Source organism: Caloenas nicobarica, chromosome 2 (assembly GCF_036013445.1).
Source record: "Caloenas nicobarica isolate bCalNic1 chromosome 2, bCalNic1.hap1, whole genome shotgun sequence".
Classification (NCBI taxonomy): domain Eukaryota; kingdom Metazoa; phylum Chordata; class Aves; order Columbiformes; family Columbidae; genus Caloenas; species Caloenas nicobarica.
In genome coordinates this window covers 90,283,100-90,344,047 of record NC_088246.1, presented here as the reverse complement: position 1 = coordinate 90,344,047, position 60,948 = coordinate 90,283,100, and the positions used below count along the sequence as shown (strand labels likewise).

The window sequence follows — 60,948 nt, the reverse complement described above, 5'->3', positions numbered from 1 at the left end:
ACACTTTTCCTAATGCACCCCAGGCTACCGCAGGCCTTCTTGGCCACAAGGGCACACCGTGTGCTCTATCGGGCTGCCTCAGACTCCGGGTCGCGCCCGGGAGGGGCTTGGCCCAGTGCTCCCCGCCTCTGCAGCCTGTTTCGCGGCGCTACAGGCCCTTGCCCGCCCCGGCCCCGCCGCCCGGGCCCTCCCTTCGCGTTGCCGGGTGACGGCGGCCGCTGGGCAGCATGGCCTCTCCCGCCCCGCCGGAGCCGCCGGGCGCAGGAGGGTCGGAAGGGGCAGAGGAGGCACTCGGTGTCGCGGCGGCAAAGGGTCGGCAGCCTCCCGTCTCCGCCCTCTCCGCCTTCAGCTACATCCCGGCCAGACGGGAAGGGCCTCCGGAGCTCAGCTATTTCCACCGGGTGGGCAAGGTGAGGGAGGGAGGCGAGCGGAGCGGCGGGGAGCCGGGGCAGGGCCGGGCCGGACCGGGCAGCCTCGCAAGGGCCGGCGGAGCCGCAGGGCCTAGCCTTTTCCGTGGGTTTCCATGCAACGTGAGGTCATGAGAACGATATTGAGGTGCTGGAGAGAGTGCAGAGGCAAAGAAGCTGGTGAGGGGCCTGGAGCACAAGTCTGATGAGGAGCGGCTGAGGGAACTGGGGCTGTTTAGCCTGGAGAAAAGGAGGCTGAGGGGAGACCTGATCGCAGTCTACAACTACCTGAAAGGAGGTTGTAGCATGGAGGGTGTTGGTCTCTTCTCCCAAGTAGCAAGTGATTGGACAAGAGGAAACAGCCTCAAGTTGCACCGGGGAGGTTTAGATTGGATATTAGGAAAAAATTCTTCACGGAAAGGGTTGTCAGACATTGGAACAGGCTGTCCAGGGAAGTGGTGGAGTCACCATCCCTGGAGGTGTTTAAAAGGCGTTTAGACGCGGTTCTTAGGGATGTCGTTTAGTGCTAGAGTTGGGTTATGGTTGGACTCGATGGTCCTGAGGGTCTCTTCCAAATGAAATGATTCTACGATTCTGTGATTCTATGACATTGTGCTCGGTCCCTGTGCAAGGGCTCAGCCCTCATCATGTTCCAGTGTATAAAGGGTAGCTACAAAGAGGATATAGACTCCTTTTGTACAAGGAGTCACATGGAAAAGACGAGGGTTAATGGTTAATGGTACAAGTTACTCCTTGGGGGGATTCCGACTGGAGACAAGAGGCAAATTTTTCACACTGAGAACAATCAACCATTGGAATAACCTCCCCAGGAAAGCAATGGATTCCCCAACATTGGACACTTTTAAGATTCAGCTGAATGGGGTGCTGGGCCACCTTGTCTAGGCTGTGCTTTTGCCCAGAAAGGCTGGACCAGATGATCCTTGTGTGAACGGCAACCTGTGAGACTTCGCAGGTCATGTGGCACTGGGCAGGGTGCAGACCCCAGCACAGCGCCGGGCGTTAAAGGAACAGCAAATCCCCTGCGTTGACTCGGTGGCCCTGCTAAAAGCCAGGTGGACTTGTAGTTTCAGACTCTTTGCATGTTTATTTCATTGTTAGCTCGAGAAGGTGCTCTGACCCAAAGGTGAACGGGCACAGTTGGTTCCACGGTTCACAAAACAGTGGGGAGAGCCCAAGAAGAGCCAGGGTAGGGCAGGTCAGGGGCCTGGCCTGGTGCACGTGGAGCCAGCGGAGCTCACGGTCTATCCAACATGCATGGAATTAGCAACCATATGGTAGAGCTTTTGCTTACGTTATAAAGCCTGCTTTCACACTTCAGATGACCTGGTTTGTGGAAAGTGCTGCTCCAGTGGCATGGAAACAAAAAGTGATAACAGCCACGTAATGGGTTTCTTCACCGAACAAGCCTCGGCCACAGGGGAGGAAGCAGAGTCTACCCGGTCTTCTGCACAATTACGGAATTAAACTGTTTGAAATGTTTTATTTATCCAGGAAAGGGAAATTCATTCATTTTTGCAGCTAAAATACCTAAAATCAACTGTGTGTCAGAGTCTGAAGCAGAGAGAAATACAGGAAGACGTGCTCAGCACATGGCCAGAAGCCAGAATTCCTGCCTTTTAATCTCTTGGCTGACAGTTGCTCTCCCGATTGCTTTACATAAGTTACTGTAGCCAATTTGCATTGTGTTTCCTCTTCTGTGCCATGGAGAAAGCTATTACCTATTTTATGTGTGTCTGGAATATTAATGAATGTTTGCAAAGTGCTTAGTGTTAGTATCAGCACACAGAGGGTGCCCACTCTTAGTGCAAATTTATTGTCTGCTCTCTGTGAATCACTTGCTCTGACGCTTTAAGAAACAGCTCCCTACCACCACCAGCTAAGCCAACTAAGTCAGCATTTAACAACAAAGAGAAACAGCAGCAAAGAGTTATGAGTATATTGAGCACAAAAGTGTTGCCTCTGCACATTTGGGACAGGGCTAGCTTTTAACATAACAGGCTGGCTACCTGTCTGCGAGTTCCAGAAAGAATGAGTTATCTGCTCTGATACAGGTAATAAATAATGGACAAATAATGCTACGTGAATAAAAACAAAGAAGCAAATAACATTCCCAGTGGTGAGCACAAATTAGATGCCCACTAAAATTCTGAATGATACTGGTAGCGTTGGGAAGAAAGGACAAGCAATGTAGCACAGAAATAATAATGGAGGTGGCAAATCAGATGTAGGATGATCTTGAACATGCCTGAAATTCCATGAGGCTTGGTGGTTTCTGAGAAATGAAGGGATGAGAAGGTTAAATATCAAACCGCTTCTCCTCTTCGCAGAACCAAGTAATGGAGATACCCTTGCAAATGAAGCCTGTGATTACAGCAACACCTCAGTAGTGTTCTTAACTACAGTTTCCTTTTGATGGAACCTGTATAGCCTCCTTGACCTGCCCTGACTTGTCTAGTTTTGGAGGATAGCATTATAAATTGTAAGAGTCAAAATATAAGAGTTTTACAAGGCTAAATTGGGCACAAGGTAAAATGAGGTAAAAAAAGAAAGCCCAACAAAATGCACAATTTTTCACATTTATAGTCAGCCATGCACAAAATCAGTGATTGATTGACATGTTTACCAGAATATGGACCTTTTAATGATGTTCATTAACAACTGACAGCATCTTTCAACAGTGGATTTTGCTTTTCTTTCCTTGAAAACTTTTTTGTTTTGATATCCCTTTGATTCCATTGATGAAAGAACTTGGTTGGATTTCACAAATGCATTTGTTAGCAGATCAGATCTTTAATGTTGCGTATTTAGATGCAACTATGTCAACCATAAATACAGTAATGCTGTGGCTTGGGGTGTGCTGTATTTTCATAAGTGACAGATACCTGCGTATTACTGGGTCACAGGATTACCATTGTGGCACGTTTCTAAACTCTTCTTAATTCTACTTTAATCTGAAATTAAATGGTGATTCCACTGCAGGGCACCTTTGTCTTTTTCATTCCAAATAAATTCTGAATCTCTCCGCTTTCCTTTTACATTACAGTGCCAGATCATTCGACAAATTCATGAACTTAAGAAGGAGAATATAAAGTTCAAAAAATTAAAACAAATAGAGCAGTTAATTTCCAAAAGTAACAACAGATCACAGGGGAAAAAAATAGGTAAATTGCCACAAGCTGAACAGACTTAAGAGAAACATATCATGTGTCATTAGGTATTTTTATTGTGGACTATTCCGAAGGGCTGACCCAAACTTGCTGATGGCGTCCCAGTAATATTACAGTTGTCATCATCTAATGCTGTATGTGCACTGTTTAAGTATTGAATTGACTACATATATTCTGTAACCTGTGAAGTTAAGCAATACTGTGAATTATCCTTTTTTTCTCCTTTTCTCAAGACAGGAGATGTTTCCACTTATGATGCCATTTTTAATAGATCGGAGGGTTACAACGAAAAACTTCACCGATGTGACAGAGGACATGCAAGCAGTCGTGGTCTTAACATTAACGAGGAGGTAGCCCTTTGATTAATTAATAATTATCTTTGTTAAAGTTGTTTTGTACTTCTTGATGTAGCTGGAGACTATAGGCGTTGTTTTACCCTTTATAACGCAGCCTATATGGTAGCAAAGGCATCAGAAGGAGGACATCATTGTCCTCGGCCTGGAGGTTTGGGAGAAAGCATTAGGCAGTGAAGACCAGAGTTAGCTCCTGCTCTGTGGCATCCTGTAGATTTTCAGGTGACAAGCTGTATTTAAGCTAAAGCGAGGAGAGAGGGGGACACACAGAGAGGCAAACTCTCTATTTCAAAACTTCAGGGTCACTGAGAGTGGCTTCTGAACCATCTGTGCCCCTCGAGTATGGAAACGTAGAACGTCCTGAGTTGGAAGGGACCCACAAGGATCATCAAGTCCAACTCCTGTCCCTGCACAGGACAACCCCACAGTTCACACCATGTGTCTGAGGGCCTTGTCCAGTCTCTTCTTGAACACTGTCAGGCTTGGGGCCGGGACACCTCCCTGGGGAGCCTGTTCCAGTGCTCGACCACCCTCTGGGGGAAAAACCTTTTCCTCATGTCCAACCTAAACCTCCCCTGGCACATATTCCTGACATTCCCTCGGGTTCTGTCATTGGTCACCATTGGTCACACTTGCAGTTCAGGTGGTCCTGCAGCTATTAATATTTCTGTGATGCTAATGAAAACTCTTCCCTGAGAGGACTGGATTTGGGGGCCCTGATTCAGCTGCTGCCCTGTGACATCCACCTCCCTACACCAGCATTTGCTGAGAGAGCTGAAGTCTCTGAAGCTGCTGAGTTTGTTACACAACCTTAGACCAGATTGCTCTGCAGGAAGGAAATTCATAGGGAGCTGGTGCAAAGGAGAGGTCAATCAGAAGACCATGGCCATACCTGGAAAAGGTTGGCCAAAGCAGTGAAAGCCAACAGGTTTGGTGTGCTGCCTGATAGCTAAGGAAGTCTGCAGCCATGTTTTTGAACAGCTGCCTTGAAAACAGGAATAATATATATAAATATGTATTTTCCATGCAGCATCTGAAAAATGCACATACATACATAATTGTGCCTATATATACATTTATATTTATACACACACATACACACAGAGGCAGAGGCTGTCAAAAAACAAATGATGTGCAACCTCTGTGTCTTAATGGCCTCAAAATCCTGATGGGTTCATGGGATGTAAAGAGTTGGCTAGGCTAAGAATAGCTGCCTGTGTTGATGATTATGTATGATAGACATGGAAGAAGGAAGAGAGAGACAAAAGTTAAAATTACTGTAATTGCTGTGTAATAAAACTAGTGAGATTTCCAGACAAAGGCCACTCTTCTCAAAGCAGCTATATATTCCAGACATTTCAGTGCCGCACCATAGTGCCCTTCAGCTCTACCAGACAGTGCAGGGAGTATTAGTTGCTCCCAAAGGAATCCTGAGAGTGCCCATTACCATCATCTGCTCATGCCTTGTAACTCAACTGTAAATCTGTGAGAGGCCAAAAGCCATGTAAATGACTGCTCCAACTAAAATGTGCGTTTTTATTTAAACAAAACAAAGCCACCCTCCTCCCCCAATACCAAGGCAAACTTCCAGCTGGGAAATTTGTGTACAAACAGTTTATCAATGCAGAGTTAAGGTTTCTTACTGAGTTCTTGTGTCTTTTGAGCGTCAGCAAAAATCACTTTCCTACCAGTTTGCTTCTTAAAACAAACACGTATTTGCAGAATTCATACCAGCTCTGCTGGCCCGTGCATGCAAGGGACTCTGCCTGAGCAGGTGTCCCTTAATCCAGCCCTTTAATTAGCATGGAGGCACATCAAACCCACAGCTGCTAAATGTTACATGATCCTCCCGCACGTGATGACACCCAACACTGGATTTACCCATAACTAAGTGCAGGTCACATACTCAACTCCCACTCTTTAATTACCCCAGTGGCCCTCACAGACTTTATATAATAATAGCAACTATATTATAAAACATAATAAATAAAAAGGCCATGATTGACATATTTGTAGTGTAACACTGAAGGGAGATGGGCTGAATCCACCACAGGTCATTTCATTTCCTTGAAGCGGAAAAAAAAACAACCACTGCAAGTGTGTCCTTGATTTACTGCAGAGAGCCTGTGTGCACCCAGGGAATCCGAGAGTACAGCTACAGATACTTGGTTTAACTACACGTAGCAGGGTGACTGCAGTGGAGTGTTTGCACAAGGCTGCCATGGGTGATTCGAGGTGTTAACAGTGCTGGAATTACATGCTGCGGAGGCGTGCAGCGGGACGCTTCCCAGCCAACTGTTGGAAAATCTGAAATCTGCTGAATGCCGAACCCACAAAGATGAAATGCCACTGCGTGCTGTCAGCGCTGTGCTACCAAGGATGCTGGAAACCAAATCTTACTTACTGAAAGGGAACACAGACTATCAAAATTACATACTGGTGCCCGTTGTTAGCACTGTAAACCATGTATTGCTAGCAAAGTCTTTTTTCATGGTACAAAGATTCTGTCATTTCTCCTTTTTCAACATTTTTTCCCAACTGGGTGTGGGGAGGAAATGGTCTTATTTGTGCCTGCCACACTTCTTGACTTGATTTTTGTTCTGGTGGGGTTATAAGTTGATGTGGTGAATAGCTTTTAATGGGGTGGAGCAAGGTAGGCAAGAAGGGTTAAGGGAGAGTTGGGAGATGAATGGTTGTTATGGAATAGGCTTTTCTGGGTTTGTTTTGTTTTGGTTTGGTTTCTTGTTTGTTTTTGTTTGTTTGTTGTTTGTTTGTTTTGAAAAAAAGGATTTGTAGCATCTTCCCAAGAATCTCCGGTCTACTTTTGCTCGTGAGTCTGGAAATATCTCACATCTGACTGCCCTGCTATAAGACCCCTTGGATCTGTACTCCCACCTGTGTCCCCACTGGAAATGCAGGGGCTCGTGTGCTTCATGGGTTCTCTAATAAGTGCTGATGTGGCTCATACTCATGTTTGTTGTAGCAAAGAATTCGTTTGCACCTGAACTGTGTTGTGGTGCCTGCATTTTGATTCTACTTGTAGATATTATTAAATCATAAAGACTAGGTAAACACATTGGGGACCGAGGTTTACTGTGTTAGCCAGTGAGCAAGTGCATAAGCAGCCTGATAAATCTGAGACCTTTGGCCAGGGAAAGTACAACAAACAAATCCTGTCTTTCCCTTCTGACTCCAGAGCTCCCCATTGCTGTAGCACAGGAAGGAACTGCAGATTGCACATACCGATTGCACGGTCACTTAAAGTGCAGTTTACTAAGAACAAGCTTAAAATGATCTTTTCTTGCTCAGGTTATTTTTTACGAAGTCCACTTCCCATCATTGCAGAGTGGTTATTTCTGTAATCTTACAGCTACAAGCATTTTTAGTAAAAACTTTCATTGTACAAAAATACAGTAGTATATATTTTATGTCCTTCAGGGAAAGCTTGCATGGACTAGTCCTTCCTCATAGTTTTTCTTTAGGCTTTGATTTTTTTAATGCAGTGGTTTCACTGAATTGTGCAAGCAGGGGAGGTGTTCCTGTAACAGGAGGCACAAATTAAATCCTGTTTTTTAAATGAATCATGTAAGTCAGTGCACAAGAAAAATAAGAATTAAAAGAAAATCTGTGCCACTTTCCAGTAACATAGCATTTAGCTTGCCAGTAATCACATGGTAATCGCCTGTGTGTGTGTGTCTAAGTAAAAAATTATCAGTCCACAGTAACTCATGGCAGAGGTCCATCTCTTATCATCTTGTCATCTAGTGATACATTCATGGTTTATTGATATACATTAAAAACTAGCTCAGGGATGGAACAGTAAGAGTGCAGATCACTGCTAAATAAATACACATCCGTATAGCATCCGTATAGTTGCTGTACAGTTCTGTCTGTTATTTTGCCCCTGGCCACAGCACATTTAGCAGTAGATAACTGCCAAGCGTTCATTCTGTGACTTTCTTGTAAGGAGAATTTTATATTTTCACAGGAAATGGCAAGACCCGTCGCTGTTCTGTCATCTTCAGAATATGGGAGACGCGTACATAAGCCCTTAGAGCAGCCGATAAGAGAACATGTAAAGATTGATCACTTGCAAGCAGAACTCTACAGGACAAATGGCGTCACCTGCTTAATGGAAAAGCCTCCCTCAAGCCTGGATCCATTCTAAACGTCTCGTACCTGTCATTACCAGCAACATTTCTGTGGAAAAAAACCCACCTCACATCAAAAAGCAAAACAGTGCTTTTGCCTTTTCCTCTGCATTTTAGTTAATGGGAATGGTTTGGATTAAAAATAGGATGAAATAACAGCTCTACTTTTCTTCAGGCTACTTCAAGTGCATATCTTCTCCTTACAGTCTCATAAAAGTCTCATGAAGAAGAGCATCAGCAAGACCTGAACATTTTAGGTAGCAAGACTGGAAGTGAGACCTGTTGGGTCAACAGTGCTTCTACATAACTATTCACAGACTTTAACATTTAAGCGAGCTTGTTCAAGGCATCAGTGGTCACCAAGTTCTTAATCTTTACAGTGTTGCTACAAAATTGGTAGTTGTTATCTGCACAACAGCTGAAATGGGGATTCAACCCAGATTTTCCAAAGTGGGCAAGTAAAGAAATGATCTTACTTAGACAAGCACTTAGCAGTTTCAGTTGACTTCAAGTGGAAGTCAGGTTAAAAGGGAGCTTCTGAGTACTTAGCATTTAAACAGAGAAAATCTGGGCTTAGCTGGTTTCAGATATCTATTTGGTGACTTTCACTACACAAATGCTGTCTGATTTGTTTGTCAAGAGTTTCACAATAAAAATAATATTTGTTTCTGTATCTAATGCTGAAAAAAATAATACTAGGAGAACAAGCACTAAATAGTTTGGTAGAAAGGATGGAAAAAACACAAGGATTTGAGCTGTAGTCATTTAAAAACCATGTTTAGAGTAAATGTCTAAACCTGCTTAAATATTTAGTGCCTTATATTCTCACTGAACACTAAAGTTATAAGGCAATTTCAGGAGAAGGAATATCTCCTGCAGGGTTTGCATCGGTTTGGTTCTCTAGAGCCATTGATCCTGCTGTTGTTTAAGCTGAGGCACTATTGTTCAGAATGGAACAACAGCTCGACTGATGATACCAGAACAAGGACTGGAAGTCCACAGCTTTGACTGATGCTGGAGTTCTGTCAGGTACTTACACATTGGAAACCTGTATCATTTGTGAACACAGTGAGTCTCCTAGTGAAAAGTAGTAAAACCAAAGAACTGCTTTATTTGGGGCCTGGTTAAGTAGTAAATTAAGCAATCAATGGCAGTTGTTTGGCATGATGTGAGGAGCAGAGCACACAGAGCAGCCCATTCCATGAGGTGTTTATTTCATTATTCATGACCTGCAAGTTCCTTTATATTCAATGAGCTAGGGGCAAGAGGGCAGTAACTCCTACATTCAACAATAAATGCCTCATTAAACAAATCCAGCAGCATTAAATGAAAGGAATCACAATATGAACAAAGTGAGAAGGAAATGTTTTCTAACAATACCAGAATGCATTTTCAAAAATCAATACCAAATGTCTACCAGTGAAGAATGAGATGGAACGTGGCCATATTCTAGACAGGTTATTTTTAGTTTGGGACAGTCAGTACAAGTTACTTTTAAGCAGTCTAACTATATTTACAAACCATCTGTGTTGGCAAAACTATGAGAAATCAGATCTGTTTGAGAACACCACCACCTTCTGGCTTGTGTGAGAAATAAGCATCACCAGCTCACTTCCACTGTGGATGAAGTTGTCAGCACCACTGTCAGTTCTCCCCTCATTTCTTTGCTTGTGTTACCCCCTTCTCTTTCAGTCCCTTCTCATCCCTCCTCACTTTTGAAGGTTTTTCACAGGTTGTTCCTCCTCCTACTTGTTTCTTATTCGGTTCTGAGAGGTTGACTTCTCCAGTGCTCAGTGTCAAAAGAACAGTGACAATTTCTTCTGTATTAGGGAGAAGTTCCTTAGAAATGTCTGTAAATACATTGCAGTCATTCTCCTTCAATTTTTCTTTTGCTATGATGACAATTGTTAGGTTACTGATGTGCTGTAAGCTTCCTATTACGCTGTTGGAAAGTATCTCATTACCTCTTGGTGCTCCCTCACCTGTCACTGCTGACATACTACTGAAAGGTTTTATACATGCAACAAATGAACAGAACGCACAGGTTGACACAATGTCAAACATATTTTGGATCTGGATTTTGCATCCAAAAGTCGCCAGGGAGTGTTGGGATAATTGACACTCACAAATTATTAACTGTAGCCTTAGAAAGAAAAAATGGCCACTTTCTGTATCCACTGGTGAAATATATAGAACTTAAAAAGACGTGAAAGCTTCACCTCTTTTGTATCAAATCTTAACAGTTTCATCAAACCAGGGAATTCTGCTCTGCTACGCATAATAATTCCTCACAGGACAGGATGCACAAGCTATCCTGAAAATGTGTTTTAGATGGCAGTTCATCAAGTCTATGTTATGTGATCAGTTCTCTTCCCTTCATCCATCTGTAAAGCAGTATGTTGACTCAAGTTAGGGCACACTTGTTTCAGCTGAAGTGGTTCTGGTTCTGAATTCCACCCTTCTGCCAGAATGTATACTCACACACAGCAAAGGACTGCACAGGACATAGGCATTCTGGGCTTCAGAGCGTGAGGAGTTTCAGTTTAGGCTTGAATGGCAGGCTGTAAACTGAAGGAACTCTGGAGCACATGTATGACTCCCTTTAGCCAGCTTAGCTACAATTGCCACCAAGGACAATACTACAAATACTACACACCCAGAACCTAGGGTGCCGCCCGAGACAGCTCTGTAAATCCACTACCCTGTGGCAGCTGTTCTTTTACAAAGTAAACTGAATCTTTTTAATAAGAACTCATTTTCTGTTTGCCATTCAGTGAACAGCACTCTACACCTCTTAAGTATGAGCAATAAGCCAATACGGCATGTGCAACTACTGCAAATTTTAGTTTTATGAAACACTTGGGAAATCACATGAACAGCTATGAGTAAAGTGCACAATTTGTTTTTATACTGTCAAGAAAATCCCTGATTGGTAGGTAGCATGGCACATTCTGTACATTCAGCACCAGCTAGTATCCTTGAATAGTCACATCTGCCCATTTGTAGTTGCGAGGTAGAACCAGAGAAAATACAAATGAAACATAGCACTGACTGTCTGGCACATCTGTTAATGTATAATAAATGTTCACACAAAACTTAAGAAAATATATTGCTCTTTATTGTTCTTTACAGGTCAATTTTCCAAATATTGGAAGGTCTCATATTCAGAACCTGAAATCAGCTTAGGTGGAGATATTTAGAAAACAGAACTGTTCTTCATGCACAATATTTACAATTTATAGTACAGGAGGTCAACCTGTGATTTACTATTGTTCTCCAGTGTCAGCAGCTGAGTCCATATGTATGAGGAAAGATTTTTTTGTGTAGATATTCTGCCATTTTTCTGCAATTTTGTAGATTCTCTATCTCAAAAAATGGAATCTGGAAATGAAACAGAAATGACTGCTAGAAATACTTTTTAATAAACAACTGGGTAAGACTAACGTTCGTTAGGTAGATGTAAAATTACACATAAAAGATTTTTCTGTTTCAAACCTAAACAGTTAATCCTAAACACATTATTAATCTGTAAATTGCCTGCATAGAGATTATTGTAAAACAAAGAGTGATGTTCATTACAGTTTAAACTAACTTTAATATAATGGAGTTAGTCTTATGTGATAATTGATTATAAATGGAAAAGGAAATCGCAAAAATCTAAAAGTAACTGTTTTGGTCCAAAGTATGTTTAAAGATAAAAATACCCTATTAATTCAACAGGCAAAATAACAGATATACTGTTGTGAAAATTTTATTTACAATATAAAGGAGTTCCTTGTTTGTTTGTTTGTTTTTAACCATCTCTTTTTAAACTCCAAATTCAGATCTTTTGAAAAAAAGTATTTAATTAAAAAATTCCCAACTCTACTGAAGTCTTAGACAATATTTTCATTTGAACCTTAATCACGGCAGAGTACTCTTTCAAGCAGCCACTATTTGGCAGAAAACACTAACAGATCCAAGAAATAAAAAGGAATTTCTGGAACACCCTCAAAAATGCAAAAGCTAGGCAGAGAGAAATAATGTAGAAATAATGTTGAAAGGACAAGGCTGCATCTGCCTTGGGAAGTAATTGCAACTACAGTTTTAAGCATTATAAAACATAATTTTTCACTTGTTTTGTTAGCCAGAGCAAAAGCAAACCACTGTCTTTCGACTTTACCTGCACAACTTCATAACCGAGTAACTGAAGATGTCTCTGTTTAATAGCTTCTTCTCCCAACAGATTGTGGCTATTAATGCAAAATCTATTTTGACCATCGACACAGAGGGCAATTCTAGAATCAAGCACAAGTGTAGTATCAAAAAACCCCCAATCAGTTACTTTAGCTACCACAACTACTGCAGTTCCTAAGAAGCATGAGACAATAACTCCCCTTTTGCTCCCTAGTACCTCCTAGAATTAGGTGTTGTAGGATGGGAGTTAACCTAGTTCAGGACAATTTAAATCACTCAGCTTAAGGGCGGGAGGGGGAAAGGCTGAAGCTTAGTGAAACTGATCTGAAAAAATTACTTATATGCTCTGAACAAAAGTTACCATACAAGTTAATAAGAGTCTGATATTTTTAATGCTACTACTGGTAAGCTGTTTTGAATTCTTCTAGGAGTAAAAACATACAAAATACTTGTCTCAGCTTGAAAACACTCCAGCAGCTAAATTTATTCAATGTATTAGTACCTGTTAAAACTAACTGAGTTTAAGTTAAAGTTTAAGCTAAATCTGTTTAAGTTAAACCTGTACATATGGTTGGCAGCATTATGGATTATAACTGTGTATTTTCTACTTGGTGATAAAAATCACATGAACTTAAACCAAAATTAATATCCACTTGAAAAAAGTTACTTACATTTTCAATATGTTAAGTATATTGTGACCTTATTTACACATGAAAGCTGTAATTTAAAAAAATCAAAGCCGATTCTTAAATATTTAAGGATGGGATTTTTGAAAGCACCTATATTGGTCTGTGAGTCTTGTGAAGGTTAAGCTGGAGAAAAAATAACCTTTTCAAAGACTTTTGCTTTACCCACAGAAGTGCAGTTGCAAATACCACACAAGCAGGTTGCTTAACTTTATATCCAGGGTTTCTCAAAATAATCCTTGTCTAACATATTTTTAAACACCTATGAATTTTTCAATTAAACATCTGTAGCAAATATCCTTCTTACACAGGACTCCTTACATAAAGTAAATTTATGAAATCAAACTGTCTTAAACTGTGTTAAATCAATGCAGACACACTCAATTAGAATTAATTTGGTTTAAATTTGAAAATGAATTACAGAAGATCAAAATACACTGCTATAAGTCAAACCAGGATCACTGATCCTGACCGTCACTGGGTACAGAGACTAATTGTCTGACACTGTATAGTCAGGAGGCAAAACAATAAGGAAAAAGTACAGATCGTTCATTTTGCCAACTTTATCCTTTTGCCAGTGGTTTCAACGTGAAACCTGAACTTTGTTGAGGTCAATGGCAAAACTCCAATGAGCTTAAATTTTGCCAGGGTTTCAGCCTGGATGCTCTTTGTCAATATTAACCAATATTTTACCAGTGGTTTATTTTATTCCCTTACCGTCTGTGTACCTCTTCACGTTGGGCAGCAGGCAATACAAAACCTTCTTCGTCTAATTTAATCTCAATATCTAGTATAAATGAAAAGAGAAGTGACATTAAAACTCATTTCATATAACAAACTGTTTGCTGTAATTCTCATCCTCTTACAGTTCCTTGTTTTATAAAATAACAAAAATACTATCGCAATACTTTTTTCTGAATCACAGAGGCTTGCAAAACACATGTATAGAGTATTTAACACAAATGAGTGATAATTAGTAACATTTTAGCCTTTCATAATGCTAACACCAAAGTAGTATTCCAAGTCAACCAAAAAACAATGTAGTTAAATGGCACCTTGCTGGGCTGGCTGGGACCTCTGGAATTTTGAGAGCTTTGGGGAGAGACATTCTTTCTCTCTCTGCTCCTTCATCTTTTTTCACTAATTCTCTAATTTTATAGATGTCAATTTGCAAACAGAGCTTTGGACCTAAACCCTGCCAACTTCAAGCCCATGTGGAAGCTGAAATGCAGAATAATTCTGGAATCATCTGCTTCTCTTGATATTTTTTTTATCCCTCCAATGTCACAGAATCATAGAATCGTTTTGGTTGGAAAATACCTTAAAGATCATGTCCATGGGGTCCAAGAGACCCTTCCCTCAACACCTTATTTATCATCCACCCTCCTGGGCACACATCTTTCCTCATCATTACATTGTCTCAGTTTTCTTTCCTGGCACATGGAACAGTGTTTTGCTCACTCCTTTCTTTCAGTCCACAGACCCCCACTGACTATATGTAGCCAGTAGTTCTTGCTAAGGGGAGAGCAGCTGAGCTGAGCAGGACAGAGGGCAAACCACCTCCCAGCTCTTTCTTTCTCTACTCACCACCAAAGCAGAAAGAACAGGCATATGGCATTGCCTCATTTTGCTTTATGTTCTATAAATTGTTTCCTGTATAAGTAAAAGAGGAGCTGATAGTAAAAATACAGAATACAAGAGTTAGCAGCTATTTTCAGTGCAGACTGACTGTGTAAATTCCAGGTAACGGTGCAGTTCTTTTTCCACCCTGTTCTTCTTTCTGACTTCGAAAATGACGTTTCCTCATTTCAGACCTTCTACAAGAGTTTTGTATTCCAGTTTCCTTTTTCTGTATTTGTACAATTTAGAATGCCCACAAAGGGAATAAAATAAATAGTTTTTATTTCTGGAAAATAATGGAGCCTGAAGTTTTGACAGCATAAGCACACATTTTAGTATTAATTTAAAGAAATGTTACTTACCAACTGTATAGAAATATGGTGTTGATACCTCTGATGAAAAATATATTCTTTTTTTCAGTAAATAAAGTAATCCGGCCTTCACCCTTTTCATGAGGTGAACATCCAGAGAACTGCAAGGTGTGAAAAAGGCCTTTGCTTGATACTTTGGAAGGAGTTTGGGACCCTACGTAATGACAGAAAACCAAATTAAACAAAAGAAAAACGAGGTAACATTTTTGTAATTACCTCATGTTAATGTAGCAAAACATTCTGTGCATTTCAAAGCCATGTCTATTGAGAGACTTACAGTCTGAGGTATGATCTGCTGGAAACTTAAAAGAAAACAACAAAAACAAACAAAACAAAACCCAAGACAACCACCAGAATATCCTCAGAGAGCTTCCATGCTGTCATGCTGAACATATTGCTCATGAGAAATGCACAACTGTTTCCATTCCTCTGCAGTCAGGCCAACATCAAAGTGCCTGATCTCTTTTGTGCTCCAAGACTTCACAAGCCAAACATAAAAAAAGAGCAGTTGCTGGAAAGCACTCGGAAATACACAAGAAGCACTTTAACTTAGAGCTAGTTAGTTCCATCAAACATACAAATAGATCAAGTCAAACAGGCAGAAATGCTTCGAATTTTCATCAAGGAAAAGAAAAAAGCTATTTTGTCAAATTCCAATGTTTTTATGGGGAAGACAGTCTTCAACTAATTATCAACAGGACCCTAATGACCTTACCATCTGTTGTTAAAATCAGTTCTAGTTTCATATTTGCCATACCTCATAAAACGGGCACTCCAGGGTAACAGTCAGAAAAAGCCGGGTTAGCTGGGAGGTAACAATTCTGTCCAAACCAGGTGGCTGAGCTGAAACAACAACATTCAGGCTTTCAGGTGTACCTTCAACAAAGTATCTTTACCATCATGCAGAAATTAGGAAAAGCTATTCAGTTTATCATGCAGAGCAGCTACTTGATCATTATCATTCTTGATCATTGTTTTAATGAACAGAAAGATCAGTTGTGAAATTATGTGGTTGGTAAAATGAGGAAATGGTTTACAGAAATATCAACATAAAAAAATATAGAACTAGCAAGATCTTAGCTAAGACTGTCATAGTCTTTCAAAAAAAAATGAGGATCTGAGTGATGCAGGATGTTCTAGAGGGAGGAATAAGTTTGAGTTGAGGTCTTGAAGAAATATCCCATTCTCTTCGCCCCAAGTTATAATCTCAGGATCTCATTGTTTCACTTAGGGGGTTTTTTTCATCTGAAAGTAGCGGATAATACTGAGTAATTTCTAGAAATTTGTCTACAAGTGTATACTTAAAGCATCTTTCATGTTATGTGCAAAGTATTATTAGAGAACAGTAAAAACCTGACATAGTCTATGATGCTAATCAGGCAGGTCATCCTCTGAAGTTCCTGTTGTGAACTTTGACTACTCTAGTGGAATAGCTGACTGGAAAAGGGGAAACATAACCTCAATTTTTAAAAAGGGAAGAAAGGAAGACTTGGGGAACTACAGGCCAGTCAGTCTTGCCCCTGTGCCCAGCAATATCACAGAGCAGATCCTCCTGGAAGCTATGCTAAGGCACATGGAAAATGAGGAGGTGGCTGGTGACAGCCAACATGGGCAAATGTGCCTGACAAATCTGGTGGCCTTCTACGGTGGGGTTACAGCATTGGTAGATAAGGGAAGAGCAACTGACATCCTCTACCTGTACTTATGCAAAGCATTTGACGCTGTCCCACATGAGAGCCTTGTCTCCAAATTGAAGAGACATGGATTTGATGGATGGACCACTTGGTGGATAAGGAATTGGCTGGATGGTCACACTCAAATTATTGCAGTCAATGGCTTGATGTCCAAGCGGAGAACAGTGATGAGTGGCATTCCTTGGGGGTGAGTATTGGGACCAGCACTGTTTAACATCTCTGTTGGTGACATGGACAATGGGACTGAGTGCACCCTCAGCAAGTTTGCTGATGACACCAAGCTGTGTGGTACAGTCAGCACACTGGATAGAAGGGATGCCATCCAGAGGGACCTTGACAGGCTTGAGAGGTGGGCCCGTGTGAACCTTATAAAGTTCAACAAGGCCAAGCGCAACATCCTGCACATGGGTCAGGGCAATCCCAGGCACAAATACAGGCTGGGCAGAGAACAGATTGACAGCAGCTCTGAGGAGGTGTTGGTTGATGAGAAGCTAAATGTGAGCAGGCAATGTGCGCTTGCAGCCCAGAAAGCCAACCGTATCCTGAGCTGCATCAAAACAAGCATGACCAGCAGGTCAAGGGAGGCAATTCTCTGCTCTGGTGAGACCCCACCTGGAATACTCCATTCAGTTCTGGGGCCCCCAACATAAGAGGGACATGGACCTGCTGGAGTGAGTCCAGAGGAGGACCATAAAGATGATCAGAGGGCTGGAGCACCTCTCCTGTGAAGACAGGCTGAGACACTGGGGATTTTTCAGCCTAGAGAAGGCTCCGAGGAGACCTTAGAGCAGCCTGCCAGTACCTAAATGGGATTTACAAGAAAGCTGGAGAGGGACTTTTTACAGGGAGCACATAGGACATGGGGTAATGGCTTTAAACTGAAAGAGGGTAGATTTATCTTAGATATAAGGAAGACATTCTTCACCATGAGGGTGGTGAGGCACTGGAACAAGTTGCCCAGAGAAGCTGTGGATGGCCCATCCCTGGCAGTGTTCAAGGCGGAGGTGTCCCTGCCCATGGCAGGGGGTTGGAACTAGATGATCTCTAAGGTCCTTTCCAACACAAATCATTCTATGATTCTATCCTTAACTGCTCACATTTATGATGCTGTTATGTTTTACTGGTTCAGATCTCACTTCTATTTTAATTAAGCCAACAATTTGGCACTGCAAACTAATTTTTCAAGCTTGATCCGTTTACCTTTTTCAGTTACCAGTCTCATTGTTACATAGTCTCACTTCAGTGTGAACATTCACATTAGTCACTGCATAGGCAAAGAAGTTTAAACAGACACAACTAAATGTAACGCATTTCCTTCACAGAAGAACTTAGCATCTAAAACATGTATGAGACAAAGGACAAACATGGGAAAAAACAGAGGGTCAGTATTTTTTAGAAAAGCAGAAGGATTAACCGAAATAAAATTTTGAAGGGATTTCAAATCTATGTTTAAGATCATGCAGTGCAATTTTCAAACTCCTGTAAATGACATAAACTGAAAGACAACTGCAACTGTGACAAGTAAGCAACAGTCTTTGGCCTCCTGATGACTATTCTCCAGTCACCTTCATAGGATTATTGTTGATTTGACAGATGTAATTGATAACAAATGGGTTCTCCTTACCTTGAAGCTTTTGCAGAAAATAGGGACTAAATATTTTTGGCAGAAAATTTACTGGATAACGTTGAATAAGGACAAATGAGTGCAGCAGGTTCAACAAGGTGTGAGGCTGAAAGTGAGTAAAGTGAATATGCAGTACGGTTTCAAGCTTCCTAAACAAGGAAGAAGCAGTTGGAGGGAGATAGTTAAGAGTCCCAAATGGTACAATACACTCGGCAATCTGGTCAGTGGTAAATCTGTCCGCATCGGAAATGAAACCTTCTGCCACTGCATCAAAGAGGGGCTTAGAAAGGATCATCTTTCGGCAGCAATACTGCATGACTTTGCTGACTGTTCGAGGATGCATGGTAAAGATGGACTTGGGAACATGTGTTTCCAGTGCCTCTGTTAAAGTTTTTTCACGATGTCCAAAGTATAGGAAGGCTTCCAGTACATTTATCAGTTCATCACCTGTGAAATATGGAATAAGCTTCACAGAATGTTTGCACAGTGCTGTGACTAAGGGAACTGCCTGAGTCTGATGAAGAACAACCAGTGAATTCAGTATTATGCTTGTGAACTTTGGGCTTAGCTGGGAAACCATGCTTAAAGTGACACTGTTGAGTCTGTTTAGGAAGTCTTGGTATTGTTCCCTTTCCCTGACAGTCACCTGCAGCATCTTATAAACCATCACCATTTCCCTAGGACTCCACTTCCCAATGTCTTTATCTTGCATGTGGCTCACAATTTGTTCCAGCATCGCACAACTCGGGCCTTCCAACTCAATCAAACTCTCCCCAAGAGCACACAGATTTTTAACAGTCAACTGTCCTTTACCAAGCCGTTCCTCACCCTCTAACAGCAAACTTGCCATCAGTGTACTCTGAGGATCTATACGAAGTTTTATCAAAGCTTGCAATGCATTCAGCAGCCCAGTGTTTGACAGTTTTGAGGATTCGAATTCAAACTGGAAGCATAATGCCCTGAAAACCTCATTCTCTAGCACTCCTTCAGGATTTTTCAGACCATTGTCATCCGCCTCAACTTCAGAAATCCTCTGCAGGGCTCCTGACGCCATAGTATCAGACATGACTTCCAGAGAGCTAAGAAAGTCAAAAATCTCTTTTGATGTAAAGAGGCTGTTCAGCTTCCTGAAAAATGGCTGTTCATCCATCCACCCGTTGTTAGATTCAGGACTGCTCGCAGTATCTCCACAGAGATTCACAGTTTCATTAACAGAAAGGGACTGTATCCGCAGTTGTATGTGGTTTTTTCTACAAAACACATACTGAGAATTATCTTTGAAACACACCATCCTAATGGCTACAGAGCTACAGTTTTGGGGCTTTTGCTGCCCACTGAAAAAGCTCAACCTTTTGCTTAGGGTCATCAAAATGGACCTGCTGGCTGGTGTACTGGATGAATAAAACTGGAAACTTTTTCGGCTAATCAAAGCCATACTGGATCAGGTGGGTTCTCAAAACATACCTAGACCAAGAAAAATACATATAAATAAATAGTTTGGAAAACAGCGCCAATGTCAATGCAGAAAAAAACAAAACAAAACAAACAAAATCTTTCAGTGCCTGGACACAACAGGGATGATCCCTCTCCCACGACCACCAGCACAAGACAATGCAAAGAGAAGAATTATAGAATCATAGAATCATTTTGCTTGGAAGACACCCTCAGGAACATTGAGTCAAACCATAACCCAACTCCAGCACTAGACCATGTCCCTAAGAACCTCGTCTAAACGCCTTTTAAACACCTCCAGGGATGGTGACTCCACCACTTCCCTGAGCGGCCTGTTCCAATGCCTGACAACCCTTTCTGTGAAGAATTTTTTCCTAATATCCCATCTAAACCTCCCCTGGCACAACTTGAGGCCATTTCCTCTTATCCTGTCACTTGCTACTTGGGGGAAGAGACCAACACCCTCCAAGCTACAACCTCCTTTCAGGTAGTTGTAGACAGCGATCAGGTCTCCCCTCAGCCTCCTTTTCTCCAGGCTGAACAGCCCCAGCTCCCTCAGCCGCTCCTCGTCAGACTTGTGCTCCAGGCCCCTCACCAGCTTCACCGCCCTCCTCTGCACTCTCTCTAGTATTTCAATGTTCTTCTTGTGATGAGGGGCCCAAAACTGAACACAGTGTTCAAGGTGGGGCCTCACCAGTGCCAAGTACAGTGGCACAATCACTCCTCTAGTCCTGCTGGCCACACTATTCCTGATACAAGCCAGGCTGCTGTTGGCCTTTTTGGCAAGGCAACGCAAAGAAACTGCCGGGAGCGGCGAGAGCTGCGTGACAGGTCACAACCCACCCCCGCCCCGTGTCTCGCTAAGGACGCTGCGCGGGGGGCACGTTTCCCCAGGCAGGAACTGCACACGGCGAACTTTCCTCCGCTCCCGGTGCTGGGAGCAGAGGGCCGCACCGCCCGCACCCGCGGCTGGAGAGGCCCATGGGGGGCGATGGCTGAGCCTCTCCGCCCCTTCCCCTCACAGGCCCAACGCCTCCCTCCGCCGAGCGCTGCGAGGGACGGGCTGGGCCCGAAGGCGCCGCCGGGGACCTGGGTGCGTCCCTCCGACCCCCGCGCCTACAGCCGCCTGCCACGGGCCGGGGCGTCGCTCGCCCTCCGTCCTCGTCCTCCCGGCGGTGCCGGCGGGCGAGCTGCGGGAGCGCCCGGACACTCACCTCAGCCGCCATGACGGACGGCGCTGGGGCGGCCGGGAACTTCCGTCGCTCCCCGGCCGGGTATCTCCGGGCGCCGGCAGCCGCCGCCTTCCCCCGCGGGTGCCGTCGCTCCGCCCCGCCCCGCCCCGGCCGCCTCCTCCTCGCTGCCGCTGAGCTCCGGCGTGCCACCGCGGCGCCCGAGCGGGCGCGGAGCGCAGGCTGGCGCGGGCGCGTTGCCGCGGGAGCCGGATTTGTCCCCGCGTACGTATCGATCCGACCCGCGTCCGTCAGCGGGAGCGATCGCGTTGGCCGCGGGTGGGCGGCGGGTCCGCGCTGCGAGGGGCAGCGGGAGGCGCGGGGCGGCGCGGCCCGGCCCGGCCCGGTGGCGCCGGCTCCCTGGGAGGCTTTTGTCGCTGCAGCGGAGCCCGAGCCTCCGATGTGGACCTGGCTTTAGCTCCCTGAAATCCCCGTCCTTCCTCAGGGGCAGCTCTCCGCCTTCCCAGCGGGCTGCCGGCTGGTCCAACCAAATTCTTCTGGGCGGAAGGTCAAACCCTGGGCCGTGAAAGGTTTCACATGCCGGCGTCGCGCTGCTTTCATTCAAGTTTTTATGGTTTTTATCTTTACCTTGGTCGTAGAGTGAAAGTGATTCTAAGCAAGCCAGTAACCGCTGGAAAAAAATGACATGGGAATGGCCTAATGGCTCAGAAGGTGCAGTTCCAGAGCCCGGTTTAAAGCCACACAGGAGCGTGTACAGCTACCACAGAGGTTCCTTGCGTCTTTATGCTGTTCGTGGCCACACAGGTTGACATTTTTGACAGACCAGGTACATGAAGTAGGAAGTCTAGCTCTACAGTGCAGCTACATCGGAGTAGATACATTTATGGAGTAGATACATTTATACAGTAGATACATTTATACAGTAAATACATTTATACAGTGGATACATTTATTTACTCCTATATTTATACAGTCCTAAAACTACATTCGGCGCTTTGAAAGCAACCGCAAGGCTGATGCGGCCCCTGGTGAAAACGAGTTGGGCACCCCTGAGCTCCATAATTGCCAGGACCAGCACAGCCGGTTCAGTGAAGCTGTGCCAGGCATTCATAGGTGGCTTGTTTGCTCCTACAGCGCGTTGACGTCTGGAGCCAATGGGCTCCCTGTTAGTCTTTTGTGGACTGTTAGTTTTCTGACTTTTCTGAGTATTTGATCAGATGAGCTATAAATTGGAATTTCATCCTTAGTTTCATGTTAAACCCTGGTTTGAGCCAGGATATCCTGGGTTGTTTTTCCAGCTTGTGTTCCTTTTTGGCATGTGGCTGCCAACACATCAACATGTTAAAGGCTGCTGGTGTAATACTGTTAAAGTTTGAGGGATCCTTTCAAAAGCTTAATAGTCAAGAATTATCATTTTTTCGCCTCTTTGTTTCAGTTGAAAGCATATCACAAAAGTGGAAGCAGCATATTGTCTTTGAAGAGTGTATAGTGCAGCAAAGCAAGAGCAGTGTGGGCAGTATGTTCATCTGAGTGCAGGTGTGTTCCTGGTTTATTATTGTATTCATCTGCAGGTAGGCATGGCTAATCTTCCTTTCTTAAAAGCTAAATCAGGCATCCATTGATCAGTTTGTGCATGAACCTCTTCTGGTTGATGACAGAGAGAAGATCCTGTCATAGGGAGAAACTTCTCAACTTGTGCAGTTTAGATCAAATCAGGATCAAAGGAATTTTTGTTTGAAGTATGTTGGTAATTCCCTGGTTATGATGTTGTCAGCTTACCCCTCAGCTTTGTGTGTACAGAAGGCTTCTGTGCTATGGTGTGGTCCAGTGGAAAACTGATTACTTTTCTTCCTTTCTGAGGTATGAGAAAGGATGTAGTGATGATGCGACACTTCATCTTTATTTTTTTTCTCCATTTATAGTCAGACATTGCCATCTGCTGACAGAGAACAATTAGGGTGAAAACAAAGCACATGACTAGGATGAATCTGTATTACTACAGGGATCTGAGGGTATTTGAACTGTATTTAAACTGTATTTCATACGAATTGTCATAATTTGTGTGTCATCAAATGTCTTTGTATTTTTTTTGCGAAAGGAGAGTGAAAAATCATTTTGTGGTTTGTTTTGGTATGTGCGTTTTCTTCTGTGCACATCCATATGAAGCCGGTTATTGAAATGAATTTATTTAAAATAACTGTTAAGGTAATTATTAATATTTTTAGGTAATATGATAAATTTAAAGTGAAAACTCTAATGGAAATGTAGTAGAACAAAATAAATCAAAGCCTTAAAATTTTTTAGTAATTACATTTTTCATGGAATTCATGTGTGGTACAGGCACTGGACTCTTAAGAAGCTATCACTTACTTTTACCCCTTTTGATTTACAAGTATACTTTTAAAAGAATTGTAATAGGAGAAACCTTCCATGATACTATGGAGAAAAATATCATGCCCTATCAATAGAGTGCAGTATTCATCTTCTGTGTTTGAATTATGTTTGTTTTCCCTTGAAGGGAACAGGAAAAACAAATGCCTCAAATTAGTTAGCCACAGGTTTCCGTAAATCAGTGTGTGTGGGTAGTACACTGAATGCTTTCTGTAGTTGAATCTGTGTGGGAGCAAAAGGTGAAGTACAGCAAACTGGGCATGTGAAAAACATCTCAAATTTGGAACTGAAATCTATTCAATTGTAGTTCTAGGTATTTGACTTCTACTGCAGCTCCCTAACAGTGACAGAATATTAACAGAAGATTCATTTGTAATCTACGTGCAAGAGACATTCTGCTTGTCTCTCTTATTCAATGCTTCTTGAAGTTGTCCTTATATCTGTTGTGTTCTGTCTGTGTCAAAGTCATGAATGAAAACTTCTCACATTCAAACATTCATGGGACAGGTGAATGAATAGGGATACTGCTTGCAAGACTTTGTGAGGGAGTGGCATTTCACACTACAGACGATTTCTCTAATATGGTTTCTTATTTTTAGGAGAAAGGAAGCCAAACAGTCAGTTCTGTAGTTGCACTTGTGTAGGCAGCTCCTTTTTGAAATATGAAATGAAAAACAATGTTTGCGTTCTAAAGTAGAGACATGGTGGACAGTAAAGCATAAAGGCATTCAGGCAAAAACCACTGATTTCAGAAAAGAAGAAACAGATTTTTTTTTGTCAGTCATAGTTTCACTTCGCCAGGTCTGTGTTTTGTTTTGTTTTCAAATACATCTCAGAAAAGTGAACAAAGCAGTCACTGACTTAAAGTGGAAAATATAATTTATGTAATAAAAGTAGTATTTGTTTTCATGAAGCTAGTTTCTCTATTCTGTTGTTTACGAACTAGATTCTTGATATTGGGCATGTTGCAATATTACTGCAGTATCAAGGCTGTACAGCACACATGATCAATACCATGAGTCCTTCGCAACCTGGCCTGCAAAGCTTGGTTGTGAGAAATGGCTTCTCTTCAGAGTAGATGCCTCATTTCCAAGTTAAACACTAATACTACTATCCTTTAAAGTATCTCTTTTTAATCTAATAAGCAAAGCACCGTTCTGCATGCAATAAATTCACTTTTTTCCTTTTTTTTTTTCCTCTGCAGTGTCTTTATTAAAAAACAAACAAACAAACAAAAAGTGCTCTGTTTTGGGAAATGTGCTGTGATTTAAAAAGGAGGTTTTTGCTCCTCTATGCAACACAAAAGGGGCAGGCAAAAGCCATAGCTGAGGAAATATGGCAGCAAGCAGGCTCCCATGGATTTGAAGCTGAGATGCACTGTATAAGTGAAATGGACAAGGTGAGACACTCCATGCTGCTTTGGAAAACAGGTATTTAAGAGCTGCGTTTTAATTCATGTGCTTGAGTGGTGACTGTTAATAATCATGAAGGCTAAACACATGCACTCACCTAAAATATACTGTCTAGTTTTAAATTTTTGTTTCTAATGAATCAGTAATTTGGACCAATACTCAAGAGACACTTAATAGCCTTCTGCCAAAGGTACATCTGTCTTGTAATTTTTCTTATTAGAACAGTACATTAATGTTATCTTTGATCCCTTCTGACAACAGTGCAGTGACTTCTTGAAAACTATGCATGCATGCAGTAGTGAGAGAATTCTGTACTTACTGGTCAGCTCTCCTGTTGCTAGAAATGGCACCTTTTTTTTCTGTTGTTTTTGTGTTGCGCTGGAGTCCTGTGTTCTGTTAAATGTGGGCTTCAGCATGACCCTGAGCTTTTGTGGGATCTTCCTGAGTTGCTTAGCATATGCACTCACTCCAGTTCACACTGGATAGGCTCAGGATTTATTCTAGGAATAGATGGAGCAAAGAAGTGGCTCTTTATTATTTGCCTTTATCCAAGGGTAAGGATCTGAAAGCTGTTTAGTGTCTGTAACTAAAAGCAATACAGACTGTAATTTCCTTCAGGAAGTACTTTCAGCTGTATGTCCTCAAGCAAAAACATTTAAAAAAACAAATAAACAAAATTTGATAGCCTGGTATTTCGTATGAAATAAGCAGAAAATAACACCTAAAAGATTTTTTTTCCATGCACTTAAAAATGTGAGAAGTTTATAAAAATGATTTAGTTCCATTTCAGCAAGTTGCTTTCTTGGGGATGCACTACATGTTGGGTAGCTGGACATCTCCTTTTGAATGCATGTTCACGGAGTATGTAGCCCTAGCAAAATGTAACAAAGATACTTTTATGCAGCCAGCAGGGAACCTGAAGATTCTCCTTATATTCTTCCGTTTCATTTCTTCGGCATTTGACATGTTTGGAGATTAGTTTCAGGAAGGCGATAGGCAGGCTATTTCTAGCCCTGATGTTTGTCTGCCACTTAAATAAATCTATTTTGTCAAATTTGGCAAGACAGCTGAGCCGCAAGTTATTGATGAGGCAAGAAGATGCGTTGAATTGAGAATCTGAGAATTGGTCATGGAGGAAAAAAGTAATTTCTGCAGCTTTGTAGAATTCATCACTTAAGCATTTCCTTACCCTGTAAATAAAGAGAACTTCTAGAAACTTCAGTGTAATTGAGGAGCAGAAGCCAGGGTGGCATAATGTACTGGAGCAAGAGCCTGCCTGAATTTGGTGAGGCCTCTTGTGAAGTCTTTTGGGCATGTTAGATCTGAGAGTTTATTCCACAGTATGCGTAGTTCAGAGAAGTGTGTATATGTCTTAGGCAAGGAAGTAAGAGGTTTCTGTTTTGTCCATGTTTGCTAGTCAGTAGTCCTGTCTTTATGCGGTGGTTGGGTATTTCTCAGACCTTGTCATCACTTAAAGGGATTGCAGTGGAGGTCTGTGGATGGAATAGGTGTCTGCAGAGTCAACAGTCATAATGCGATGCCGTTGCCATGCAAAAATTAATGGTGAAATACTGATCAAGTCTTGGAAACACTGTCTATTTCCAAGTACTGTCTTACACCGACAATCTTGTAGGTGAGGAAAGGTCATAAATATTTGATTGGTTACTGTGATTGCTTTTAATGTTTGATGAAAGACTGAAATGAAGTGGAAGTGAGGTAGGAGAAGTAAAATAGGAGGCTAAATGGAGATCATCTTGTGTAACAGTGCATGTAGTCAGCCTTCGATGAATTATCTGAATAAGCATCTTTGCCACGACATGTATTTTTCTGGGTAAGATGTCATCTGGGCGTCTGATCCCATCCTCTTCCTTCAGCAGTCACAGCTTGAACAGGCTGGTCACTGCTCTTGTGTGCCATTGCTGTCCTCAGCTGAAGAGAAAGAATGGGACAAAGATCTGACACCAAGGGTAGAGGAAGAAGTAGAAGTTAGAGTAAAAAACTATGCAATTGTCTAAGGTCCTTGTTGGTCTAGTGATACATCAGACTTCCTGATAATGAGACACGAGTCAGTACAGGACCTCTGTCCTTGCAGAGGCCAAATGGCCTTGACTTTTCTTCTTAAGGAATCTGTCCACAATTCTTTTGCTTCCACACGGTCTTTAAGTTTGCAGAGAATATGCAGTGGAGGAAGCAAGAATTTAGTGAATTAATCATACCTCTTTTCTAATATACCACCTTTTACTTTCTAAGCTTGTATCTTTTTTTAAAAAAAATTCTTAATGGAACATAGACTAGTGTAACTTTTTATGTGATACTGGTAGAATTTTGCATTTTATACATGAGAATTTGCTTTTGTTTGTAAAAGCAATACTCATATGTGACAGTGCACTGCAGAATCTCTTGTATTCATACTTAAAATCAGCTGTGGAAGCTTTGAAAATCTGGGTTACTGTAACAGTAAGCCTTAAGGCTTTTTATAGTTCAGTTTTGGAAGTCTCAGGAATTTGCGGATACTTGGAGTTCACCTGAACTTGTAAAAGATAAAACCACTGTTTGGAATGTTCCTGGACCAGACTTCACTAAGGTCGGGCAAAGTACAGAGTATCCTTGCATGCTGACCCTCTTCTCTTGTACTTCTCTAGACACCTGCTGTTTGCCCCTGTCAGAGGCAGCACACTGTTCCAGATGGTAATTTAAATTGTTCCATGCAGCTGTTTTTAAATTCTTCAGGAAGGTTTTGGAAAAAATGACAACAGCAAAACCTCTTGATACCCTTTCTTTGTGTTTTTCACCTTTTTGGATTGCAGATGTAAGGGGTTACTATTTGAGTGATTTATTGAGCAAAGTGTTTACAGGATATTAATAACTCCTTAAACTATGACGTTTTGAATTGCCGTCCTGAAACTGCTTGAAGTGAAACACAGTATCTCTTCCCAACTTTATTTGTATTTTCTCATAACCCTACTATTTTGCTAAACTTAGAATGCTGGGAGAGAGTTTAAACTGAAACCTACAGGGAGCAGTAAAAGACACTCGGGTTGCTTACTATGGCAAAGAGGAGACTAAGGAGTGACCTAATAGCCGCCTACTTGAGCCAGACTCTTCTTGGCAGCAGAACACTGTACATCAGGAGGCAAAATCCACTGAGTGCAGCCTGATAAACTCAAATTTTACGCGAATGGAAGAAGTTTTTCCGGATGGAGGAGGCTGTCCTTAGAAGTTCGCAAAATTCAGCTAGAGTCATAGCTGGCCTAATGCACCCTGTGATTCCAAACTCGTAGCCCATCGGGCTGCTGTGAAAGAGCATGTTGTGAGGGGGACCTGACCGACAGCAGGCTGTCACAAGGCTGCTGCTGCTGGGAAGCTGGAATGATCAAAGGACTGAATACTTTTTACTCGAGAAGTACTAAGTGGTTGCCTGACACCCGAATTTATGGCAATGATGCACAATGCCAAATACAGGCAGTTCTTATCAACCTGGTGTAATGGGAGCAGCCCCCATAAAACTGTGGTAAATGTGAAAGATCAGAATTAGCAAAGAGGAGATTAATTGAGGGCAGAGGGAAGGGGCCAAAATGAACCAAACTGTAAAGCATGGTGACTGATTTTCTGGTGACTGATTTTCTGTGTTTAGACATTAGTTCACCCAAAGCACAGGGAGGGTTTTTTGTGGCAAAGACAGATGTAACATGGAAGTTATTAGACAAAACCAAATGAACCTTAATGGATGTAGAAATGATCCCCACAGTTTGTATGACTGCACTGGAGTTATCGGTGTGAAATTATCAGGATTATGGCTGTGTGGTTGTGATGGTATACACAAGTATACTTTTTCTGCTTCACAAAACAAATGCTGGAGGAGTTGTGTATTTAAGCCATGTGAATACAGTTGTGAAATATTCGTCACGTGTGTACTAGCTTGCTCAAAATGCTGCCCTTTGGTGTGTGTGTGTATGGGGTCATAGGGTAATTCAGGTTGAAAGGGCCTTCATGAGGTCATCTCACAGCAGGGCCAGCTGAGGTCAGAGCAGGTTCCTCGGAGCTCTCCCCAGTCTGGTCTTGAAAACTCCAACCAAGATTATGAGTTACATCCCCAAATGACTTGTAATTACTGTAACTACTTGAAACACTTTGGTTTAGTACAGGTAAGATGAGATTAAACGTTTTTTTCTAGGAAACAGAAGAGTGGAAGGTAATATCTAAGGCCACAAATAGTTATCCAATGGCACCTTGTAACTTGCTTGTTCTATTACTTGTAGTACAACCTGGAAACAGAAAAGGATCCTGTAGTTATTGTTATTTCTACTACTGGTACTGGAGACCCACCAGACACTGCCCGCAAGTTTGTAAAGAGAATTCAAGACACGACCTTGCCACCTGATCATTTCGCACATCTCCAGTATGGATTGCTAGGTGATTTAGTATTTCCTATATTATTGCAGCACTTGTCTGTCAGTGAATAATTTTTATGTATTTACTTGTAAGTTGTTTGGGGTTTTTTTTAAGTGCTTATAAAACATTTATTTCTGTAACATGAGCAGCTTTTTTGTGTAATACTCTAAGTAGTAAAGGAAAAGTGGCACAGAAGCGATATGAATGTAAGCTACCAATTTTTTTTTCTAGTTTGATTTTCTTTGCATAAACAGAATATGAAATAAGCCATCTATAATTGTCAAAGTTTTAAATTTGTATCAAGTCTCTATGGACTAGTTGGTTTTTACTTTCCAAGTAAATGGGCATTTTTTTATACAGAGGGCAAAGAAGTATAAAATGTTCTTAAAAAATAAGGTTTTAAGATCATCCCATCCCTTTAAATTTGCAATAACTTTTTAAATTTTTAATGTCATACTTGTCAATAGAAGGAATGTAAGTTCAGGCTACAGTTTGATATGCAAAATACAGATTTGGCAAAAGGCACCTGATATATCTTGAGCTGATGGTAAGGTCAGTTTGTTGACTTTTCAGGTTGTCTATAAATAAACTCCAGAAATATCTATTTGAACTTAGGTTATTTTTACCTGACAAGTCTAAGTTGATAGGTAGGAGTGAGGAAACTTCTAGACTTCCAGTGAGGAAAGTACCCACTAGAAGGAAATTCCTAATGGATATATGATGCGGAAGTCTGAAATATATGAATTGTAATCATCTAATGTTTTGAGATATTATGCTATTGCCTAGTTATACATTACAGTTTGTGAAATGATTGGGTTTTTCATAGCTGACTGGATGCGTATATGAAGATAAGCATTGTATTAATACTGATTTTTGTTGTAACAAATATTGCTATAGTGTCTAACTTATAACATTGTTTGTGATTCTAGTCTAAAAAGTTATCAGTCTTAAAATACATTCGCGGTATACATTTCAGCTTGTCCAATTATGTGTTCACTCTACAGCACTTCAGAGGGAGCAGAAATCTTTAAGAAAAAAAAAGGCAGTTGTAAAGGAGAGGGGAATAGTCCATTGTTAGGTGGGGAAAATAAGGATCTAGTGGTTTGAAATGGTACACAAAATAGGGTCAGGCTGTGAAAATTTGTGATAGTTAGGATAATGAAACAGTAGTGTGGATTACTTACAGAATTTGTGAAGAATACCTAACCAGTGCTCTTTGGGATTGTTAGATAAGAGTCTGTTAAGGATGAGGTTTGTGTGGTTGATCACTTTTAGGGTAGGTCAGTGGTGTAGTTGATCTTTTAAAATCTCAGGTCTCCCATGAACTTACCTCCTGAGTACATTGACTTTTTTAACGGATCACAAAGAGCATCTTCTAACAGAACATCTTCACTACTGTCAAAGGGCAGAAAATCCAGTGCAGTGAAAATGAGATCTACAAAGAAATCTCTGATTCTTGAAGGAGGATGTTTGGACAGATTCCCATATGCATATTTTCCTACATTTCTTACTTCATATTGTTTAAAATCATGCCTGTGTTTGATTTTTTTTACAAGGTTCCAATGTTTTTTAGTTACTTTTAATACTCTCTCTCTCATGTTGTTGATATATATTAACAATTTTAACCCAAAGGTGACATTTATTTTGATAATTCACATACAGTTTATCAGTTTCCCTGTTTTTCTAATTATTTCAGTTCCTTACATTTTTCCTGTAAGAGTGGGTTTGTATTTTTCAAAAGCCTGATACTAAAGCAATATTCTTCTGAAATGTGAAATATTGGAAGCAAAGTGTTTTCAAAAAAGTTCTTTGTCTTATGTTTGCGAAGGAGGAACCACTTTTTCAACTCTACTTTGGAACAAACACAATTTTCTTTAAGGTCATGAAACTGTCGTGGTAATACGTACCTTGCTATATCAGATACTTCTGTTTGCCTGCAAGAAAATCCTGTGTTGTCTTTGCAGATCTTTGTTTAGCCTGGATGGCTGGCTGATTGACATGATTCCTCTCTCCTTGAATTTGCCAGGTCTGGGAGATTCAGAGTACACGTTCTTTTGTAATGGTGGAAAGACAGTGGACCGGAGACTTCAAGAACTTGGTGCCCAGCACTTCTACGACACAGGATTAGCAGATGATTGTGTAGGGTAAGAGCTGAATGAGTGTGGATTTAATTTCTTCAGGGCACAATAATTACATGTGAATTTGGCTAAACATTCTGAACTCTTTGAAATCGGTTGAACCTCAATACTCAACACCTCATAGCAACACAGTGTGCCTTTTCAGTCTCAATTTCCATTAGATAAAACTCCATTTTTAAAGTGTGAGCAAACATCTGCAATGTCTGGAAAAATTGAGGTTATTCAGCAGTTTTTAAATTAAGTAATTCAGAATAAGTGGAGGGTTTTAAAAATGGAGTCCATTTGCTGAAGCAAATAAAAATAAATCCAGTTCCCAGTATGTGTGGTACTGGGTAATGGGATCTCTTTCTACATACACATCAGACTTCTATCGAAGCTCATGTCTTGCAGTACAGCTGCTTTAAGCAAACCCTACAATGTTTTTCATTTTTTTTCTCTGTTCCATAAAACATCCTTTTTTTTTTTTTTAAAATCACTGTAGTGGAATTATGCAAGAAGGTTTTATTTTGTTCCTGTAGAGGCATTATCTAAGAAAACAACTCCATTTCTATTCTGCTGCTCTGTCTGGCCGGTAGGCTGCAGTCTTGTCTTACTTATTTTGGACTGCAGATTATATCGGTTCTGTGCGTGATGATACAAGTCAGTTGAACACAAACATTGCCATAACCATAAAACTTATATCTTATGTTCTAAAATAATAAAAATTGAATGTTAGTGTAAGCTATTGATGTTGTGGTTGCACAATATTTTGCAATATTTGTTGCATATTTCGCTACCATCCCTTCAACTTCCTATCATAAAGTTCAGCGTAAGAAAATAAAAATGACAAACTGGAAGAAGAGCGAGACTGTTACACACTTCAGACTCCATACATTTAGATAGTGGTAATGACTAGTTGAAAATATTATTTTAACAAAAAAGTCGTCTTGGTAACAGCTGCAGATATATATTAAAAATGGAGAATGAATAGTATTTTTAGCTTTCATCGTCTCTTCATTATTTGTAAATTAACAGGCCAATAAGACACAATAATTCATCCCTTTTTTTTCTTCTTTTTTTTACCAGTTTGGAATTAGTGGTTGATCCTTGGATTGATGGACTTTGGCTTGCCCTCAGGGAAGCATTTCTATTGCAGAAGGAAAAAGAAGGCATGAGCAGCAATGCTGACACCATTTCTAGCTCTCTCTCTGCAGCCCCGCATGATATGGATGAACTAAACTTAAGCTCAGAAGTACGGAACTTGAAGCTAGAAGATGAGGGAGTGAGGAGTTCTGATGTTCTGTCACAGAAATCAGTTGACATCCATCTTGCAGCTTCAACTAGAGACACCGAACCCTCACTTGTTCATTCTGTCCCTCCCATCTCCCAATCTGTTCTTAATATTCCTGCCTTGCCTCCAGACTATATAGAGCTGGAGTTCCAGGACACCCATGGTGAGGTAAGGACTTCACTTTGAATGATGAAAACCTCCAGCTCTGTTAGAGCATGACTGGATACGCCTCCATATGGCTCAAAAGAGCAAGTGGCTATTTGTATAATGGAGATAAGTCCCTGAACGCAGGAGGTTTCTGAATTGTAAGTGAAAGGTCCATTTATATTGCGAAAATGTAGTTACCACCGTATGAGTTATGGGCACTTATGTCAAAGTATAATTTAGCGAAATAATAATTTGGATTTGCAGTGCCAGAAGTGGAAGAATTAAAATCCTCAGTGGCTTATGTTAGGATAGTGAAATCATGTTCCTGTAGAAAGGAGTATAGTACAATTTCTGTTCAAATTTTTAGTATAACACTTGCAGGATGCCTTAAGAGGGTGTGAAATTGCTCAAAATCTCGCTGCATTTAATAACAGAGAAACTTTTTGTAAAAACAGGAGCATAATTTTACTATTGGAAATGGAAGATGAACTGTAGATCAAAAGTCAGTGTGCTTTTCCTGTAAAGCCACATTGAACAAAGACCTGCTGTGCAAAGAGAAGGATTAGCATGAGCCGGTGACCAGCTCCAGTTGGCATATTTAGTGTTCAAAACGAACTGGAAAGCGTGACTCAAACTTTTCTGGTTGCCGAAGGGCAGATGTTTTGATTCCCTGTGCGAGGGATCAGCGGGGGCTGGCCGCTTGCTGAGGGACAGGGAGCCAGGAGCTGAGTGTAACACAACCAGCTGCATTCCCCCATATCCCAGCAATGCAAACCAGGAGCTGGCAGATGGGATCAGGCAAGAGTTCAGACCATCAGGCAAGTTGGTGGGAATGAGGCAGGTGTGGGGCCAGGCTGGTAAGTCAGTCTGGAGATCCGGGCCTGGATCAGCAGCATCTGTGGCAAGACGTGGACTTGGTTGTGGCGGAGCTGCCGACGAGTGCTCCTGTGATGTAGTTCGGGCAGGGAGTGAAGTCCCAGGGTTGAGCTGAGATGGGGCTTCTGGGCCCGTGAGCAGACGTGCTGCTGGAGTCCGCTGGTGAGGCTGGTCAGGACCATGAAAGCCCTTTAGTATCTTCAGGGCCTTCACACATTCTCTGTTGAGGGTGTCAATGGTAATGTTGAGAGAATCACTTAGTCTAAATAATACAATTATGTAACAGTGTATTAATTTAAACACTGGATAATTTTGCTTTTCTTTTAAACCTCATGTTGTGGTTGTTTTTGCTGAGGTTGTTAAACAATACAAATTACTGAAACAAAGATTTACGATTTAGAGGTCCTCTTTGATTAAAGACTAATACTCAGGTTGAAAGTGGTGCTACAGTGGTTAAAAGATACCATTTTCCTATTTTAAAGTCATAGTGTATATTCAGGCTGATCTCAGAAATAATTGGTCAGATTCTAATATCGATGCCTTAAATTTTCTGTAAATAGAAAAAAAATAAATTTTGCTTTTGAACAGCAAATTGAAAAAGCTGAATCTGCTAATCTGGGATTCAGTGGCAGATTAAAGATTATAGCCCAGATTTCAGATATAAAGCTGGAAAGTTGTCTTGAGCAGGTCTGGTTTTTTGCCTTTGGCACTATTTTTGGCATGATTGGATAGACCTTGTCAATAAGGATGCCCCATGTGTCATACTTGTAAAACTGAACATGTCTTTACAATGCATATCCTCTTCTAGTATCTCACACTGCAAGAACCATAGGTATTTTTTTGCCAAGCACAGGTGAAGTTGACTTGTTTTGAAATGCATCAACCTGAGGTTTGAATATTGCCGAAAAGAGTCTCCCTGCCATTTAAAGAGGGCTGGGGTACACGGTCTCTCTAGTTACTTTTATGATCTGTGTCCTGGGCTGTTGAGTCTCCAGTTTGAATTAACAAGCTGCTGCTTATTTGTAGCAGAGCAGTAATGGTCTGCGTCTTAAGGCTTCGTGACAAGTCTAAGATAATACAATTTAACTTAAATCTTGATCTCACTATGCCTTGAACTTGACTTGCAGAGAATATGAATGTAGACAGTTATCACAGTCCAGCTGATGCACAATAATTTGATATGGTCCAAGCTGTTAATCATCATGTCAAAATTTTAAGAGAATAATAAAACATCTGACTGTTGGTCTGACTGTTGGTCACAAGTGATTCTTCTGTCTCCTTTTTTTTTTAAAAATAGGAAATCTTCAGATTAACCAATATTCTCTTATTAGTAGAATAATTCCTTTCTATTTGACAGAGTATTGTTATGGACATACGGTATCTCACACCTGTTTTCATTTTTGTCTTCATTGATCTCAAATGAAGCTTGCTGACAATAGTAATGGAGAAACGAGGGCTGTGGTCTGATCTTCAAGGGACAGCCTTTGACAGAGGTGGTCTGGAATTATTCTTGGTGCACACTAACAATTCTTGGGGCACATTTTCACCTGTGTAGAAACATTGCGGCATAACATGATGCTGTTTTGTAGTGCGGAGTTTGCTGATTAGCTCTAAATTTTACTGTCATTTTAAAAATTGCTCTTATAAATTGCCTGTAATAATAGCACCATTTGCATCTCAAAGTCTTAATCTGGAAATCCCCAATGATGTTTTTAAATAACTTCTGTTCTTACCTCTTATGTCTGTTCCGTATACCTAGTAATCCTTTAATTAAGTGGGAGGTTTTGGGTTTTAACATAAATGCCATTCTCTAATTGGCTGTTTTCAAGGCAGCTCTTGAAAAGGGAAACAGCTAGCTGCATTTGGTAGTAGTTTAGGTCCATTAGAATGTACAAGCCTACTGACTTTTTATTCTTGAATATATACCTGTTACTGCTTGGATGTGATTTTTAAAAACGTAGAGCAAAATACTCCATGTATATGGAAGGTTCATATAAGGAAGGTTCATATTTTTTCCGTATTGTTTTGAATTGTTTTCTAAGATTGTTTCAAAAAAAAGTACCAACACTAATTCCTGTGTGTCATAGTAAGCTTTTATTCACTGATTTGCATTTTTAGTGTAAGTTTTTGTGTCCTCTTTTTCAGAACCCACACCTGTCGTCACTGATTTCAGAGGGAACAGCCTTTGAAGTTCCAGTTACCAGAGCAGTTCAGCTCACTAGAGAAGACGCGATAAAAACTGCATTGCTCTTAGAACTTGATATCGCTGTAAGTTATTGATGGCTTTTTCTTTAGCGGGTTAAAATAAAGAGTGAAATTCATGTGTGTCACGTATAATAACTGTGGGGAAAAATATTTATTTGATTGTTTAAAAAGAAAAAATAATTTCCTATACAACAGGATGTCAGCTTAGGCTGACAGATTTTGTAAATGCAAAGCTTGATTTGTTCACTTAAAGATATGACTCCATGGAAATCAAAGTAGAAATATATTGTCAAATTAGTTTTTTTGTTGTTTCATCAATATTGTATTGAATGAAATACCTTTTTGAAGGGAATTTACAGTGGAGAAGGGCAGGCAGGGAATATTGAAAATGAATAATCTTTCAGTTTGTAAGTATACAACTGAATAAATATTCAGAAACTCTATATTTAATTGTGACTATTCCTGTGGTAGGTAATCTACACAAGTAATAATTTGACTAGTATGATCATGTGATAAGAATTGTTGGCTCTCAAGCACTGTTTCTGCCTCTAGCATTCATTTACTCTGACTTGTTAACATACTAAAACTGTCAACCTCTGTTACTCTAGATGTAAAAACTGGTTTAGTTTATTCAGGGAAGATGGTATTTTGTATACTAGTTTGAAGATGATAGGCAGAGAGTGCTCGATAGTACTTTATAAGAAATCTTTAAAAGGAAGATCCGTTGCTTTGGAGCTGTTTTCTGTAGCTGTAGAATGATGCCTTTGGGATATTGTGATTTTGGCACTAACTTTCGTTGGACACTATTAGCCTAATCTATGTCAATTTCCATGGAACATCTTTAAATCTCAGTTATAGCATCTATTAAGTTTTGAGCAAGTGAGTCTCTGAGGTGATTTTTGTTTTTTGCGTATATTTGTATGTATACATGTATCCTGTTATCAGCACACACTAAAAATGTGAACATTTTGTGCCTTTTTTTTCCTCACATACTCAGCAGCCTGGGTATGCAGGTCACCTCACCTGATGCATAAGGGAAACATAATCATGCAAGCATAATTCGGTATGTTTCTATAACAGGCAGAAGCTTGAGTAGAGTTTTAGCAGCTGGGCACAAGAACCTCAGCCAACTAAGTAGAATCTAGGGCTTAAGGTGTGAGATACCTTTAAATGTTTACTGTGCTTTCCCTTGCAGTCGTTCTTCTTTTCCTCCAGAAAATAAAAACAGATAGGGTCATTTCAGTTACAGTACATCAAATACTTTAACCAGCAAATTTTCTTTTAGTGATAATGTATCTTTATACAAAATTGCATTAATTATGAAGACTTAGTTCTCTGCTCTTCTCAAACCAGAAAACAAAGTACATCAGTAGTGAATGACCTGGGCTGATTATGTAACACATCCTCTCAATACATATTTATTTTCCTTCTGTTTAGACTGTTCAGCAGTTCTTCTTAAAGAGTGTCCAAATATTTAAACCAGATAAGGGAGGATTTTTCTTATTAGGGAGGTTGAACCTGAAAAGAAAACATGAATATTTGGTTTCTAGATCTAAACAGGGAAGTGTTAGGACAGAGTAAAAGAAGATATGACTTAATGTGACTGCAATAGTAGGAAGATTGCTGTTGGCCTTGGTTTATGATACAATTTAATGGAAATTATCTCATTTTAAAACAGGATACAGTGTTTGACTACCAACCTGGAGATGCCTTCTGTGTAATGTGTCCCAACAATGTCATTGAGGTGGAAGAACTTCTTCAAATCTTGGGACTTTCTGAAAAAGGAGATTACTTCGTTTTTGTAAAGGTTAAGCAGGGCACTAAAAAGAAAGGTACGATGTGATGCACTGGTCATGAACTAATACTCTTTTCTGTGTTGGGAGTAGTTGGTATGCATATTTTTGGACACTTTTATTTTTAGTATTGGGGTATGGCTGTCATTTCATGGAGGCATGTTGGAAGTAACAGATGTGTTAAAAAAAGAGAGGACACATAAAATGCAGCTGCTGGTTTTACTGTAGATGAGTTAGCTTCTGACTGGGAACTGGTACCTGGCATTGCCCTTCATCCACCTCATTTTTCCTCTGTGCTCTTTCATGTTTATGGAGATGAGTCTTTAATCACATAACCTAGCTATCCCCCACTTGAAAGTAAAATCTCTCCTTGCACAGCACTTCACATCCGTCTGGTTTACATCCTAAGAGGCCTACACTCCTGAAGCAGAAGACTTAGTGCTGCTGCACAGTGCCTTTTAAGGGGCTTGTAGGTCTATGTGGATCTGTTCTGCTGAGTCTTACAGTCCCAGTTCTCAGAAAGGGTAGCTGCAGGTTCAAGGCATGCCCATGTACTGCCAGCTGGACCTGTGAGAATTACTCTTCTTTTGCCTTGCAATTCATGTCTTAATGGAGCTGCAGAGCTGTGCCTTTCATTCTGTGGGATGGGGTAGGACTATTCGTTGTTCCAGTCTCTGGGTAAATTAGTTTCCATGGCAAGATTCCCTGACTCATTGAGGGCAACACAAGTTTTCCCTTAAGTGTCAGATGTAAATGGACCACTCTTCTTGTGTTTGGCAAGTAACTTGCTTGGTCATGAGGAGGGTTTACATGACAGGCCATGTTGTAAGATATCATATGGGATGTCCAGGCCCAGCTGATCCCCATCCTTAACTCCCACTCCAGTAACTAACCTCTGCTGGGAGGGGTCACAGGTTAGAGTTGGTGCAGAGCCAGTATCAGTTACAGCCCGGTCCCTGCACTGGGAAAAAAAAAGAAAAAAAAAAAAGGTGCCAGGGGAGTCCCAGTTTTATAACAATCTCCCTTTGGATCAGAACTTGTCCTGAGCACCCTCAAACTCAAGGCCCTGTCCAGGGCCCAACTACTGTGTGCAAGGAAGTAACAAGAGATTGGGTGGGGTTGTCGTGGGGGGATTTCACAGGTATGCTACTATTTACAGATTTTACAGAATCAAGCACGTTTACAAAGGAAGCGATTAAAAGGGAAGGGTATCATGAAGAAGGAGGCAATAGAGGATCAAAAAGATCAGATATTCATAGGAAGGTGGGCTTGAAATTTTGGTCTCTCCTGAGGGATAGGAGGTTTTCTACGCAAATCAGATCTCTGCTGCCTGGCTGCGTAAAATTTGAATCTCTCTCTAAGTTGAGGCAATGTCAACTGCAGGTTCAAAGTGACAGTCTCCTTGAATAGCCACAGAGATATTCTCTCCTTCCTGCCTACAGTAGTTCCCTTTCTTCTGCTATATTGATGTTGCAGGAAGGTTGTAAAGCTGCCCTAACTGGGCACTTTGAGTTCATCAGTGCAGAGCACTTCCCATGTGGAACAGAGCCTGTATAGCCAAGTGAACATAACTTAGCCTCTTCATTGTTCTTGAGTACCAAAAAGACCTGCACTTCCAAGGCAAAATTGGTAAAATAATTGAGTGAAGCTTGGAATGTATGTGCTCTCATCCTATGTGTAAATAAACTAGGTCATTGCAGCTGTGGCTGCTTAATGTAGCATTAATTGGGGAAAAAAGACGTTATTAGGCATTATTTATGCAGCATTTTGCCAAATGGCATGCCTCTTTCTGAGTCTTAATGAATGATAGTGGAAAGGAAGATAATAGCACTGGTTGCAGCACAGAGAATCAAAGTTCTTGGTTCTGCTCTTGAGTCTTTTGCATGACCAGAGCGAGTAATTTTTCACATTTGCCTTGGATACTTGGCCAGGACCTAGCAAGTTGCTGCTGATCCACTGATCTCCAGTCATAGCTTGTACACCGACTTCCATCCACTGCAGTTATGAAGTTAAATGGTTTAGGATCAAACCCAAATTAATGTATTTGGTGCTGTGCTGGTTAGCAGAGACTCATTATGTTACTATAACTTAACCACTTACTGTTTCCAATCTGAAGCAAAGAATTGAGCTCCATAATGCAGCTTTGCAAGTCCCAGCAGTGTTCCAGAGCTGCTTTCCTTTTGAGATGGCTGTCTCTTAGCTGCATTCACATTTCCGAGGACTTTCTAGTAACTCTTGTGGTTGTGGGTTTACTGAATGAAGAGAGCTAATGTCCAACATTGATACTTCATTGGAAAACTGTCTTGCTGCTTAATTAATGATTTCCGATAATCAGCTGGAGCTTGCCATTTTAGGATATTAATAGATGCACATTTGTGGTTTGTTTTTTTTTTTTCTCCCACTAAATTAGGAGCAGCTATTCCACAACACATCCCTGAAAGAAGTACAGTGAAGTTCATTCTAACCTGGTGTCTAGAAATAAGAGCAATTCCTAAAAAGGTATTTATGTGTTTGTTATTTTAAAGTGAAATCCTTAATGATTCTATGCTGTATGGGCTCTTACAGATCTATCCTTGCTTTATGTGTAGTTACTGTGTTTCTTGGTGAATAAGAATTGTTAGTTTATATGCTGCTGTTTGTACTTTGTTCTGAGAAATTTAACTTCTAGTACTTTATCTGGCAAACTCTCAGATACTGAAATCTGTATTCCTGTTCTGCAGTACTTTGTTTCATAGCTAGTCTGGAAGTAAATAGAAAAGTTACTGATATTTGGTGCCAGATAACTGGAGAGCTGACTGAACCTGGCCATAGGCATTTTAGAGAAATTGTTCTTTTCTAATTAAAGGGACTCATGTTTTTTTGCTGAAAATGCACGTTGCTCTCTGCAAACATATAATGTATTTTAAATTATTTTCAAGCTTTTCTTTAGCATTTCAGTAGTCCAGCAGAATTCAAAGAAAGATTTTTGCTTGTGTGGTATTCGTTCTCACAAGGTGTGAATGTTACTTTCCTTGCACTTTGTGCCTGCAAAAAATTGGAAGCTTTCAACTGGAAATGGATGTGTATTTCTGGTATTGTCAAAACACATTTTAAAGCTAACTGTGTGAAAGATGAAGCTAAACCGTTGTGTTGGTTTGATCTCTGAGGGAAATCAGCTTTTGGAAGGACCTTTTCACTCAATTTAGTGGATTTCACAGCAGAAGAGAAGAGAATCTTCCAATTGTTTCAACCTTTTCAAAACTACATTTAACAATTTCAAAAATTTATCTCAACAATAAGAGTAGACAGAGAGTGCTGGCTGGGGAATATCGGCCAAGCCAGATTTTATAACCTATCTGCTTTATTACCTGTTCAGTGTAGAATGTGCTTTATATAACTCCATACTCAAAACTATTGTCTGGAAGTTCAGTGTTTGAGCACATTCGAATTATTTTCTGAGTATTCTTTTGTGTAGAATATGTCCTCTGATTGCACTTGGTGTGTTGGATCACTTTTCTTTTATGCACTTTGTCTATTTCTGCCTTGCTTTTGAAAAAAGCCTTGTAACTATTTACATCTGATTTTTACTTTATCTTACAATGCTCAGTTTAATTTTCCCTTAAGAAAAGCTTGCGGTACCATTATGTAGGCATAAAGTATGGAATAAAACACCACAGCGACATTTGCATGACTCATTAAATACCATACTTTATTTACAGTAATTCTCCTTCTAAGACATTTTATTATTCCTTTCCCAGCTTCTGTAACTTAGCAAATGGTGTTTTGTCTTGATTTAATTTGTGTTATGGGGCTGTTTACTTAACTAAAGTGCACATACATAAATAAGAAAGCCTTTCATAAATTTGAGATTTATCAGGGAATGGGTTGTGCCTGTTTATTTGTCTCTCCCTGACTCAGGCTAAGTAGGATTTTCTGACCCGCTGGCTTGTCCCAGACATTAGAGGAGCAGCCAAAAAAACCCCAGACCACAACAAAACAAACCAACCAACCAAACACACACAAAACCAAACAGACAAAAACACACACACACAAACCCCACAGCAAGAAGAAAAGTAAATTTTTCATCATAGGCGAAAGTGTGCATTGGGAAATAAATTGTATTATCCATCAACCTGTTAGGTGACTGCTTCCTGTCCCCAGGCAACCCAAATATTTCCCAGTATGGTGACAATTTTCCCTAATTGGCAGGTTTTTTTTATCTTCCACTCTTATTTTCTTCTCTGCAGGCATTTCTGCGAGCTCTTGTAGAATGTACCAGTGATGTGGGAGAAAAACGAAGGCTTCAAGAGCTTTGCAGCAGACAAGGAGCCTCTGATTACACACGCTTCATTAGAGAGTCTAATGTTTGCTTGCTGGATTTACTTCATGCTTTTCCAAGCTGCAAGCCTTCACTTAACCTGTTAATTGGTAAGTGACTGATTTAGAATGAATTAGGTTTTCTTTCTGAAAATGCATTAGACTAAGTGTTCAGCTTCCCAAGAAAGGGGGATAACTTGTGTTAACAGCCTTAGACATATTCTAGTAGTCATAGTGATCAAACTAAAAATATTGTTGGGAAACAGAGCTCTGTTCTCCAGTGTGTAATCTTTGGCCTTAATTCTGCAAACACTCAGGTACACACCTGTGGTTCAGTTGACTCTGGATTGCTCCTGTGCATAAAAAATAAGCGTAAGGTGTTTGCAGGATTAGGGTCTGTTACTCCACTGTACCTTTTCTGGCATTTGCTGTGGCATTTTTCTGGTATTGCTCCCTTGTCACCATTCCCCACCACACTGTTCACTTAGCGATGTGTCTGTCTCCTTTTAATATGCCCATCTTCTCAGCAAAAATGCATAGTCTGCATGCATGGGCAAATCATTCCCTGGAAGACACCATATCTATGTATGTATATGCACATACATACATAGATATATATCACCCTCCCACACACACACATTTATATTTCTCATTGACAAAATGCTCAGTAAACTCCTGTCTCTGTTATTGTGGGGTTTGTTTTGTTTTGCCTTTTTAAGTTGCGATTTCAAAATTTGCATATGCATTCACAGTGGTTTGAAATTGAATTGGCACATCTACTTCTAGGATGTTATATATAGGAAACTTTCAATCAAGCAATTCCTATTCTGAGAGCTTTTGAGCTCCATAAAGCAATCTTAGATGAAAGGTAGGGAAAAATTAATTTCAAGTTTCACCTTGTCCGCTAGCTACTGGCATCTCTTCTGTGCACCTTACAGTTGTTTTTAACTGACCAAGAACCCCATAAATTAAGTTTTGAGGCCTCCTTTTATGCTGTCTCTAACAAGTGTTCCACAAAATCCAAAACACATGCAAGATAGAGTTCAGTCTTAATAGCTTATTTCTGAGACACAAACACTGGATGTTAATAGAGTAAAATTACAGTTAAATTGTAATATGCTTGTAATTTGTTGTGATGTACGCACTTATATGATATTTTCATTTTGGTTAGGGTGAATCAATAAGTGATGCTTTTACTTTTTTTCTTTTAATTTCTCAGAACATCTTCCTAAACTACAAGCCAGATCCTATTCAGTGTCAAGGTAATGAAATATTCAAATTATATCTTTTTGCTAATTTAGGTATGCTTTTTTCTTAAGAGTGTGTGTGTGTAATGATCTTAAGAAGAAAGAAAGGAATGAAGGATTATACCTGAGGAAAAAGTGGTATCCCTGTTGAAAAAAATCCCAGGGTTTCAATATTTCAAACAACATTGTTTTGTGTGTCTGGCAAGACTTCTATAGCGTTCTCAAGAACAAGCTCACACACATGTGAATCTGATATAGAGGAATTCAGATTCCTTTCTATAGGCACTGCCCACTGAGTCCAGCCTTTAGACATTTTCTAACTATATATGAGTGTCATACAATTCAGTGAACACTGAGAATCTTGATTGAAGCAAAGTGGTTTGGGCTGGAAATGGACCTGCTCTAAGTTTGTACATCTATCTCTCAAAGTTTTGGGTTTTTTTTGAAATACTCTTATCTTTACAGTTCAAACTTGTATCAGCCAGGAAGAGTGTGTTTTGTGTTCAATATTGTGGAGTTTCCCACCTGTCCTGCTAGACCAGTCTCACGGAAAGGAGTATGTACAGGCTGGCTTGCTGAGTTAGTTGCACCTCTACTGCACGCCAATAAAAACACTCTGAATGCAAAAGGAGGGAGCCCTTCAACTGAAAAGGTATTATTATTATTATTATTATTATTATTATTATTATTATTAGATATAAGCTCCCTTAACTGTTAAATTTATATGCTTGAAACAACTGCAGGTTTCTTTGTTCACTGCTCTGATGTAATGCAGGTGTTTCGGCATATGCATCTTCATTTTGCAGTTCTACCCTACTTGTAAGTTTGTAACATGTTTGGGATTTCATTGCTAAGTTGCTGAACTCAGGTATCCCTAGATAAAGTAAAACATGAGTAGTGAAAGTTCCCATTGCTGAGAGGCTGGAGTCATTTTCCACCCCGTTGTAGTCTTAAGTGAGTCTTGGAAGATGTTTTCATGGACTGAAGTGCCACTGTGCAATTTTATGACAATGGGTGTTAGTGCTGTAGGAGAGCGGCTTTGTGTCACTTCTGGGAAAGGGTGGCAGATTATAGGAGAAAAATCATAAGCCTCTTAATGCTTGTTAGGTCTCACACAATGCAAAGGCCAAGTTGTTGAATGTGACACAGGGGACAACCTTCTGTGGTATTTCTGATGTGCATCAAAGATGGTTTGGCATAGTGGGTGCTATTAGGAGAAGGTACTTTTTTTTACACAAATAGAATCATAGGATCATTTTGGTTGGAAGAGACCCTCAGGATCATCGAGTCCAACCATAACCTAACTCTGACACTAAACCACGTCCCTAAGAACCTTGTCTAAATGCTTTCTAAACACCCCCAAGGATGGTGACTCAACCACTTCCCTGGGCAGCCTGTTCCAATGCCTGACAACCCTTTCTGTGAAGGATTTTTTTCCTAATACCCAATCCAGACCTCCCCTGGCACAACTTGAGGCCATTTCCTTTCATCCTATCACTTGCTACTTGGGAGAAGAGATCAACACCCTCCATGCTACAACCTCCTTTCAGGTAGTTGTAAAGAGCAAGAAGGTCTCCTCTCAGCCTCCTTTTCTCTAGGCTAAACAGCCCCAGCTCCCTCAGCTGCTGCTCATCAGACTTGTGCTTCAGTTTCTTTTGTGGCAGAGAATTTATGTAATTAATCTGTCTCAAAGTTATTACCTGTAAGGTAATTATTAAAAATTCTACTATATAATTAAAATGACAAAAGAACTAGTGTCAGTCTAATCTATATTTGATTAAGAAAATGGAAACAAGTGTAGAATTTTGTTACAAGAGAACTGCCAATAATTCAAGATGTTGGTTTGGCAAATTGGAAGGAAAACCCATACAAGTTATCTTAACTCAAAAACCAAACTGATTAATATGTGCATCATATATATTATTCCAGTATTCACATCTGCTTTTTATTTAAAGTACAATTGATTTACAATATATTAAAGATCCAACATGAAAAAGAAGTGGAGTAAAAAGAAAAAAAAATTATTACAAAATGAGACTGAATAAAGTTCAGAACTATTTGCATCCACTGTGTAAGCCGGAATTCAGCATACATAAATATGCAGCAGTACACATAGATTGCAGAAATTTGTGGAATAACAAAATAGGTGAGTGTGATCTTATGCAAAAATACCTGAGATTAATTGAAAACACTTTGCGGTATAAATGTGTTTACCATTTGCAGAATTTTTTAAAGGAATGACTAGTTTGGAATCGTTAATCGAGAAAATAACCTCCTAACTCAAGTGTGGTTTGAAGTAGTAAGTATAACAGAAATACAAATATTGCCCTCGGAGCAAGAGTTACACTATTTTTTTTTATCATCATCGAACCAGAAAAATAATCCTGTCTAACATTGTAGTAGTATCTATAATGAATGAAGTTATAAGAAATGAGTAGTGTTAAACCACTTAGGTTTACAGAGCAAAGTTTAAATAGCTTAGTCTAGTGCTTCAGTCCTTTCTTAAACTTGAAAGTAAGTTCAAATCCTTTCATAATTAACATGCAAAATAAATTGGAGGTTTGCTTATTACTGTGATGTGTGAAGCTCTGCTATGGCTGCTGCTGAGAGTTGAAGAGTTTTTTAAAAAATTAAAAGTAGTCATATCTTCTTTTCTATACATTATGTTAGCCATGCCTCAGACAATAAGTTGTGGAGCTCCTATGAAAATCATAGACTTCCTTTCAGACACAGATCTGAAGATCAGAATTAGAGTTTATCAGTGGAACGATATAGAGCAGTTTCCAAGGTTTTTGAGCAGTTATCTGCCTCCTCTCACCCACATGCATTTTTGGAGATCACGTAAAACTTTCATGAAAATTAAGAATGCAAGCCCAGTATCAGTAGGCTTTAATTCGCTATAAAGAAATTCTCACCTCTACTGGAATATTTTTAGACATCCACAACGTAAAAAAAATGTTGAGTTGCTCATAATAGCGATAAGCTTCACTTCCATTTGCATACCAACACCAATTCAATACATTTTGTGAACAGTATTCCCCAAATTCATAGTGCGGTCAACTTTCATACTCAGAAACTCGCGTTTGTGTGGTTTTGTGTAGTTTTTCTCCAGATTGATAAATAGGCCTGTGAGTATGGTGTGGATTTTTTTCAGAAACTCATGTGAAGTTTTATTCCACATGTCTGTATGGCCTTAAAAATAAACTCTGAAGCTCAGCATTTGGAAGGATGTTTGGACGCATACACTGTGTAAATATCCTGAAGGTTCTAAAACGTTCATGGCATTTTCACTGCTTAAGAATATTCTTCAGTTTTATTCTATCTAATTTCATTTCAGATATCTATTTTTGCTCGTCCAAACAATACTTTCCACTTACCTGCAGACCCTTCTGTCCCGTTCATGATGGTTGGTCCAGGAACAGGAATTTCACCATTTATTGGTTTCCTACAACACAGGTATGTACCAAATTGTTACCTGGAAAGCAGCCTTTTTCTGTTGGGGAAAAGAACAGCCTCAGGTTTTGAGTACCAATATAGTTAATTTTTTTTTTGTTTTTTTCTTTCTTTTTACTTTTTGTAGCAGTAGTCTGTTGATTAGAAAGTCTTAGTAATTTAAACAAGCAGTGCTTGTCTATTTATTTGTTTTTCAAATGAGTAAAATTTACACTTTCTTCTGACTGTATGTAATATGCATAGTGGATCTGTAAGGAGCTGGGTGAATTGCAGAAATAGTAATAAGAAACTAAATCTTTTATCTGTATGTTGCTGGTGGAAGCCCTGTAAGTGCTTGATACTTTTTAGAAAGTGTTGATTAGCTGAACTTTAATATTCAAAATCAATTTCCTTCAGAAATGGCATCTATATTAAAAGCCTTGGCATGCTAAATGTCAGCTTTTCTCTGGCATTCCCCTATTTCTGTGTGTTTACAACATTTTCATGTTTTAAGATCAAGACCTTGGCACCTGAACCCTCAGCCGAGCACTAATCTTGGGATTTGTGAGTTTGTATTTGAGGGAAGGTAGATCCCTTTTTTCTTCCCCTCGTATTCCAGCAGCATAATTTTGCAAGGCAAAGAGATGCTTGTTCAAAAAGTGACACGTACCTCATCACCAAGAATGTGTAAAAACATGATTATTCAGAGGAAATGAAGAATGGGAAGAGTGACATATTTGGATGGGAATGGTTGCAAGTTTTTATAGATAACCAACACGTATCATTCCTATGTGACTCATTTCCTCCAGCAAGATAATGGAGTTTCTTGCATCCTGTAGCAATTATTTTTAAACCATTTTGTTTGAGAGAAAAGTGAAATTTTGGCATGATGTTTCTGACTCCATGCTTTGATCAAATCATTACGTACAATCTTTAGTCCTAATTTTAACCACAAAATATACCTTTATCTCTTGGAAGTATTTTGCATTTTCATATCATTTCATAAGCATGTGATCAATGAAAAATAAAATATCTCTCTCAAAATATAACTAGAAAGTTGCAGCTAAAACTCCTATAAAGTAACACCTTCACCATTATTTCAAGAAAATGCAATAACTCTTCTGATGATGTAGTAGTAAATAGATTGTTATTCATAAAGTCTTGCAGGTTTCTACAGCTAAAGGGAAAGTGTGCTAAAAATGCTTTCTGCAGAGTTTTCCTGGGTGTTTTTACGGGGCTTCCAATGAAGCATAAAGGGTAATGATTTCCTTTTTCACCAGTCAGGATTGTTTTATGAGATGTTTGGAAGTGTCAGTCTTTACTATTCCAATGTGAAACTGTGGCAAAAAAAAAAACCCTTTGAAGTTGACTGATTTGGAGCTGGGCGAAACGTGAGTACTCAAGAAAAGGGTTTGACTGTAATTTACCTTGTGCCATTTCACATTTCTGCCAATACAGAGGTTTATTAAACCACTACTTTAAATGAGAATTACGTTATAGGCATTTTAGATTCTTCACTTCCTAAAACAGGATTGGATTTACATACTATAAGTACATTCTCTTATTTTCTTTTTTTTTTTTTTGGTCTATTTAGGCAAAAGCTCAGAGAAGAACACAGAGACTGGGAATTTGGAGAGACATGGCTGTTTTTTGGTTGTCGGCATCGAGATCGAGACTATTTGTTCAAGCAAGTTCACTATTTAACATTTATTTCATATTCATGAGAGAATGTGTATCCCGGAGTCGTTAATAACGGTTTTATTGCCTTTCAGAGATGAGCTCAGATGTTTTCTTGAAAATGGCACATTAACTCATCTTAAGGTCTGTTTCTCAAGAGACTCTTCAACTGCAGAAGTAGCTTCGCCTAAATATGTGCAAGAAGTCATTAGGCTTTATGCTAAGGAAGTTGCCAGAGTCCTGCTGCAAGAGGGAGGTTACTTCTATGTATGTGGGTGAGTACAGTGGGGATGGACTGTTTCAGAAAGAACATAGAGTCAGCAGATCTTTTTTCGAAGGTGGTTTTCAGGCCTCATTCATAGAATGTCCTCAGTTGGAAGGGACCCACAAGGATCATCGAGTCCAACTCCTGGCCCTGCACAGGACAACCCCACAGGTCACACCATGTGTCTGAGGGCCTTGTGCAGTCTCTTCTTGAACACTGTCAGGCTTGGGGCCGTGACACCTCCCTGGGGAGCCTGTTCCAGTGCTCCACCACCCTCTGGGGGAAGAACCTTTTCCTAATGTCTAACCTAACAGAAGTTTGAGGCTTTAGAAAGACTTAGCACTGTCTGAAAGAAAGGACCAACATGATGCTGAAATAGCCTTCCTGGAATGCATGAATTTCATCACTATGTCCATTTTTTCCAATATAGCGTTGAAAGTGTGGCTTGTAACCACACAGTTCCACTGGTTGCTGTAGTCGCTTATTATTTCTTTTTCTTGTGTAGTATTAAGTTAAGCTATAGGAGGTTTCAAGCTAATAGTTTTCTCTTGAGAAAACGAGATACTTAAATGCATGTGATGATAAACTGCACAGCTGTGAGATAGCAGCAGTCTTGTGCTGTGTTCCAGGCTTGGATGGGCCAGAATGCTAAAGCTCCATGATAATAATGTGTTTTAAAGTGGGAAGTTTTATTTGTGGATGCTGATGTACCTGGAGGTTTGAGATTCTTAGGAAGTTTGTTGTTAAATAAACAAACTGTTTGAATATTGAGCCCAGTGTCAATACTTTCTCCTCCAGGAATAAATGTCAGCTATTTGTATTAAAAATAGCATTATTAATAAATGAGTGGTTTGTGGGTTTTGGGTTTTTTTTGTTTCATTTTGAGGAGGGTGTTGGCTGTGAGTTTGTTTTTGTTTTGTTTAGTATTAGTACAATGTGGTGATATAATAATAAAAAATACTTCAGCAGGTCCAGTTCTCCCTAAAAGAGAACAACTATTCAGTGACAGCTCAACTAGGGTTCTGAGATTTTTTTTCTTCTAAATAACAGCACGCTGAAATCTTTGTAATCTCAGTGAGAATCTTGTCATACGATATACAAACTGTATTTGTGTTTGGTGTGGTTTTTTTTCAGTGCCTCTTTTCCAATAGTATCCTGCCTATTGATAAAAGGAAAAATACACTATTATTAATTTTCCTCCTGTTTTGTTGTTTTGTTTTTTGGTTTTTTTTTTCAGAGATAAGAAGCACATGGCTGATGGTGTAAGTGATGCTGTAGTGGACATTTTAAGCATGGAAATGGAAGTTGACAAATTGGAAGCAATGAAAATCTTGGCCATGCTTCGAGAAGCAAAACGATATTTGCAGGACGTTTGGAGCTAAATATTTGTAACACAAATGATTTTGTTTCACACTCATGCTTTTGATGAAAAGTTATTGTCAAAAGTACTGTCTGTAGTCACACAAATCTGAACTTTTTCTATTGACCTTTCAAACAAGAATATGAAACCTTTTAAACAACAAGCCAGGCTGCCTTTTGAAGCATATGGGTTTTTTTAATAATGTTACATCATGGACTGTCTCACTGCCTTGATTCTTTCATTTTAAGTTTGGGTTCACATAGAAAGTAAAAACTTCTGCACTTGTACAAGTATAATTGTATGTTTATACTACGTCATGTATTTTTTTCTATAATGTACACATAAATAAGCTACAGAGTAAATATGATGTTGCATACTAATCTGTGCAACATCAAATACATTACTGATTTGCCAAGATTTATTTGAACGTGTATTTGGTTTGCGTGGCAAGGTTTTGGTAGTGGGGGGGATACAGGGTGGCTTCTGCGAGAAGCTGCCAGAAGCTTTCCCCATGTCTGACAGAGCCAATGCCAGCCACCAGCCTTTCATTATATTTTCTGTCCCCTGTCCAGCTGAGGAGGGAAGCAATAGAGTGGCTTGGTGGGCAGCTGACATCCAGCCAGGATCAACCCACCACCACAAGTTTGTCTAAGAACGGTGCTGAATAATAACTCTTAGAATAATGTACAGAGCTGCCAAGTGCTCAGATAGAATAACAGTTGTATCAAAGACAGAAAGGAAGAGAGTTATGAGTTTGTTTGCTTGTTTTGGTGGTGTTTTTTTTAATTGTTGTTGTTGGCTGCATCCACTGTTAAGTGTTAGGTTCAGATATGTCCTGCTCTGAGGGAGATTCATGGGACAGAAAGATTTTTCTCTTCCTTGCTCAACAGAAATAGCTGAGCAGCAGGATGTTTCTTCTGGTGGAAGTGTCTTCCTCACTTGACCCTTTATTCTTTTGTAATAATTTTAACGTATTTTTCTTGTGCTTTCAGATTTTTTTTTTAATAGCGCCCAGCAGCGATAATTTGTTTCCGGTAAGGTTTTAAGAGCATTTACCAGGCAGGTTATATTGTTCGATTTTTATTCAGCTGGTTAGATATGATCAAGACGGTGAAAGTGTTACTATTCCAATATATTAAAAAAAAACCCAGTTTCTCCTTGTTAAGTGTTCTTCAATTTCATGCTTATTCCTTGCAGTCATTCATATTGCTGCATAGGGCAGGAGATGTGGAATGCCAAAGAGTCAGTGGCATCTGCACACATTTTATGTGAACCTTTCCATTAGCCACTGGCTTACTGCGCTGTTAGTTAATTGTAAATACTCTGAAAATCCTAACTTTTTTGAAACCATCCCTGAAGGTGATGCAAATACTTCTCCAGCAGTTATATTTTAGGCTGCCTAATGGCAGTTACTGGGACAAAGATGTGTTGTCATATAAACCATACGGAAAACATACACTGTATGTTTTATCTAAATGTCATTATGTACCTTTACTAGTACTACTTCCCAGATGACAGTATTTCTGTGCTGTTGAGGATAGAAATATTTTGTCAGGTTCCCCACTTGGCTAAAGTAGTGCCCATGGTGGATATATCATATGCTCATACCTGAAGACTTTGTGCTTATTTAAACCTTTGTCAACACAATGCCATAGATAATTTTAAACGTATCTGACTCACAAATCTTCTGCTTGAACAGCCAACTTCAGCTGCAGCTGTCTATTGTTCTAAATTCCACTTAAATAACCATTTATATTCAGTCCATTATTCGGTGGGTGATCTGGTTTTGTGGTTTTTTTTTTTTTTTTAGAGAACTCTTATAGCAGACGGGTATGAAATGACCTGCCTAAAGCTCAACTTTGAGCTTTATGGTTCACATGAGGTCACGTGCTTGCCATTTTTCTATAACGCAAATATGGATATTCTCATTGCATATTTATGCATTTAGCGATTTGGTATCTTGATGGTCTTGCACAACCACTTTATTATTGTCTCAGTTTCACTGGATATATCCCTTGTATAAAAGCTTGGGGGTTTTGTTTGTTGGTTTTTGGCGTTTGTGGGGGGGGTTTTTTGGTAGAGGGTTGGTTTGGTTTGGTTTGGCTTGTGTTTTTTGAGTAGCTCTGTCATCCTCCATGTCAACCAGACTGATTCAGATTTTTTCCTGCTCTTCAAGTGGAAACTTTATGCTTCCATCTGTTTCACTCCAGATGCGCTTCATCTGAGTTGGGGAGACCAAAACCAAGTCCAGTAGTCTGATTTAAGACATGGTAGTGATTATATAATAACTAACAAAACCATATTTTTGGTATTGTTTTCTGTTCTGGTTTTTGAGGTGTAATGAAGGAATAAAAATGGGAGAATCGTAGCATGCCTGCTGGTGATTGTGGGAAGAATATTACATTGCTAAAAGTTAGCATCTACGAGCGCTCATTGCTTATGGTGAATTGGGAGAGGAATCTACACTGGCAGAATGGTACAAGCAATTGTTTCAGATCTGAAAATTGAGCTGATTGATACAATGTATACAATTGATGTATACAATTGATATAAGAGCTGTAGACTACTTCAATGAATCTCGAGAGTCTGCTCTCCAGCTGAAGAAAATGTGTAAATATAGAAAGGTGCTCAGTATTATTGGAGCTGCCTATCATAAAGAAATCAAAAGACTTTGAAATTGATGGCAAAAGCAGTATGTCAACTTGTTTAGTCTCAAAACCCTATTCAAATGTTTCATTTTGAAAAAAAATCAAGTTTTATAGAAATGCAAATTACAGTCTTTAAAAGTTCATTCAGCACCTCTGCAGATTACATTCACTTTCATTAGCATTTGAATAAATGGTCCACTTCTGGTGGAAAAGGTGTTCCTCACATTGACAAAGCACTCAAAGCCAATTGTGCTGATTAAAAAATAAAAAGTTCTACGGTTGGTTTGAAAACAGCAATTTTGTAAGGCTCCATCAGTCAGGGCTATTAATTTCTAATCTGCTTATAAGCTTATTGCTTAGATGATCGATTGGATTTCTTTAACTTTTTTTTTTTTTAAATATGTTTTATTGTAACTTGCTAGAAGATCAGCAGGGGCTGTTCCCAGTACTTTCTCCTCAATGGCGACTAAAGAAGTGAACAATGAGGTGGATTGAAATCTGTCTGAGCTGCTGGTCTCCAGGGGCTGTGATTGGCTCACTGGGATGCCAGTCACTAGCGGGGTGCCCCAGGGGACAATATTGGGTCCAGTCCTGTTTAACATCTTTATTAGTGGCCTGGACGATGGGGCAGAGTGCACACTCAGCGAGTTGGCAGATGATGCAGAACAGGGGTACGGGAGGGGTTGATAGACAAGATGAGTGTGCCACCTTTCAGAGGGACCCTGGCAGGCTGGAGCACAGAGCCATCAGGAACGTCATTTGCAAGTGACTTTTGCAAGTGCTTGTCTTCAGCTCAACTGCTCGCGCCTCTCCTATATGGAGTGTAGTTTCCCCCGGATAGAAAGCTTCTGACTTGAGTTTCAGACAAGGAAAAGATATTCCCCAAGGAAACCTGTAAACGAAGAGCGAGTCCTCCAGAGGTTACTCAGAGCTCGCACTATAGGAAATTGGAGCTGTCCTTTGATGCCTCGGATATGTACAGCATTGTGTGATGGTCTGTGGTCTATGTTTTGTTTTCCTGACCCTTAATTCTTTCTGAAATGTTCAGTATTACGCATATTTGCAAGGAGTGGGGCGGGGAGGGGAATTCATGGACCACTGCTGCAGTCTATCTAGTAGAGCCATTTCCCTTTCCCTGATGTTTGCATTAAAAATGATCACATTTTTTTCCTAATAAAACTTTATGTTGAAGTTCAACAGTATTTTTCCAGTATAACATTTTCAGCAGAATCTTAAGCACTGGTATGTGACTAAACATTTTTTTGTGTTCCTGCTTTGTTTTGGGCCCAAGCCAGATTATTCTCTTAAAAGAAGATATTCGAGGCATGGTATGAACGTCTGCAATTCCGTACATCTGGGCAAGTTCATCCTCAGCAGAACTAAATTAAATTAAAAACAAACTGGTTGACTTACTGTGAGTCAGGCTGCAAAAAAAGGTGCATACAGGCTTCAGCAAGACAAAGTACACGTGCCAGCTGGCCTAATAAACCAAGTTTTGTTTTGTATTTTTACTGTTGGGCTTGTGCAAGTAACGATTACATTGCTATTTTTTGAGTCGTGTATCGAGGCTCTGCAGCACTGGAGGATAGTCAGCTTTGATCTGGACAGAGATCCAGGTAATTGTAAGTTTCAGATGATCACTTATAATTAAATTTCTAATGCATCTGAAGAGGATGGTTAATACTTGTAATGTTAATATGCAGGGTACACAACTCTGAAAGTTTGAAACTGAAAGTACATCGCGAAGCCCATGGAGTCTAACCCACAACACACTGATTTGAAATAAGGGACTCACAGATCCTGAACGTGTGTGTTCCTGTCAATGAGGGATTCTGTAAATTCTTGTATTTATGACCTGGTGATGGCTGAATAGTAAAGTGAACTGTTTCATAAGTTGTTTATCATCACCTCATATGTGCAGCATGCCAGTCCATGTTTTATTATATATAATAAGATAGCAGTTAAATTACTGTTAGGACTTCTGGTTCGTTTTGCCAAAGATCTCCATGAAGTTCTTACTTTCCTCACTGATGAGTTATGGTTACTTGGGGCAACACAGTTGTTTTGAATTATTTTCTCTTTAAAATCCATAAAATCTCCAAAATTATATAATTCTTGTTAAATAACTAGTTTTCAGATTTTGTGTAGCTCTGAATATAAATATGAACCTCTGTAAATCAAGGTGTTTCAAATGTCTTATAATATTTTGCATATTTTAACTTATCTCGTGTTGTGCATTCCTTCATCAGATTGCACAAACCATCTCCTTGCATCTTAGTTCTGGTATAATACCTCAGTGTCAACTCCCGCTGTTAATTGTATGGATAAAGCTGGACTAAAGAGGTCTTTTTCTATAGTGTAACCATGTGGAATCTTTGAAAAGATTTAGCTAATTTCTCTTTCTGTTTCCATATTTTCTTTCTTTGTTCTTGCATGTTCTTGTATATGCTTCTGTTGTTTGCTTATCTTCTTTCGCAAATGCATGTATTCCTCTGATAATCTCTTCTCTCTCCTCTGCGCATACTTGTGGCTACATTCCTCATGCTAGAAGGTATCCTGTTGGTAGTTTGGATATCTGCATTTGAACATACCTGCTTCCAAAGGTGTTTTTGCCCTCCCGAAGGTATCTCATGTTTACCATGCATTTTTGTGTTTCATGGCAATAATTCCAATGGCGACATCTGGGCTGGAATTTTGGGAGTCAGGAGTCAGCAATAGAAGAGCTTTTTTGTATCTCTTGCTGTGTATTTCAGAAAAGATTGCTACAAAATTCCCTTTTTTCTTTTTTAATAGGACAAATACTTTATTTGTCTCTTAATGAAAGGATTCTGTGTCTCTGAACTCTTACCAGGAAAATTCTGCAGATCTGGGTTGTCCTCTGCAGAGGACGTGCCCTTCTTTTTCTCTGACAGACCATTCAGAATAGAGGAAGAGATGGAAATATTATTGTTTTCTCTAGCACTGATACTGGTGAACTCCTAGTGAATATGATGCAGATAGCCGTGTCAACCTTTGAGTTTAATTCCAGCTTCAAAAATCTCCTGTCAAGGGAAACCAAAAATATACATGCATAATGTACACGCCTCCAGCATTGGTTGTGTGTAAGATGACACAAAAAGAGTGTGCAACCTCTTTTTCCTGTTCTTGTCATCACCCAGGTGGGTGTGTGTGTGGAAATTGGGCAAGCCAGCAAATATTCAATGATCAGTGTAGCATATGCAGATATCTGATGCTGTGAATCCGCCGTGGCATATGCATCAGCCTTTCTTTAAAAAAGGAGGAGAAGGACCATTAAAGTGGGAATAATGTATCTGAAGAGTCACGAGTATTAGTTCTCAGTAAAACGCCCAGCGTTTAGAAAGCTGACCCTGCCCTTAGCATCTTAGCATTTGAGTTTATTTTATTATCTTTTATTCTCTTTACCACCCACTAGTTCTCATTGTTTTGCTGTTGTATTTAAATATGTGTTAGATTTGTTTTTCAGCAAGAACAAAGGAGGATTTTAGAAACATTTCCCATTCATGTGGAAATGGTGTCAAGAAAGGCAAAGGTCATCAGGAGTTTACACAGATTTTTGTCTCCTTGCTGCATGCTGGGGTTGAGAGGATTTCCTGACAGGGCACCTATGATTCATTGCTTGCATCGTTCAGAGTGAACACAGTGGCTTGCCTGGGACAGACTGCCTGGTTTATCTCTGCTAGCAAACTGTAGCAGAGGAATAAAGGCAGTTCTGCCAGAGGTGGACTTGCTTTCTGAGGAGGCAGAGGATGCCTGCACTGCTGTCAGCTGCTGTGGACTCTGCTGTCTTGCAATCAGCTTTAATCTCTAGTTGAAGTTACATAAAAATTCCACCCAAGTCAGCAATATGGGAAACGTGCTACACCAACACAATCATCTGCTCTGAAGGCTTTCTGGCCAACTTCTGTTTCGTGGAGAGCTAGTGTTTTGGAGAGTGGCATGTGCATCAGCCTTCAGTGAACTGGCATCTCCAGGAGAGCGTGTCCCGCAGCGTGTCCCCACGTTGCACACTACTGAGTGTCTCAGCAGTGGCCTCCTGTGCTCCTCAAACACTCTTGACCTGTTACACGAAGACCACATCACCAGCTGCTCCATTGCCAGGGCCCTGGGCAGCTGCAGTTCCAGAGAATATGTTTTGATGGTGTTCATAATACCTGCCGCCTTTAAGGTGGGGAAAGATGAAAAGGGCAAAATGATTTTGGAGATGACAGGCTGGGTGACGTTAAAAGAAGCTGTCATAATTTTAAGGGTGAAGCATAAAAGAAATCCATTGTGTCTTTATTTCAGATGATCTAACACATTATTTGCAGTGTCCCATCCTCATTGTGTCACAGTGAAGAATTATTGCTATGATCCATTGTCGCCTGTTGTTTGTGTCCTAGTCTAGCTAATACTTGACATCTCATTTCTGCAAATTTTTACATTCAGTCCCTTCCACTTACCTGCCATTACCTATATATTCTGCTCTCTTCCCACAGTTTTATTTTTACCAATTGGATCAGAGAAAGAATACAAGAGCTATAGCTAGTTTTACTCTTTTGATTTTTGTGGTTTTATTCTTTCCACTATTCTTGCTAATGTGGACATGCCTCAAGAACATTGGTACCATACAAACAGACAACCAGAGAGAACACACATAAAGAGATACTCGTGATGACCTTTGTAAGGAGAGTTGAGAGTATTATGACAATGTTCAGAAGTAAATAAAAGATCACTTTAAAAGAAAACAGTAGGAGAGAAAACAAAATGAGACTGTCCATTGATTTAAGTTCAGAACAATTTTAGAAGAGCTGAAAATGATTGCAAAGTCTAGAGCCTGTTTAACAAATTTAACCTCAAGCACTTCTATTTATCATTTTTGGCTGGTAGAATTAGCTTCATTTCAGAAGCAATGACAGATAGACTTCTTGATCTACGATATATTTTGGCTGAGGCCTGAAATAGCCTCTTAAAACCCTTGTAGCAGAAATCTTTGTTATTGACCTATAGGAGGATTGATCTTCTACAGAAGGTAAAGCAAATTCCTGGTGTAGCCACAAAGCCACATCTTACAAAAGAGATACATCAATCTTGATGGTCTGTTTAATTTTCTTTTTAAGAGATATAATCTTTTGTAGTGAAACTGCTGTTAATAAGGTGTCAAAACCAAAATAAACCAAAAAGAGATGGAAAATGTTTTTAAAGCATCAACTTGCTTTTCAAAACTGATGGGTTTGTTCTAGTCTTGGATCTGTGCTTCTTAGTATGGCATAACTGTAGTGTTTAAGTTTTCGGCAAGTGCTACGACTAAGAAACCTGGCAGAGAGGTTGGGAGCCGGAATTCTGGGCCTGGCTGAGCTTTAGTTTGGTGGAACCATATGAACATTGGTCTTTCTGCTCTCTCAAAGATAAGACACCTGACAGACCTTGGCAGGATTTTTCAAGTGGGCTTGATTGCTTATACTTCTAACTGTCTTGGATGCGTTTAAAAAGCTGACCCTGCCCTTAGTATCTTAGCATTTGAGTTTATTTTATTCTTTACCACCCACTAGTTCTCATTGCTCTGCTGTTGTATTTAAATATGTGTTAGATTTGTTTTTCAGCAAGAACAAAGGAGGATTTTATAAACATTTCCCATTCATGTGGAAATGGTGTCAAGAAAGGCAAAGGTCATCAGGAGTTTACACTTACAAGGGATGCTCAGGGCATCAGGAAGACCCCAGATTAGTAACAAAAGGTTGAGCAAAGCAAACATGGCCCATTGCTGAAGCAGGGTACGTGCTCTTGTGCCATTTGAAACACAGAGGGTTAAGATACTCAGTTGCTGCTTTGCCTCAGATTTCACCAACAAGGTTTTCCAGGCCTTCTGTATCTAAGTGTTATGGGTTGACCCTGGTCAGCAGCCAAGCACCACACAGTGTCTCGCTCCCAGTGGGACAGGAGAGAGAGTAGGAAGAATAAAAGTGGAAAAAGTCAGCAGTAAAAGCAGTTTAATAAGTGGACGAATGAAGCGGGGAAAAAAACTCATGCAACAGTGGTAAAAAGGCAATCGCTCACCACCTGCCACCAGCAGACCAACGCCCAGCCAGTCTTGGGACAATAGCCTTGGAAGACTGAGTGCCTGGAGAGCAACTTTGCAGGAGATGACACGGGGGTATTGATAAACCCAAACTAAATATGAGGCAGCAGTGTGCCCTGGCAGCAAATAAGGCCTGATGGGATCCTGGGTGGTGCTAACAGCTAGTAGGCTGAAGGAAGCAACTATTCCCCCTTACTCACAGCTTGTAAGACCAGATCTAGAATACTGTATCCGGCTTTGGCCCCTTAATACAGGGAAGACTCTGTTAGGAGGACCTAATGGCAGCTGTCTGATGCTTATGATTCAGCAAAAAGATGGGACCATAAGTTTCAAAGTGGTGTCGCATAATGGGAAGACAAGACAAGGGGCCTAAATTAAAACAAGTGAGGTTCAGGAAGAATACACAGAAAAGTTTTTTCACTGTGAGGAATGTCCTCCCATGGATCAGGTTTCCCAGAGAGGCTGTGCAGTCTTTCTCATTGGTTTATTTCGAGATTGGACTGGGTAAAGACCTGACCTGACCCTGCTTTGACCTAGAAGTTTGACCAGAAACTTGCTGAGATCCTTTCCAACTCAAATTATCCTATGATCCTATGGACACCGTATAAATTGCAGAGTCAAAATTCATCTTTATGTCTGAATATCAGGCAGCTACCTGAAGCAGGGACATTCCCCTTCACTATAGATGTGTCGAAGTATGCAGCATAATGGGAGCCAACCTTGCTCTCTTGTCAGGGTAGCATGGCACATTCCAGCAAGAAAGGAAAGGACAAAGCCAAAGAGCTTTTAGGAACTCTAGCAGCCAGGAGATACTTGAGTTTCTCGAGTGGCAAGACATGATTGACCCACTGACCAGTGTCACTGTTCAGTCTCTGAAAAGGTGCTCAGTTTGGAGTTCACCTGAAGCTCAGTCTGTTTGCTATGATGATTGCGATGTGTTAATAAAACTGCTTCTACTGATAGTTTGTAGTGAAATGTAGTGTGAAAAGAGTACAGCATGATGGAGGTGAGTTTGGATCACTATCAGGATGTTATTGGGATGGAATTAGCTATGATTTTTCTTTCATTATGAGATAAACAATTTGCTGAAGAGCATGGATGTGCTACTAGCTAAGCCAAGCATTGTTTCTTCACAGAATACCTTATGTAGGGAATTCCAAAATACCAGAAAAAATCAGCTTTGATCCAGTTTTGGAAAACCTCCTGAGTGCCATTAGATAGCTACAGACCATCTGTATCATGTTTGATATATGTTTGCAGGATTGCACTGGGGCAAAATAGCAAGGCACAATACCAGTTGTTATTATAAATAAAACATATGTACCCACCACACAAAAGCAATTGAACATTTAGTCTTAAGTCTAGTTATCTACATTTATTGCTCTGTGTGTGTATGTGAAAAACAATAAAAAGGATTTTGTATGTGCATTTGAGTTGCTTTGTTTTTTTGAATCCTGTCAGTAAGGATCCATTGCAGGTTAGGTAAAAACCATCTAAGAAACCGTTAAGGTAATATAATGTAATTTTCTTTGAATGAGGAAGCAAACTTGCCTGATCTTTCAATCTTTTTGTTTTAATGTTTGAGAAACAAAAATGTAAGGAAAAAAATGTGAGGTATGAAGCTGAATAAATGGCTAACACCTCGTGTTTCTTTTCTGAGCTTCTGTATGTTTGTGTCAAGGCCAGTAGGTCTGGCGTGCTGCGGTTGCAACAGGTAGTGCTGGAGGCAAGGCTGGCCGTCAGCCAGGGCCAGCTCTCCAGATCACATGTAACAAAGAAAAGAAAATCTGAATGTTCATTTTGGTTTTGAAGTAAAATGTCCTCAGATTCTACCTTGGGGAGATGTTTCCTTTATCTACAAAAGACAAAAACCTGCAGATTTTATTAGTGCCCTTGAGGGTGAGTATTTGAACCATTTTACTAGGGAAACTGGAAAACACCAGATATCCTGTATTTTACTTGACCTCATTTTTTCTTCTTTTGAGAGAAAGAGTGTTGAACTAAATAGGTTTCCTGATGATGGGAATTCTTAATTTATTGGGGCTGATGGTATAATTTTTGCTTGACATCAGTACTTGCATGTTAACATTAGAAGTCCATGGAGTTCTTACTCTGGTTCCTAGATAGCAGGAGCCCATTAGGTACAACCACATAAAAACATATATGCAAAAATTGTATTTCTGTGGTATAGAGTGAGTTGGTATTAAGTCTTCAGAGAGCAAAAATGTTAGTTATCCAGGCTTCAGCATGAGAGGCGTCAGGAGCTGTAGTTCGGTTTTGGTTGGACCTGGTCTCCCCCAGACTGCCCCGGTTGGCTGAGAGACTGCTGCCAGAACAGGCCACACTGTTGTGTAAAATTCTGGTGAAGGTGCCTGGAGCTCCTTGAGAGTCCAGTGTCCTGGCCTATCTAA

The 60,948-nt window shown here is 40.1% G+C and overlaps 3 protein-coding genes across 6 annotated transcripts; 2 read left to right on the top strand and 1 right to left on the bottom strand.

The window, feature by feature from the left end:
* The first annotated feature begins 216 nt into the window (after window positions 1–216).
* CFAP90 (cilia and flagella associated protein 90) lies at window positions 217–9,027 on the top strand. The gene is made up of 3 exons (XM_065628876.1): window positions 217–410; window positions 3,829–3,945; window positions 7,937–9,027. The coding sequence occupies exons 1-3, from the start codon at window positions 228–230 to the stop codon at window positions 8,114–8,116; spliced, it is 480 nt and encodes a 159-aa protein (XP_065484948.1). The 5' UTR covers window positions 217–227; the 3' UTR covers window positions 8,117–9,027.
* A 2,168-nt stretch (window positions 9,028–11,195) lies between these two features.
* FASTKD3 (FAST kinase domains 3) lies at window positions 11,196–21,007 on the bottom strand. Of its 2 annotated transcripts, XM_065628880.1 has the most exons (7): window positions 20,937–21,007; window positions 18,271–19,734; window positions 15,710–15,795; window positions 14,944–15,106; window positions 13,679–13,748; window positions 12,262–12,376; window positions 11,196–11,480 (listed from the first exon to the last, which is right to left on the bottom strand). In XM_065628880.1, exons 2-7 carry the CDS (start codon window positions 19,703–19,705, stop codon window positions 11,382–11,384), a joined length of 1,968 nt encoding a protein of 655 aa, XP_065484952.1. In that variant the 5' UTR covers window positions 19,706–19,734; window positions 20,937–21,007; the 3' UTR covers window positions 11,196–11,381. The 2 variants fall into 2 exon arrangements, with proteins under 2 accessions (XP_065484952.1, XP_065484953.1); XM_065628881.1 differs by lacking the exon at window positions 12,262–12,376 and having other exon boundaries at window positions 11,370–11,480.
* An 80-nt stretch (window positions 21,008–21,087) lies between these two features.
* Window positions 21,088–54,475, top strand: MTRR (5-methyltetrahydrofolate-homocysteine methyltransferase reductase). Of its 3 annotated transcripts, none has more exons than XM_065629452.1 (16): window positions 21,088–21,176; window positions 22,348–22,448; window positions 24,508–24,702; window positions 28,975–29,128; window positions 31,134–31,251; window positions 32,311–32,683; window positions 35,684–35,806; window positions 37,422–37,575; window positions 39,947–40,035; window positions 41,763–41,943; window positions 43,052–43,094; window positions 43,545–43,731; window positions 46,417–46,535; window positions 48,106–48,198; window positions 48,284–48,463; window positions 49,691–54,475. In XM_065629452.1, the coding sequence occupies exons 3-16, from the start codon at window positions 24,559–24,561 to the stop codon at window positions 49,833–49,835; spliced, it is 2,103 nt and encodes a 700-aa protein (XP_065485524.1). In that variant the 5' UTR covers window positions 21,088–21,176; window positions 22,348–22,448; window positions 24,508–24,558; the 3' UTR covers window positions 49,836–54,475. The 3 variants fall into 3 exon arrangements, with proteins under 3 accessions (XP_065485524.1, XP_065485526.1, XP_065485525.1); XM_065629453.1 differs by lacking the exon at window positions 21,088–21,176 and adding an exon at window positions 21,657–21,738; XM_065629454.1 differs by lacking the exon at window positions 22,348–22,448.
* Window positions 54,476–60,948: the final 6,473 nt, after the last annotated feature.

Coding starts and splice junctions, on each gene's coding strand:
- CFAP90 (XM_065628876.1), top strand. CDS start 228: ATGGCCTCTCCCGCCCCGCCGGAGCCGCCGGGCGCAGGAGGGTCGGAA. Junction 411..3,828: donor ATTTCCACCGGGTGGGCAAG/GTGAGGGAGGGA, acceptor CCTTTTCTCAAG/ACAGGAGATGTTTCCACTTA. Junction 3,946..7,936: donor GTCTTAACATTAACGAGGAG/GTAGCCCTTTGA, acceptor ATATTTTCACAG/GAAATGGCAAGACCCGTCGC.
- MTRR (XM_065629454.1), top strand. CDS start 24,559: ATGTGCTGTGATTTAAAAAGGAGGTTTTTGCTCCTCTATGCAACACAA. Junction 37,576..39,946: donor GCAGGGCACTAAAAAGAAAG/GTACGATGTGAT, acceptor CCACTAAATTAG/GAGCAGCTATTCCACAACAC. Junction 48,464..49,690: donor GGTTACTTCTATGTATGTGG/GTGAGTACAGTG, acceptor TTTTTTTTTCAG/AGATAAGAAGCACATGGCTG.
- FASTKD3 (XM_065628880.1), bottom strand. CDS start 19,705: ATGGCTTTGATTAGCCGAAAAAGTTTCCAGTTTTATTCATCCAGTACA. Junction 15,796..18,270: donor TTTTCTGCAAAAGCTTCAAG/GTAAGGAGAACC, acceptor TTGTTGTTTCAG/CTCAGCCACCTGGTTTGGAC. Junction 12,377..13,678: donor CGTGAAGAGGTACACAGACG/GTAAGGGAATAA, acceptor GCTTGATTCTAG/AATTGCCCTCTGTGTCGATG.